Source organism: Papaver somniferum, chromosome 7 (genome assembly GCF_003573695.1).
Source record: "Papaver somniferum cultivar HN1 chromosome 7, ASM357369v1, whole genome shotgun sequence".
NCBI classification, from domain to species: domain Eukaryota; kingdom Viridiplantae; phylum Streptophyta; class Magnoliopsida; order Ranunculales; family Papaveraceae; genus Papaver; species Papaver somniferum.
The window spans coordinates 126,075,625-126,147,713 of NC_039364.1; the positions used below are offsets into that span (position 1 = coordinate 126,075,625).

General features: G+C 38.2%; 1 protein-coding gene across 1 annotated transcript; it reads left to right on the forward strand.

Moving 5' to 3' along the window:
• The first annotated feature begins 31,608 nt into the window (after window positions 1–31,608).
• On the forward strand, window positions 31,609–35,697 carry LOC113298363. The gene is made up of 4 exons (XM_026547091.1): window positions 31,609–31,915; window positions 32,022–32,104; window positions 35,226–35,281; window positions 35,373–35,697. Exons 1-4 carry the CDS (start codon window positions 31,744–31,746, stop codon window positions 35,449–35,451), a joined length of 390 nt encoding a protein of 129 aa, XP_026402876.1. The 5' UTR covers window positions 31,609–31,743; the 3' UTR covers window positions 35,452–35,697.
• Window positions 35,698–72,089: the final 36,392 nt, after the last annotated feature.

Below are 72,089 nucleotides of genomic sequence, written 5' to 3' on the forward strand. Positions count from 1 at the left end.
TAATAAGTATTGCCTATATTCATGCGAAATTATTACTCCATTTTTGGTGATTCTTGCCGAGAAGATAAAGAACGTAAAAAGTTTTCTTGGTAATCCATAGTTGCCTCTGTTTTTTAGAAAATGTTGAATGTGCGAATTGTTTCTTCATTATTATCATGCCTCTGTCTCATGTTTTGTGCTCATGCGATAGTATAATCTCTTCAAGTTGCTTATAATTGTGCGAAATAATTGAGCGAGATAATCACATCATTCGAAATAATCACATTCTGTGAAATTCGGACACATTCTACGAAATTTCGAATCATTCTGCGAAGTTCTGAATCATTCTACGAAGTTCTGAATAATCTTGCGAAATTCTGAATAATCCTGTGAAATTCTGAGTAATCCTGAATAATTTTGCTAAATTCTGCGATATTATTGCGAAATTCTGCAATATTATTCCGTACAGTTTTGTAAAGTACTTGTGTGAATATAATGCTTATGTGATGATTATGTTATGAAACGTGTATGCGATGTTTATGCTATGAAATGCTTATGCAATGCTTTTATGATGCGAGTATGATGCTTGTATGATGAGAATTCTTATCTATTGCAATGTATAGCTAATGTTTGTGTTACTTAGCTCATTTTGGACGCTAAAATGGATGTAGCTTTAAATTTCCTCCATTTTCCATTTCTCTGGCTTTTTCTTTAGTGTATGCATTCCTCTTCGTGTAGTTATTGTTCCTTACAAGTTCTTACTTGTGTTTCATCTTTCCTCTTTTCTGCACTATTAGTATCTCATAACAGTATGATCATAGTATCAAGTCTGCGGCATTTTCACTGCCTCAGTTTCATTTCCATATACATATTCGCAAGCTTATTTGCTTACATATAATAATTTTCGCAAGCTTATTTGCTTACTCATCTTCTTATGTGGTCTTATTTTGCCTTCCTAGTTAAAGGTCTTATTTTGCCACCTCTTGTCATTGCGACAAAATCGCAGGACGTCTTTGCACTTTCATGCAAAAACCCATTGATCTTGCCTTAACTTTTTCTTTTGTATTATTTCCTCTTCAGGATTGTTGCGACAATATGACAGGCCTAAATATTCTTGCGAAAATAAAGCCCCATGACATTGCCGTCTTGCGACGAAATCGCAGGACGTATTCACACTTTCATGTAATGACCCATTGATCTCGTCTTATCTTTTTCTCTAGTATTATTGCCTCTTTAGGATTGTCGCACAAATATGACAAGTCTTAATACCCTTGCGAGTAAAAAGCCTCATGACATTTGCGTCTTACGACACTTATCAGCTCCCTAATGGAGGGTGTCGCCCTTATCTCCCCCTGGTTGCCCCTTCAAGGAGGCGTACTTATACCATACAAGGTTAGCTCCTCCCATCCGGTCTTAACATCAACCAGTTGTTTTCACAACCTCTTGTCCCTTTTACCTATAGGGCTTATGGTTACGAGACTGCACCCTAAGTGGGGTTTTCTTCGGGCCGAGTGCAGTATAAGCCAAGACTTGTCAAGAATAGCAAGTTACGCTCCAGACGCCCCTGGCACTCTTGACTCAACCATGTACCTTGGCGCCTTGATCAGATTATGCACTCCTTTGGAGAGTCCTTATTACCTTAGTCGCCCAACCTAAGTCATAAGCTTAAGCTGAGAATCCAAGGTGCCTCTCCCGGATGGGCTTTATTGACCCCAAATATCCATGACTCGGGTTCTGGGGCGATGTAACCTTTCCCTGAGCCATGCAACAGGTACCCCCTTATATGACGTACTTTAGGTCTTACATTCGCCTCTTGCGAAATTGTATTCGCGAACTAGGGTGTACACCATAAAGGTTCGCCCCTATCTGCAAATTTTATTCGCGTTTCTGCGAAATTTTCGCGTCTCTTTGTTTCTGCGAAATGTTCGCGTTTCTTTATTCTCTCATTCATCTTTTCATTTCTGTCATTTCTTTCATCCATTCTTTCATTCTCATAATATCATATCATTTGAAGCAAAGTAAATATTCAAGAGAAATTCTAATACATTATAATTCTGAAATCTTTGTAATTGTGAAATCTTTGTAATTCTGCGATTGTTTCGCATTTTGTAAATCAAATCAAAAATATTTTTATTCTCTGCAAAAGAAATATTCTAGAGAAACATATAAATTGAATTTTCTCAGTTTTCTGTAATTTTGAAATCTCGCAATCTTTGTAATTTTGAAGTCTCTGTAATCTTGAAATCTTAGTAATCTTTATAATCTTTGATATCTTGAAATCTTTGTAATTGTGCGATTGAATCGCTTTTTGTAAATCAAATCAAAAATCTTTTTATTTGTTCTTAGTATAAAGTAAAATGTTCAAGGAAGTGGTACTTATCTTTCATGTGAGTCGTTGTTGTTGTCAAAGAAGTGAATAAATGCCTTGAAATGTATGAATTTCGCGCAGCAAAAAGAAGTGTGAGAAGTGAGACTTGAACCCTTGACCTGCTTCTTGGATTTTCTCGCACCATACCAACTGTGCTAAGCCTTTCTTGCGAACTAATCAAAGTTCTTGCGAAGTAATCAAATTCCAACTGTGTGAGAGGCACTTCTGTATAAATTTCGCGTAACAAAAATAAACATGCGAGAAGTAAGAATTGATCCCTCGACCTGCTGCTTGCATTCATGCCTCCTAACCAACTGTGCAAGCTTCTTCTTTGCGAAATATCTCTGCGAAATTATCATCAACTCTCTTCTGTGCGAAATAATCAAAGAAATATATGTGCGAAAAAATACGCAGGTGTTGGGACTTGATCACACGACCATGAACTCATTAACTTCGCAGATGACCAATTGTGCTGCCTCTTGTTTGCGAAATAATGAAACAATATTGGGAAATTATTCATTTCTTCGCTCTCTGTAAAAAAGAAGAAAACTATGTTCGAGGGCGAATTCGAACTTGCGACCACGAACGCACATACTACTCTCTGGACCAATTTTGCAAGAACCTCTCTGCGAAATTAACACATAATTTTTTATTTATTCTTTTATTCTCCCATGCAAATGAGAAGAAAATGAAAAATATGTGTCTCTGCGAATTCGAACCCATGACCTATTTGTTGTTCGCTCAGCCTTGAACCATCTGTGCGAATTTCTGTTTGTGACAGAAATTACAGCGCCTGCCTCTTATCTTATCTTCGTCTTTCCCTTGTTTCTTCTCCTGAACATGAAAATCTTCCACTGAAACTTCCATTTTTTCCTTAAATTTCACCACAACAACTAATTTTTTCTCTCACTCTTTTCATGTCTTTGAATTGTTGATGATGTTCACTCCCTGAAAGTGTGATTTCTTCCATGAAATTTCCATTTTTGAACTTAAACTTTGTAGATCTAGAAAAATATGAACAGTAGCTAATCTTCATGGAAACTTCTTGAACCAACAAGCTACAGGAGGGATAAATCCTTTACTCCTCCCTGTTTCTAGCGCCAAAATGTAGTTGCAGGAAATCCTACAACACACCCCTTGTATTATAATGACTATGATTTCTACATCTAAACTTATTTGATATGAAAATAAAGATAAAGATAATGAAAATAGAAAATAATACACAAGATTTACGTGGTTCAATCAATTTGATCTACATCCTCGAGGTTAGGTTTCACTATGATCATTGAATTACATATGAATTACATTGAGACTCCATTAATGAGTATTTGGAGCTCTCTCCCTCTCTCTGTTTTTTGGGTAAGAATAAGAAGATAATAATAATATATGTTACTTTTCTCTCTCCTACCTTTCTCTTTATATAGGATGCTACCTAGTGGATGACAGCTCATATACAGCTAAGATTTCCCCTAATTTCGGATCTGGCTTGCGATGATATCGCAAGCTTACAAATGTTAATTTCGCAGATCTTCTAATCTTCGCAAAGTTATTACATTTTTCTTATGTTTAAGCTAATATCACCTATTGTGTCGTTTCTCAAAGTGCTCTGCGACATTTTTGTAATGCGTTGTTAAGAATTTCGCGAGCGTATCGTTGTCGCGAAATTCTGATCCTACATCTAAAAAAGAAAAAAGAGATCGAAAGTAAAGCTACTCGTCAGATCCATCTGAGTTGTCAGATTCATCATCATTGTCTTTCTCAGAGTTTTCATCACTATCCTTCTCGGAATCCTCTTCTTCGGAATCACTGTCATGACTATTGGTGACGTCTGGATGAGCATAAAAATCATCATCTGAATCTGAATCTTCTTTCGCTTCAGCTGCAATGTTCATGGGACTTTCGAATTCTCTAGCACACTGATCAGGCAAACCCAGGCGGTTTCTTCTTCGGAAGCATCAAAGTCAGAATCAGAGGGTACTTGTCCAAGAATTGGCGTTTATCCTCAACTCTCTGTATTTTGCGCCGGATTCGATCCTTTGTGCGCTGACGAGCATCTTTATCATCGTCTTCGGCTTTTCTTTTCATGATTTCGGCGAAAGTAAATCTCCGCTCATTCGAGGGTACGCTGGGTTTGCTCCCTCATCGCCAATTACCTTGGCTCTCGACTTAGCTATGAGAGCTTTGGGATCTTCGTCAGAACCGGAGGAATAACTACGACTGTTGGAAGCCGGCATTTTCTGAAACCAGGAGCATGGAGTTATCGACATGCAGATAAATTCATCCACAAAATGGTAATTCTTGAATCTTACCTCTTTCAATTTCACTAACAATAGTGGTTGCAATACAAGAGTTAACACACGAAATCAATTCGTTCCTTGAAATCTGCAAACGAACAACGTTTCATTAGTGCATAAAAAATGATTTTCTCATAAAATCATATACATAATTTTCATAATGCGAACATTCACACAACTGAACTATGATATTTACAATAAGACATGACTTCATCACAAATAAGTTGTATAGTTTGAAGGTTACTCAAAACCCATGTCTTGATTTTACAAAACAATAATTAATGCAATTTGTTCATATAAATTTTCAGAATTTATCTAATAAGAACAAATCCATGTGAATAAAATACGTCATCATGTTTCACATAAAATATGTCACGGCTATATGTAAAAAAAAATCTATTTTTCTTCGTATTAGTGTTTTATTAAAAACGAAGGTTTATGCTAGTTTTGTGAAAGCTCACACCTATTGTGATAAAATACTAACTCTCATGAAAGCTCATAAATAAAGTTTTATCACTGGACATAAGTTTACATACCCACATCAACATATACACATGTATAGGATTTTGATATGTTGAAAGCATGAAACACCCATGGAATCATCAAACATCTAAAAAAAAATAATTGAACGCACCTGGTTGGCGCCGGCCGGAAGTTGTACGGACGGTTCTAGCTTCGGTCGGACGGAAGGTGACGCTCCGACGAAAATCCTTCCTTCTCCTGTCAAGCTCGGACGTGAAGGTGATGAAGAGGATGGTGGTCGTGGGAAGGAGAATAAAAAAAAAGAGAATTAATCCCTTTTATACCTAATTTTATTTCCAAAACCTAATTCCATAAGGATTTCCCTTTTGGGCCCGACCCGTGAATCCTAAACCAACCAAGGTTCCATCATCGAACCAGCGGTTCTACACGGTTTTATGTTCACTGGATGACGCTCTATTATGCCACATAGGTTTCCGCTCAAACCATGGTCTGCTCATTCAGGCGAAATCCGGTAATATCTTATCTTATGACTAATTTCAATTACTTATTTTTATTTATACCTGGAAAATCACCATCAAATGCTGACTGAGGAACATGACTGTTCCTCACTAAGCAGGGGACTTAATGTAGATGGTGGATTTTCGACAAAGGGTAGAATTTTAAAACTATCCTCCAGATTCGGCGACCGGATGAGTATTGAGACTCATGTCATAAATATCTGACTGAGAAGGCTGTCTCTCAGAGTACGTGTAGATGTGTAGTCTCTCAACTGAAGCCACGACACATCTCATGAATACTGAGCAATTTCAGTAATTACTCCGGATCCGGCAATCGGATGAGTATCGAGACTCATGTCTCTGTGCATGAAAGCTCATGCCACCTCTGATGGAGAAAGTCTCTCAGAGAAGATGAAGATGTGCAGTCTCTCAGCTGAGGCCACGACACATCTCATACTGTATAAAATCGAAAGATTGGGCGGCTCCAAGACAGCATGTCTGCTAGTATAGAGCGACAACGTCTTCGGGATGTAACCAGATTTTCCACGACTATGCAAGAGGAATGTGACACTCCAGCAAGTTCATATTGCTCAACCCACAGATAATTAATGCTCCTAGACAGGAAGCCCTTCTAGTACAGAGCCAGCAATTAATTATCTTAAATCATCTGAATATCCAGCAATATTCTACGAGCCATCGTCTGAATATCCATAAATATTCTACGAGTCGTCAATTAATCGGCCGAATATTCAGCAATATTCTACGATTCCTCGTTATATTTCGTTACTTCAATCTATGGTTCTTCCCAGCAGAATTCCACAGGTTAGTAATAAATATTCAACGAATCAGGCATCTGGGCATCAAATAAGCCCTGACAAAATGGTGCAAGTGTAATTAGAAGATAATACACAGACCAGCATTTTGAATGCACGAATGAGCATTTCAAAAATAAGAACGAACGAGGAACCTATGCAAAATAGGAAGGGAAAATAATAATAATAAAATATTAAGCAAAAGCGCCAAGGGACTAGGCTCACCAGCCGGCCAGTCATGCCGTGACTAGTCTCGTGCCCAATTTTATATTTTATCATATTTTTTTTATTATTTTCACGATCTCATGAAAATCCTCTTGTTCGAGAAAATTTCCTTTATTTCAAAGAAATTATCTAAATCACATCATTTTATCAAAAATAATAAAATTAGGGAAAGGTGTTGCGGGACCGAGCACCAGCCAGCCATGTCTTCGTTGTGGCCGATCCCACACCTCACGTCCCATTATTTTATTATTTCTTCTCAAATTATGAAAATTCCTTGATTTTATGAATTTTCCCTAAAATCATGAAAATTACCTAATTTCATGTATTTTTATCTAAATCACATGATTTTATCAAAAATAATAAAAGTAAGGAAAGGTGTCGCGGGACTGCCGGCTGTGGCCGGTCCCACACCTCACGTCCCATTATTTTATTATTCCTTCTCAAATTATGAAAATTCCTTGATTTTATGAATTTTCCCTAAAATTACCTAATTTCATGTATTTTCTCTAAAATCATGGAAAATATTAAAAAGTTAGGAAAACTTGTGGGACCGGGCTCTAGCCGGCCAGCCATGCCCTAGCCGGTCCCACACGCTCATTATTTATTATTATTTGGTGTTTTGTTTCCTGATTTCATGAAAACTCCCTGATTTCAACAAAATATCTTGATTTTTAACAAATCCCTTTGATTTTATGAAAATTATCTAAAATCATCAAAATTACATAAAATTGGGAAGAGTGCCTTGGGACCCGCGCCCATTGGCCGACCGGCCATGCCACGGCCATTGTCGGTCCCACACTCCCATTCCCTATTTTATATTTTAATTTATGTCTCTCATCTCATGGAAGTTCCCTAATTTCGCCAAATTCTCCAGTTTCATGGGATTTCCCTTAAATCAGAGAAAAATACATAAAATCACATAAAACTGGGAAAAGCATGTGGGACCGCGTGTCATCCGGTCGGCCATGCCATAGCCGTGGCCGGTCCCACACCTTGTGATTCCTTGTTTATTTATTATTTTCATCATCTCATGTATTTTTCCCAGTTTCAGCAAAACCATGGATTTTTCATATATTTCTCCAAACGTTGCTCAAATGTGCACCAGAAAATATCAAAATTCTCAGGACTGAAGCACGGACATCATGGTGACACGGACACATCCCCTTGACCGACCAAGGGTGACCCTGAGGCTTGCAAACAGCTGGTCCCGCATGTTTTAATGATTTTAACCTAATTTGCTCAGTTGCTCATATTAGGTTCGAACTCTTTCCAAACAATTGGAAGTTCACTCAAATGACCATCTACTGGTCCCACGACAACCAAGAGCCGGTCTCATGACCTCTTGGTCGGTCCCTCATATTTTCTACATCAAGTTTTATGATTTGTTGCTCACACGAGCATTATTTCAGTAAATGATTAAACCAGTATTTAATCATTCTTTCACCAACTGGTCCTCAAGAGACTTTTGTATTTTTTGCTCATTCGAGCATCTGGGAGTTATATGGTGAACCTGTCATCCCATGTAGCCGGTCCCATGTTGATTTGCAATAAATCATCATTTCGGTAAAATTAGGGTTTTGAATCCAGAGCTCTGCAGAAACGTGATTCTGTGCAGATTCGAACACTCTGATAATTTTATGTTGATTCCATGATTGATATTCATATTTATTTTGCTCGACCCAGCAATCAGTAACTTAAATTAATATTTTATTTGGTCCAGCTACCAACAATTCATCAAAAGAACAATATTTGCTCGAACTAGCAATATTCGCTCGAACCGGCAATATTTATTCAATTAGCAATATTCGCTCAGACTAGCAATATTTGCTCAAATCAAAGAATATTGGTTCAAATACCAATATCCAACAATTTAGCAACACAGTTTTGCTCGTCTTAGGTTATAATGATACCTCGTCTCAGCAGACACATTAAATTCATAAATTCATGAGTTTTGAAACATTTGCTAATCATGTTCAACTCAGCGCTACATGGACTCATCGTCCCATAAAGTCAGCAACTGAATCCACAATCACGAGATTTCAATCGTGTCACATGAGGGGATATTAACTAGGGTTTTGGTATGGCGGTCTACGGCACGTGTGTTCACCCACGACGAGAATGTGAACAAGTTGTGCAATCAGTTGGAAGAGTCAGCAAAGTAGTGGGTGGAAAGTTAACCAAGTCTCCGCACGATGAGTAATTGGTTTTAGCACGATTTCCCCATTTCCCACTCTCTGATTCCAGCAACTGTCACACTTCATGGGATCATGGTGTTTTCAACTCCGACATTATAAAATGTCTCTGAATCCTGATTGAAGAAAAGGGTTTTTTTTTCGAACAATCGAACAACATTCGCCAAAACGAGCAATTTCTCATCAAACTTCATACAGACAATCTTTCGTCTACACGAACTCACAGAAATTACTCTCAATTGAGTAAAATTCAATCATTCAGAGCATTTTCACGCTGAATTCACAACACACCTATAATCTTAGATCACCATTGATCTCACGCATTTCTCAGCTTCCCTCCTACAGATCAACCTATCCTCTCTTGTGACCGAATTGACTCTGGAACGGCCATTGTTCTTGGTTTAGGCCGGGGTATTACAGATTGATCTCTCGAACTTAAAGCACTCCCTTCTTGCAGTGCATCTGTGTCAGGTTCAACATTTTGCTCGGTTCAAGGAGTCTCCACACGGTCGACTCTTCAATTCCGTAAAAACCAGCAAATCGTTTTCCCCCACTCACATTAGGAAGACCTTCATTCGTATCTAGAATTGAATTCAGCTAGATGCTGTTTTCAGATCATGATATTGAGGGTCTCTGTTATTCATATGTCGTCTGTAATTGAACTTGCATTTGGTTCTTTCATTTTTTGAGCATTGTGGGCTTCCTGATTGTGGGCTTCCTCCTTGTATTCCTTAATTTTTTTCCTTTACTACTGGGTTTGATTTTGTGAACTGCCTGATTGTGGGCTTTCTCCTTGTAATCCTTAATTTTTTCTCATTAATGAAATTTGTGATTCAGAAAAAAAAAATTGCATCCGTTGTCGTTCACATGTGTGTTGTCACGGAATGCATAACCTTTAACGTGCAAATGGCTAAGGAAATCATATCTTTCTTATATGGGTCTCGGTTCATGAACGGGTCCAAGCCCATTTGTGGCCTTATAAAGAAGAAGTTCGCACACCCTAGTCTTCTTCATCACCGTCCGCGTACGTGAACCTCTAGGGTTTTGTGTGTTTCCTCCATTGAAGCCTCATTGGAAAAATTGAAAGAAAGGGTGTTCAAGATTCAATCCAAGTAAGTATTTTTCTATTGATCCTTTCATTTTTCTAGTCCCATGATGAATTCTAGAAGCAATAAAAGGAGCTCTAAAAACCCAAAAACCTCTAGCTCGAATTCTTCTTGTGACCAAAACTCTCTTAAATTAGGTTTGTGGATGATTCTTGTGTTAGAGTGTTTGATAAGATTGCTTCAAAAGGTTTCATCCTAGAAAAGAAATTGGATTTTTCTAGTGGGCATGAAGAGGATTTGGTATGCTTTAAAAAATTCAAGCTTGGAAATATCTTTGATGGTCTTGGTCAAGGATTTGATTCTCTTACAAGGATTTTCTATGCCAATATTCATGATGTTGATTACAACAAGATGGAATTCAAATCCATGATTGGTAGAGAAAGGTTTCTTGTTGATAGAGAATTAATTTCAAGGATTACCAAAATCTCATTGGGGAACGTACGGCTTCCTAGACCAAGTGATGACCGTCCATCTTGTGATGATATCTCGGTTGGGCTTTGTGGCAAGTAGGTTGTTTGGAGTCAAGGAAAGTTCCCTACTAATGATCTTAGTATTGCTTTGATGGCTTTTGGAAAACTTGGTATCCCCAATATTTGTCCCTCCACAATTGAAAATTCTTGGTGGAGTCACGAGTTTGCAGAATTAGTCTATTTCCTTGATTCGGGTATTTCAAGTCTCGATATTTGTGGTTTCATTATCTCTCAAATGATTTCGATGACTTCACCCGTCAAGATGTTGGGTTACCCTTGCTTGATTAGTCAAATTTTCCGTGATTGTGGGTGTGATTCAATTGGCAACTCTCTTAGGGTCCCCAAACCGGTTCTTCCGTGTACCTTTAGGCGCATAAGGGAAAATGCTTGCAAGCAACAAAGAATCGCTTCTCTTGATTTTAGTGACCCTACTACCATGAGCCTTCTTCAAAAAATTCATAAAGATGCGTGTAAGGTTGATTCAAGAGTGAAGTGTGTTCAAGAACAATTGTCTTTGGTTGCAACGAAGTTTCCCGAGCTCGAGGAAGAATTGAACACAATTAAAACATCTTGGAGTATCTCCGATGAGGAAGAAGATGAGTAACGTGTGTTTTTGTTGCCTAGTATGTCTTCTTTTTGGTTTAGTTGGAAGAATAACTAGTGCTTTGAATAGCAATGATTGTGACTACACATAGCTATTATTTTTCATCTTCTTGTGTTTATTTTTTAGGTTTATTGGTATAAAATTATAAAAATATTTGGAGGATGATGTTTTTGCAGTATTAATCTTTATGATTTGTGATATTGCAACTTGTTATGGGATATGTATGTTTGCGTCCGTGAACTTGAAGGTCCCATACTTTGTCAAAAGTAAAGTCGTTCGTGTTCGGTATTCACGTACTAGTAAAAGGATGAATGGACTTTTGACAAATACAAAAGTTAAGCATATATTGTCAATTATGTTGATGGAAGATAGGTTGAAATATTTTGTTTTCAAGGATTATGTCTATTATTATTTTTATGCAAATAATGATTGAAGATAGAATGAATCCTTGTGTATTCCGCAGTATTGATCATCCCTGATCCATATTCGTATGTATTACTGTGAGGCTCCGTAATGTGTCTTATGTTGAGCACGATACAACCAAGTTGATTATTTTTGATTGGCTTTGTTGGTTGTTCCGTAGGGTACTTTATGTTGAGCATTTTGAACTAAATTAATCATCTTGTTTGGTTATTTAGTTATTCCCCCGTAAGTTTTCTTATGTCGAGCAAAACAATTGACAATTAAATTGATTACTTTCGTAATTAGTTTGGTTGTGTATTCCAATTAGATTAATTATGGGTTCTCTTGTAATTAATCTAGTTGAGTATTTCTGTGTCTCCTTGAGTTTTCTTATGTTGAGCACAAACAATTGAATTGATCACTTTTTTTGTTTGATTTGATTGAGTATACCTATTAAATTAGTCACGGGTTTTACTTGTGATTAATTTGATTGAGTTTTTGGATGTAAAAAATCATTCTTATGGTTTTTGGTGTCCAATAAAATCCTTATTTTCTTTTGAAATTAAGGTCGCTCTTGTTGTTCTTTCGGGAATGACATCAAATGGGGAGAGTTCTTTTGAACTTGTGCTTAATGGTCATATCTTGAGGGGTGTGCGGCTGTGGAATTTTAGATGGGTTATCTTGTATCTTTAAACTCCTTGATGAATGCTATTAGCTTCGGCTATATGATTGCATCTAAATAAGATGATGTGTTTTCTTTCTTTTTAGTCATGAAATGTCTCTTACGGAAATTTCATTATGATCCCGTTCTTGTACCTTTGCCAATTTTATTGACAAAAAGGGGGAGAATTAATATGTAGTTTACACTACAAATACATATGGTCTTCGGGTCATTATGTAAGGGGGAGTGGTTTCCATGTGAGATGGAGTATTGACTAAGGGGGAGTGATACATATCACCATAGTATTATTGTTGAAGTTGTGATACAATTGAACTTTGACGCTGTGTAATAATACTATGACATTGTATAACAATGATCGAGACCGATGCTTTCTCATTGTTATTACTATGGATCTTCAACAGCGGTGATACTAAACTTACAACCTTTGGGATCGTTGGAGTACTTGGAAGTGACGAAGATTTCGAGGAATGTTGAAGATTAGACATGTGAAATAGGAGCTATTTAAGTTTCTTTATCTTTTTTGTATTCCATATGTATTGATAGTTTTGTCACTAAAATTGACAAAGGGGGAGATTATTAGAGCATTGCTCGGTCGAACTCGCATGCGTTGCTATCTCAAGCATGTTTGTCAATGTTAGTGATCAAAATTATAAGTCTTGATTTCTAGTCTATTATAGCTAAGTCTCGGACTAGGATAGAAAGTGTAGTTGAGCTCAAGGACTTCATGGAGATTCATCATACAAGTAGAAGAACTACTCAAGGAACCGGTGGAACTTCTCGACAAAAAGGTATGTGAAGACTTGAACTTATCTGTCACTCAAAAGTCTATCTACTCTATCTCCTACTTCTTGAGACAAAAAGTCGTATCCTATATATAGACTTAGATTATACACATTTGGTATTTCGAGCCGAGTATACCTCGCCTATCTATATCTCTAAATATGTGTTGGTAAGCTTTTCGCTTCGACCAAGTTTATCTTTACCTAGTGACGAAAGTCATGATATGTTTCAATCATCTTGAAAATTGCTTTGACGAGAAATGGTGTAACAACTATATAACGTCTTCTAAGAATGTTTCAATGATTGAAATGATAGTTTAGATTACATAACCAATGATGGACATAAGCATTGTTTCAATAGTGTCTTGTGTAGTTACATAAGATCTCATAGCAATTGAACAACTCTTTAACTAGTTCATTTGAGTCAATTGAACTAGTTATGGTGAAGAAGAACAAGGTTAATATGAAATGCTCATATGGTTAACCTTTTGGGTTACTATGTTCAACCAACATACACGTACACGTTTGGGTATGGTTTTCACGAACCCAGTAAATGTCTACCCAAGTGTGTGTGACAAGCTAAGTTTTTGATCTAACGGTTGAGAAATATTATCTTGAATCTAAATCAGGTTTTCATCTAACGGTGAATATTGATTGCTTTGTTACCAAGGCAAAACCCTGATTTGAAAGACTATATAAAGGAGACATCTAGTATTATGCAAAACTAATCCCCACACCTTACGTGTGATACTAGTTTGCGTACTAGAGTCGGTTCTCCTTTAACCTTTGGTTTTCTTCTTCTAAAACCAGGTTAACGACTTAAAGACTTCATTGGGATTGTGAAGCCAGACCGATACTACTTTTATCGTAGTTGTGTGATCTGATCTTGCATCTTCTATCGTACGAGTACAATCAGATTGATTGGCTTGAGATTTGATATCTCCGATAGGCAAGATATAAAAAGTAAACACAAACATCGTTGTCTCATTGTTTGTGATTCCACAACATCTTGTTTCGCTACCATACGATTAAGATTGTTGTGAGGTGATTGATTAATCTAGGCTGTTCTTCGGGAATATAAGACCGGATTATCAATCTTAAGATTGAATTAAGATTGTTCATGTTCACCTTGATTATTATCAAAAGACGGAACAAAAACTTTAGGGTTTTTCTGTATACAGATTGATCCTTTGATAGACTTGTCTGTGTGAGACAGATTTGTTTATTGTAAAAGCCTGCGATTTTGGGTCGTAGCAACTCTTAGTTGTGGGTGAGATCAGCTAAGGGAATCAAGTGCGCGGTATCCTGCTGGGATCAGAGGCGTAGGGAGTACAACTATACCTTGGATCAGTGGGAGACTGATTGGAGTTCAACTACAGTCCAGTCCGAAGTTAGCTTGGAGTAGGCTAGTGTCTGTAGCGGCTTAATACGGTGTGTGTTCAATCTGGACTAAGTCCCGGGGTTATTCTGCATTTGCGGTTTCCTCGTTAACAAAATTTCTGGTGTCTGTGTTATTTCAATTTCCGCATTATATTGTTTTATCTTTATAATTGAAATAATACAGGTTGTGCGTTAGATCAATCAATTGGAGAATCCGACCTAACGGTTGTTGATTGATATTGATTGACACTTGGATATTGGTCTTTGGTACCATCCAAGTTATTCCTTGTATTTGATTAGTATTTGCAGTTTATGTTTGAGGAAATCAAATCAAGAGAGAGATATAAACTCGTTGATATACTTTTAATTGATTGAGTCTCGTTGATTCTCTTAAAAGTATATTCGAGTTTGTCTATACAGATTGCTAAGCGAAATATTGGGTGGTGTTGTTAGACCCCCGCTTTTTCAACTGAGGCTGAAATTAACTGAGTCCTGGATGTTTCAGTGATATGACGGTGCTTGCGCTCTGCAATTATGTTTTGTTCTGGTGTTTCAGTACAAGAAAGTTGAACACCCTATAATATCTACGATATACACAGCAAGAATATATATATGCAGTTACAACCATATAATACAATATCTTGACCATATCTTAACAATCTCCTGAATTTTATCAATACTTGTGATGATGTTACAGAGTATTGAGGCAAGGAAGTTCGTCTATGGAGGGTAAAGTCATGATGTCTGTCTCTGAAGAAAGCGGAAACGTAAAACCTGTCTTTAAAGAGAGCGCAAACTGTAATTTTAATGCGAGGGTCCTATTTTCGAGTTTGTAAGTTTTGAGGGAAGATATGGACAGGAACACGTTTGTAGAACTCGAATGAATATTAGATGTTACGAGCTTAACATCTGATATTGAGATTGCGTCTAGACTCTAGCTTAAGTCCTGACTTGCGCTTCGCGCATTTCTTAAAATTTGGCCAGAATTAATCATACCTTAAGTATTATATTGAATCTTGCCTTGAGTATATGATCGAGATTCTTCTTAAGTACAGGGTTGACCCTTGGCTTAGGCTAAGCCTAAGCTTTGTCCTCGTCTTGGTCGAGGCTTTGCCTTCTTCTTGTTCGGAGCTTGAGTTTCGTCTTGTGCTTAGGGTAGAACTTTTCCTAATGAAACTTGGAAGTTGAATTGTATTTGCAAGACTTAATTGCACCTTGACTAGGTAAACGAGCTTGGACCATATGGGTTAATCCTTGGACAGAAAATCACCATCTTCATCAATGAACACGTGATTTCACGAATAGCTGTAATATTATCTGCTTTATCTTGAATTTAGATTAGAAAAATATATAATTTTATTAGCGTTAGGATTTATATTATAAGTGCTGCTTTTTAAGGAACTTATAGAGAATTTTAGTGTTGAATATAGTTCCGCGTAATATTGGTAGTATAAGATCTTGTACTTAATAAGCCTTTGGCAACCTTAACTTTACCAGTCGATTTTCACAATTAGTTAGGAATATTGACTTAAACACAGTATCTAAACAGACAATTGTGATGACTCTAATACGAGCACACTTCCTTCACACCACCCGAATAAATTTTCGCGTGTTAGACCCAACGAGGCTACACATGAGGGGACGTCTTGAGAATAGTTCCATATTGTATGGGAAACTTAAGATCCCGCAATTAATAAGTTTTAGACAACCTTAACCTTGCAAACAGGTTTTTAAGGCGACACGCGTTTGACCCAAAGAGTCTACACGTTAAGGGACATGTTGAGAATAGTCTGACAATGGATGAGCAGTTTAAGATCATGCAGTTAGTAATCCTTGGACAACCCTAACCTTGCAAGACGATTTCGAGGTTATCTAGGCCCATTGCCTTCAATTTAACATCAGAGAAGGTAATTTGTGACGAATTTAATAACCTACTCCTAGTCCTTCCACGTTACCCGATTAATTGTCCACGTATTAAGACCCAAAGAGACTACACACGAGGAGTCGTATTTGTTAGAGCATAGCTCGGTCGACCTCGCATGCGTTGCTATCTCAAGCATGTTTGTCCATGTTAGTGATCTAAACTATGAGTCTTGATTTCTAGTCTACATAGCTAAGTCTCGGACTAGGATAGAAAAGTGTAGTTGAGCTCAAGGACTTCATAGCGATTCATCATACAACGACGAAGATCTACTCAAGGAACCGTGGAACTTCATCAACAAAAAGGTATGTGGAGACTTGAACTTATCTATCACTCAAAAGTTTATCTCTTCTATCTCCTACTTCTTATGAGACAAAAGTCGTATGATATATAGACTGGATCATACACATTTGATATTTCGAGCCGAGTTCGGGTTTATCTTCACCTAATGACGAAAGTCATAATGTTTGAATCACTTTGAAAATCGCTTTGACGAGAAATAGTGTAACAACTATATAACGTCCTCTAAGAATGTTTTAATAGTTGGACTGAGAGTTTAGGTCGATATAACTAATGATGGATATAAGCATTGTGTGGAAACACATATGTGCATAAGTCATATTCCTTAATTCGAAGTTTCCGAACTTTGTTGATTGATAGAAACCAGAGGAATTGGCTTTGCCAAGTCCGCGAACTCAGTCCGCGAACTGACGGAAGTTCTCTTGCCGAGAATTTCTGCTGGGATTTTCCAAAAACTCGTTTGCGTGTTTAGTCCGCGAACTCAGTCCGCGAGCCTAGTCCGCAAACTGGTGGAAGTCTCCTTGCCGAGATTTTCTAATGAGTTTGGAAAACTCTGCCGGTTGTCTTAAGTCCGCGAACTTGTTTGCGCACTTGAGTGGGTGATGATCTAAAGATGTGCTCTGAACATGAAACTTAAATTAGTAAGGAATGCAGTATGCAAACCGTGGTTATAAAGTTCATGAGCCGATTCAATCGAATCGAATCATCTTTGTTTCAATTGTGTCTTGTGTAGTTACATAAGATCTCATAGCAATTGAAAAACTCTCTGACTAGTTCATTTGAGTCAATTGAACTAGTTATGGTGAAGAAGAACAAGGTTAATATGAAATGCTCATATGGTTGACCTTTTGGGTTACTATGTTGAACCAACATACACGTACACGTTTGGGCACGGTTTTCACAAATCCAGTAAACGTATATCTCAAGTGTGTGTGTAACAAGCTAAGTTTTCGATCTAACGGTTGAGAAATATTAGCTTGAATCTAAATCAGGTTTTCATCTAACAGTGAATATTGATTGCTTTGTAACTATGCAAAACCTTGATTTGAAGACTATATGTAGGAGACATCTAGCATTGGGAAAAACTAATCCCCACACGTCTGTGTGATACTAATGCGCTCGCTAGAGTCGATTCTCCTCTAACCTTTGGTTTTCTTCTCTAAAACCAGGTTAACAACTTAAAGACTTCATTGGGATTGTGAATCCAAACTGATACTACTTTTATCGTAGTTGTGTGATCTAATCTTGCATCTTCTATCGTACGAGTACAATCTTTGATTGGCTTGAGATCGTGAGAGTTCTCCAATAGGCAAGATAAAGAAGTCACAAACATCTTCGTCTCACTGTTTGTGATTCCTCGACGTCCTCTTGTGTATTCAAGTAAGACTGTTGAGAGGTGATTGATTAATCTAGGCTGTTCTTCGGGAATATAAGACCGGATTATCAATTGGTTCCTGTTCACCTTGATTTCATATCTTAAGACGGAACAAAAACCTAGGGTTTTTATGTGGGAGACATATTTATCCTTTGATAGACTTTTCTGTGTGAGACAGATTTGTTTATTATCAAGTCTGTGATTTTGGGTTGCAGCAACTCTTGGTTGTGGGTGAGATCATCTAAGGGAATCAAGTGCGAAGTATCCTTCTAGGATCAGAGGCGTAGGAGTACAACTGTACCTTGAATTAGTGGGAGACTGATTGTGGTTCAACTATAGTCCAGTCCGAAGTTAGTTTGGAGTAGGATAGTGTCTGTAGCGGCTTAATACAGTGTGTATTCAATCTGGACTAGGTCTCGGGGTTTTTCTGCATTTGTTGTTTCCTCGTTAACAAAATATTTTGGTGTCTGTGTTATTTCATTTTCCGCATTATATTGTTTATCTTTATAATTGAAATAATACAGTTTATGCGTTAAAGTTTAATCGATTAGAGATCCGACCTTGTGGTTGTTGATTTAATTCATTAACACTTGGACATTGGTCTTTGGTACCGTCCAAGTTATTCCTTGTATTTTATAAAGACTCGCTATTGTTTTTGATTGAGTAAAAATCAAATCAAGAGAGAGATATTAACTCCTTGAGATACTTTTATCTAGATTGAGTATGACTATCTAGTTGATTCTCTAGCAAAGTATTTCAGAGTTAGTCCATACAGATTGCTAAGCGAAATATTGGGTGGTGTTGTTAGACCCCCGCTTTTTCAATTGGTATCAGAGCAGGCAAACACATTTAAAGACCTCAAAAGTCTGTGTTTGTAGCGATTTGACTATATGGACCATAAAGTCTCATTTGACGCTTCACCAGGGTTAAAAAACAACTGTAGAAAAAGGTATGATAAACTGGTTACTCTTCAAAAGAGGTTGGAAGAACAAATCCGGATCTATTATGGTCTCGTTGCAGAAATTGCAACTCTTAAGGATTTGATATCTAGTAAGAGTCTCTTGTTGAATCTGTGAGAATCCAGTTGTTCCTTTCCAAAGAATAGTCATTATTCAGATAATGTTCAACAATCGAGTGTTGAGAAAACTAATGTGACTAGGAACCACTCAGACAAATTTCAAGGGTCCGGCTCATATGGTTGTTCATCTGATCATCCTAGACGAGCCTGTATGTCTTCTTTAAAGAGTCTGGAGGCTGCAAGTAATCCGTCCAAGAATACTGTGCAACCTTGTGTTACTCAAAAAGGACTTACAATACTATCAGGAAATTCTAAACAGAAAAATCCTGATAGTATGGGTAATCTTACTTCTTTTCCTATTTCTCCCCTTCAATGGTGTAGTGACAGTTGTTATACTCATTTTTTACATGTGTTAGGTGATTCTTCATTGTGTGTATCATCTATTGTCTCTAAACGTGGAAAAGACTCTACAACCAAAACAGAAGGACATCTTCCGATTGGTTGTTATTCTTCTCAATTAGAACCAGGAAATATTGATATAACTCTGAGCAACTCCTCTTGGGTAAAAAACATGGATGATGAGTTAGATCAACTTCATAGACATGTTGTGTGGAACCTTGTACCATGCAAGTCAAAAGTCTATAATATCGGTTCTAAATGGGTACCAGGAATGTGAGAGATTATTTAGACACTTTCAGAGATAATCTCAGGCTCATTCCTCAAGGACGCTCACGTATTAAAGATTTTGAGTGTAAAGAAACGTTTATTCCTATGGAATGCTCTTTATCCATTCAACCTACTTATAATTGTCGCAGCTCCTACGTGACAAGCATTTCATGGGACAAAAGAAGAAGAATCTCTGCTCATGTATCTAACCTTCAAAAGTCACAATGTGATAAACAATGAGAGATTTTGGATCCCATTGTCTCTATCTAACCCTAGACGTTTGCATCCTCATCGTTATCTTGAGAATATGGGGATTTGCGTCTTTTTAGCTTAAGAAGTGTATTTTTGGTTATTTTTTGTTTGTATCTATATAAATCTCTAAAAATACAAAGGCTTTTGTTTGTTTAGGGTTTCAGTCGTTCACGAACGGTGTGTCTCAAAAGCTTCTGTTCCATGGCACTTGTTACTAGATGCAGCACAAGCAGGAATGCAACTCTGGCGGCTAACATACGTAGGTGTACTGGAATCCCCTCCACAAGGTTAAAGAAAGTGAAGGCTACAGTTAATGGTAAAAATCCTTCCTCAAACTGGTTCTTGACTTCTTATCAAAGTGATGAAAACTTCAGGAACCTGGTAAAAGAATTCATCAGCAAAAGAAACAACTTAAAATCTCGGATCGCTGCATCCTTGGATGACATAATTCACTATGAACGAATGATGTCTCAATCTACAAACACTGTACAAAAACTGGAAAAAGAACTTAGTAAGTTGACAGTGTTTTCAAAAGATTTGGAGGAGTTGAATGATCCCTTTGTCAATGGATTCTTCAATAACAAGAAGGAGTTCTCAAAAGAAGCTTTGGAAGAGATCATTGTTACCTAGTATGTCTTATTTTTGGATTAGTTGGAAGAATAACTAGCGTTTTCAATAGCGAAGATTGTGACTACACATATCTATTTTTTGTTTTCATCTTCTTATGTTAAATTTTTTAGGTTTATTGGTTTTAAATTCTAAAAATATTTGGAGGATGATCTTATTGCAATATTAATCTTTATGATTTTGTGATATTGCAATATTTTTATGGGATATGTATTGTTTGCGTCCGTGAACTTAAAGGTCCCATATGTTGTCAAAAGTAAAGTCGTTCATGAATTGGTTTTCGTATTGATGAAAGGACGAATGGACTTTTGACAAATACAAAAGTTATGCCTATGCAATCATTTATTTGATGGAAAATAGGATAAAATCTTTTGTATGACAAGGATAAAGTCTATTATGTCATTATGCATATAGTGATGGAAAGATAGAATAGATCCTTGTATGTATTCGGCGGTATTGATCTTCTTTGATCCATTCTTTTTGTGTTACCGTGAAGGCTCCATTGTGTGTCTTATGTTGAGCACGATACAACTAAGTCGATTGTTCTTATTGGCTTTGTTGGTTGTTCCGTAAGATGCTATATGTTGAGCATTATGAACTGAATTAATCATCTTGGTTGGTTATTTAGTTATTTGCTCCGAAAGTCTTCTTTTGTCGAGTAAAAATTTTGAAAATTAAATTAATTACCTTCGTGATTAGTTTGGTTGTTTGTATTCCAATTAGATTAATTATGGGTTCTCTTGTCATTAGTCTAGTTGAGTTTTCATATATTCCACAAGTTCTTGTGTTGAGTATATGAACAGCTATACTAACTATGTTCTATTGGTTGATGTAGTCGTATATTCCGTAAGGTTTTACTTATGTTGAGTATGTGAACGATTAAGTTAGTCATCTCCGTATGATTACCTTAGTCGTAGCTCCGTAAGTTTACTTATGTTGAGCACAATCAATTAAATTGATCACTTTTGTGATTTGATTTAGTTGCGTATTCCAATTAAATCAATCATGGGTTTACTTGTGATTAATTTGATTGAGTTTTGGATATAGAAAATCATTTTCCTATGGTTTTTGGTGTCCAATTAAAAATCCTTCTTTTCTTTCGAAATTAAGGTCGCTCTTGTTGTTCTCTCATGAATGACATCAAATGGGGGAGAGTTCTTTTGAACTTGTGCTTAATGGTAATATCTTGCGGGGTGTGCGGCTGTGGAATTTTATAGGGGTTATCTTGTATCTTAAAACTCCTTGATGAATGCATTTAGCTTCGGCTTTATGATTGCATCTAAATTAAGTTGGTATGTATTTCTTCTCTTAGTCTATGAAACGTCTCTTCTCGGAAATTTCATTAGGAGCCCGTTCTTGTATCTTTGCCAATTTTATTGACAAAAAAGGGGAGAATTAATGTGTAGTTCTACTACATATACATATGGTTTTCGGATCATTGTGTAAGGGGTAGTGGTTTCCATGTGAGATGGAGTATTGACTAAGGGGGAGTGATACATATCACTGTAATATTATTGTTAAAGTCGTGATGCAATTGGACTTTGATGTTACATAATAATACTATGTCACTGTATAATGATGATTGAGAATCTCGATTTCTCTCATTGTTATAGCTACGGATCTTCAACAATGGTGATGCTAAACTTACAACCTTTGGGATCATTGGAGTACTTGGAAGGACGAAGATTTCAGGGAACGTTGAAGATTAGACTATGGAATAGGAGCCACTAAAGTTTATCTTTTTTGTATTCCATATGTATTAATAGTTTTGTCACTAAAATTTACAAAGGGGAAGATTGTTAGAGCATAGCTCGGTCGACCTCGCATGCGTTGCTATCTCAAGCATGTTTGTCAATGTTAGTGATCTAAACTATGAGTCTTGATTTCTAGTCTACATAGCTAAGTCTCGGACTAGGATAGAAAAGTGTAGTTGAGCTCAAGGACTTCATGGCGATTCATCATACAACGACGAAGATCTACTCAAGGAACCGTGGAACTTCATCAACAAAAAGGTATGTGGAGACTTGAACTTATCTATCACTCAAAAGTCGATCTCTTCTATCTCCTACTTCTTATGAGACAAAAGTCGTATGCTATATAGACTGGATCATACACATTTGATATTTCGAGTCGAGTATATCTCGCCTATCTATATCTCGAAATCATGTGTTGGTAAGCGTTTCGCTTTGATCGGGTTTATCTTCACCTAATGACGGAAGTCATAATGTTTAAATCACTTTGAAAATCGCTTTGACGAGAAATAGTGTAACAACTATATAACGTCCTCTAAGAATATTTCAATGGTTGGAATGAGAGTTTAGGTCTATCTAACCAATGATGGATATAAGCATTGTGTGGAAACACATATGTGCGTAAGTCCTATTCCTTAATCCGAAGTATGCGAACTTTGTTGATTGAGAGAAACCGGAGGAATTGGCTTTGCCAAGTCCGCGAACTGACGGAAGTTCTCTTGCCGAAAATTTTTGCTGAGATTTTCCAAAAACTCGTTTGCGTGTTTAGGCCGCGAACTCAGTCCGCGAACCTAGTCCGCGAACTGGCGGAAGTCTCCTTGCCGAGATTTTCTGCTGAGTTTGGAAAACTCTGCCGGTTGTCTTAAGTCCGCGAACTTGTTTGCGTACTTGAGTGGGTTATGATCTAAAGATGTTCTCTGAACATGAAACTTAAATTACTAAGGAATGCAGTATGCAAACCGTGGCTATAAAGTTCATGAGCCGATTCAATCGAATCGAATCATCTTTGTTTCAATTGTGTCTTGTGTAGTTACATAAGATCTCATAGCAATTGAACAACTCTCTGACTAGTTCATTTGAGTCAATTGAACTAGTTATGGTGAAGAAGAACAAGGTTAATATGAAATGCTCATATGGTTGACCTTTTGGGTTACTATGTTGAACCAACATACACGTACACGTTTGAGCACTGTTTTCACAAACCCAGTAAACATATATCTCAAGTGTGTGTGACAAGCTAAGTTTTTGAACTAACGGTTGAGAAATATTAGCTTGAATCTAAATCAGGTTTTCATCTAACGGTGAATATTGATTGCTTTGTAACTAAGGCAAAACCCTGATTTGAATACTATATATAGGAGACATCTAGCATTGGGCAAAACTAATCCCCACACGTCTGTGTGATACTAGTGCGCTCGCTAGAGTCGATTCTCCTCTAACCTTTGGTTTTCTTCTCTAAAACCAGGTTAACGACTTAAATACTTCATTGGGATTGTGAAGCCAGACCGATACTACTTTTATCATAGTTGTGTGATCTGATCTTGCATCTTCAATCGTACGAGTACAATCTTTGATTGGCTTGAGATCGTGAGAGTTCTCCGATAGGCAAGATAAATAAGTCACAAACATCTCTGTCTCACTGTTTGTGATTCCTCGACGTCCTCTTGTGTATTCAAGTAAGACTGTTGAGAGGTGACTGATTAATCTAGGTTGTTCTTCGGGAATATAAGACCGGATTATCAATTGGTTCCCGTTCACATTGATTTCATATCTTAAGACGGAACAAACCTAGTTTTTCTGTGGGAGACATATTTATCCTTTGATAGACTTTTCTTTGTGAGACAGATTTGTTTATTATCAAGTCTGTGATTTTGGGTTGCAGCAACTCTTGGTTGTGGGTGAGATCAGCTAAGGGAATCAAGTGCGCAGTATCCTGCTGGGATCAGAGGCGTAGGAGTACAACTGTACCTTGAATTAGTGGGTGACTGATTGGGGTTCAACTATAGTCCAGTCCGAAGTTAGCTTGGAGTAGGATAGTGTCTGTAGCGACTTAATACAATGTGTATTCAATCTGGACTAGGTCCCGGGGTTTTTCTGCATTTGCGGTTTCCTCTTTAACAAAACTTCTGGTGTCTGTGTTATTTCATTTTCCGCATTATATTGTTTATCTTTATAATTGAAATAATACAGGTTGTGCGTTAAAGTTTAATCTATTAGAGATCTGACCTTGTGGTTGTTGATTTCATTGAGTAACACTTGAACATTGGTCTTTGGTACCGTCCAAGTTATTCCTTGTATTTGATAAAGACTCGCTATTGTTTTTAGCTTGAGTAAAAATCAAATCAAGAGAGATATATTAACTCCTTGAGATACTTTTATCTAGATTGAGTCTGACTGTCTAGTTGATTCTCTAGCAAAGTATTACGGAGTTAGTCCATACAGATTGCTAAGCAAAATATTGGGTGTTGTTGTTAGACCCCCGCTTTTTCAGTATTGAGAATAGTCCCACATAGACTGAGTAGTATAAGAGCAGTTCCTATGGAATCAACACAACAAGGATTTGTTCATTTTGATCCCACTATGGACTCAACAAACATGAAAAACGGATGAACAAACCAACAAATTTGTTGGTTTGTTGTGTGAGATGGAAGAACAAGCGCGCGTGAAGGAAGGTCGGGCGATCGTGTCACAATCGCTGGTGTTTGTCAAAAAACTGTTCGTTGTTCTATCAAACGCCAGCGTCTTTGGTTAAAACGCCGCATTTTCCCCAAAACCGCCAACGGCTAAATCTTAACGGTTGAAAAATCTTGTGATCTAACGGCTATAATTTTTGAGTTCTATAAACACTCCTCATTTCAACTCTAAATTCACACATTTTACACATTCTTCACTCTCAAATCATCTACAAAAATGCTTCCAACAGTTCTGGTGTTAGATTCACTCAAAAAGAGGATTTAGCTATTTGCAGAGCCTTCGTTTTTCACACACAAGATGTTGTCGGTAGGAATGTATTCTAATCGAAGATGTGGGAGAAAGTTCATGAAACGTTCGCTGCTGAAACGGGAAACATTAATGGGTGTGATCCCCACTTATTGTCGCATCATTTTAATTAGTTCAATTAGTCGTCCTGTATCAGAATTCATCGCTTTACTAATAGAGAATCACATAAATAAGCTCAACGGTGAAGTTGTACATGAAGTGGAACCCATAACTCTAGCGATGTGGGCAGTATCTCATGGCGGACGTCCTTTCAACTTCCATGCTTGTTTCAACATTCTTAGGGTGCTCAACAAATACAATCCCTACATCGCCCTAGGAATTCCACCACCCGACGAGAATTCACGCTTATATAGTAGTTGTTTTAATCTAATGTATTTCTTTTATTTTCATGTATGCTGTGGTTGTTAAATGCAGTATGTTTTTATTTATGAGATTGATGGTGCAATGTTTAATCCAAGAAAAATTTAAATTAGTTATGATATTGATAGTGTAAATGTGAAGACATCCACATGTTTGGTTTTAGATAATCGTAATAACACAAAATAAACAACAAACTAAATAACATAATACCATAGTGAATCGATTTGTCCTTCAACTTCAATCAGCCACTCCACCAAAAAACACCTATGACATTCCCAGAAATGCCTTCCATAAGTGTCTTCTTCAGAAGAAGTGCACAAATGCATAAAAGTTTTGCAACCGGGCTTTGAGCATCCACTGATTCTCTGTGGACAATATTTGTATTCGGGATCTCCATATCCACAATGCTTGCAGTGCAATAACTTCTTCTTTAATTTGGCTTTAAGTTTGAAGTTTTTGCAGAGTGTTGCAATCTTTTGTTCTTATTCTTTAACTTTCATAGCATCATCTAGCATATGTGGTTCCTACAGACAATTGGGATCTTGATACCTGAGCTTTTCTGGTTGTGATTCAATCACCATTCTGATGCGTGAACAACCTTCCCACGGACACTTTGAATATATCCAAGGGAATTGCGTAAGACTGTGGTTATCCAGGAAACATAATGGACAAACCTCTTTTGATTCGACACATAATATTTGCTTCGTTTTGCCTTTAGAAAACATGGTGGATGTTGTTGGCTTAAGAAAGAAATCTGTTGGTCTGGTTGAGAATAAAACCTAGTGTTGTACTTATAAAAAAAAAAATAGGCGTTGGTAATTCAAACGGGAGGTTTTAGTAAAGCCGCGCGGTTTTACTACAAACGCCAACTCCTATGGTAATTCAAACGGGCGGTTATAGTAAAGCCGCGCGGTTTTACTACAAACGCCAACGGCTAAATTTCCAACGACTCAATTTTCTTTCTCGCCCTATAAATTCCATTCTTCCCAAGTTCACTTCTTTTTTTTCTTTTTTCTAAAACTCTTAATCTCTCTCACTCTGCAGAAATGTCTATTAGAAATCGTGGTCCCAAGTTTACTGAAAAAGAGGATATAACTATATGCAAAGCATATTTTTTCCATAGGGTAATCATTGGTATGGGATTTCAAGACGGTTCTTTTTGGAAGAATGTTTTTACAGTGTTCGTCTCACTGATGGGGAACCTAGGAAACCGAGATGCTCGTCGATTGCATGCTCGTTTTCAATCTATTAGGCTTGCAGTCCAGCCATTTCTTGCTCTGGTAATAGAAATTGATCGAGAAAAGTTCATCGATGTAACTAAAGATGAGGTGATCCAAAGAACTCTTGATAATTGGGAGGAAGCTCACGATAAACCTTTTCGTTATGAAGCGTGTTTTAGAATTCTAAAAAATGGTCCATCTCAAGCACATTTGTATTTCACTTGAATGCCTCTCCCGGTCTTTACAATGGAAGAAGATGTTACTCTTGTTCGATGTTGGTTACATCGTATGATGATACCAATGAACAATGACTATTTCTAGGAAAGAGTATTGGGACATTTTGTAGCATCGTGGAACGAAACCATAAGAAACAATAAGATCCTAGAACTAAGAATTGCATTCATCACTAAGGAAGTCAAACATTATACAAAAGTTTTGTGGGTGGTTCACCGTAGCAATTCTGGATTATCCAACAAAGAACTGGTCAACTGCATCATAAATATCTGAACTTGTTGCTTATATGTTTTACAGAAAACCATCTCTCAGACCAAGTTTACTGAAGAAACAGGAAGAGAGTTTAAGCATTTTGAATACTATGAACTCTACAGAGATAATGTCGCTGGATTTGTTGTAGTTTGATGTTTTTGTTGTGGTTTATTAAAATGTAGTTTGATGTTATTTGCAACTTTAAGTTGTAATAAATTTCGCTTAATCTGAAGTGGAAATCTATTTTAAAATCCTAAATTTTTCATTAATTGATATTACTGCCAATTCTTTTACAAGATATAAACTTAGACAATAATAAAAAGTACTAAACAACTTCAATAAAAATCAAGTACAAGCTTTGGCCTCCTGTTTATCTTCATTTGACGTATCTTCCATTCAACGTGCTCTTTGACAGTGTCGCCTTTGTTTTTGAATTTTTTTTTTGTTAACTTTCAAAACTGGAGCTCTTTTTTGCCTTTTAGCGGAACATTTTCTTGGAGCAACTTCAAAAACTTGCACTTCCCTCTTACAATTTTCGATCTTTTTAAAACTTCAACATATTTTAGAAACAACAGCTTCAAGTTTTGCATCGCAAAAAAGTGTGATCACCTTTTCAGCCATTTCACCAACAATAAACTAAAAAATTGAAATAGATTTAGAAGAGAAAATTCAAGAAAAGTGAATTTTGGTGTGAGTGAATTGTTTGAAGATGATGATAATTTATAGAGGTAAAAAAGTGAATTTCGAATTTTCAAAAAACTATTCGTTGGCATTTTTGCTACAACCGCCAGCGTGCGTAGAAATCATGCCGCGTTTAAGCTTCAAACGCTCGCGGTTGTGGTTCCAATGCCGAGTTTGATCTACAAGCGCAGGCGATTGTGCTTTGACCTGGCGCTTGATGATCAACCACCCACTTATTTTCCCATAATGGAGAAAAGTGTTTGGCATCCACTTGGCTCAACAAAAAATTGGATTTGTTCATTCCCATAGGAATTGCCCTAAGATTATGCACTTAATAAACCCTGGGACAACCCTAACTTTACAAGCATGTTTTCAAGGTTGGTTAGACCCATGAACTTCAATAACTTTATCTGTCATAAGATTTTTTTCTCTTCAACAATCTAATAACTTTAGGGAATAAATTTTAGAATTTGATTTTAGGATTTTTTTTACTAGCTTTTCAAGTTGGTATATGAAAAATATTTGTTATGTATTCATTATTAAATTAATTGGAAAAATCCCAAGGAAAGTGTTTGGTATGTTGATTCCTTGATTCACAAACTTTTGAGCTTGTCTTTGCTAGTTGTCGATAAGGAATTTTTCGTTTCTTACAAATTGGTATCAGAGAAGTTCTTTTACATCCATCAGCGATTGCCATTATCTCTATCATCATCATATTATTTGTTTAATTAATTATCGCTCTGCTTAAATTTTTGTTTTTTTTTGTTGGGAAACTTCACACACTTCACTTCTACTAAGCCCATGTTGCTACAAAATGTACTATAATTACTGGAACTTTACGGGTTTTATGTGGTAATAAGGATGAAGAGACAACCAATCGTATGTTTGATTCATTCTGATTATGTGCACCTTATAGTCAAAAGCTTGTGGAATTTGCTTGGCAACTGTAAAAATTGTTTATAAATATTTGAAGCATGGTTATCGAACAAACAAGTACGGCCGCTATCCTTACGCTATTGCGTGAGAGTCGTGGAAAGAGTGTTACAATAGACTATATGGAGCTAGACAAAGGGATGTGAAAGAGGTCATTCTGCTCCTTAAGAATTATTTGGTTCTTTGGGATTATTTAGCTGGTATTTTGAAGCACCCTTTTATGTTTCATATTTTTTTCATTTAAGAGGATGCTATTCATCCGTGGACTGTAATCGCTTTTTCTTTTTTAGCTTTCGGACTTGCTGGTGTTCCTAAATAATTGTTATTTTTTTGAGTCTTTTCTTAGAAATAAAATAAAATTAACTATCAGAATATATGAAATTCCATTTTAAAAAAACAAATAAAAAATCTTAGGCTGTGTTTGGTATGAATTTTTAAAAACAGTTTTCTATTTTTAAAAAACATAAAACGGGAGAAAACACCTTTGGTAGGGCATTTTCAAAAAATGTTTTCTATTTGTATCTGTTTTCGAAAACAAAAAATGAAAAGAATAAGAGTCTTTTTTCCTTGTTTTAAAAACATATCATTTTTTCCTTGTTTTCATTTTCTAGAAATTGTTTGGTAAACTGTTTTTGAAAACAAGGAAAATCAACTAAATCAGATCAAATGTAAAGATTCGTCTAAGAGATAGTGATATTAGCCATGACTCACTTGCAGTCATTCCCCCCATCTCTTGCTTTGCCCTGAAAAGAAAAAAAGAATAAAGAAAAAATAAAAGAGAAAACACAGAAAACAATAATTTGTTGTTTTCATTTTTTTTGTTTTCAAAAACAGAAAATAGATAGAAAACATTTTCTGAAAATGACCATACCAAACGCGTTTTCTCCTGTTTTCAGTTTTCTCCGTTTTTAAAAACAGAAAACTGTTTTTGAAAACTATACCAAACAGGACCTAATTGTTTTCTGTGATTTTTTTTTCCTTCCTTCTTTTCTTGCAAAACAAACTAAGAGATTGAGGAAATGCTTGCAGTTGAGTAATGACTAGTATCTCTATCTCTTAGACGAGTCTTTACATTTAATCTGATTTAGTTGCTTTTCTTTGGTTTTCAAAAACGGTTTTTATCATACCAAACAATTTTAAAAAAAATGAAAACAAGGAATAAAAGATATGCTTTTAAAGCAGTAGAAAACTATTTTTTGAAAAATACTTTTAAATTATTTTTTTTAAGGGAAGACGGGCTTAAGAAAGCCTGACACTTAATAAGTCTCTTGGGTACACTTAAAAATTGTACCCAAGAGACCCTTATTTTTGAATCATTTTTTGGGGACCATAGGTTTTTTGAGGGGACCTTGATTTGATTAGGCCACCTTCCCTATAATTATAAGGGGTGTCCTAAAAGGTGGAGATGACTAGTTCACCCTTTTACCTAATTAAAATTATAACTAATCTACAACTTCTTCTTCCTCTGTTCTACAATTTTTCTTCTTCTCTTCTTCATCAATATATGATCATCTAAACCTGATCGTATACAAATCTAATCAAAATCATCAAAGTTTCATCGTCATCGATTCATTGAGTTTTCATCGTCGATTAATCAATCTTTTATAAACAAACCTATCCATAAATATTTTCCCACAAACCCATTACTTCTAATTCGTTTTTGATTGAAATTTTGAGCCGTAGTCATCAAAATATGTTGAATTTGGAGGTTACAGTAGTAAGTTCGGTTAGGATAATTTTGAAAAAAACCCTAGTTTTACAACCCAACTTTTAAAAATGAAGAACAATTCGGCTAAGAATTTTTTTTTGCCTAACCGAACACCTGAGTTCGGTTGAGTCGCAAAAATAATTTCAAAACCGAACTCTTCTCTATATAGCCAAATGTTGAGTTCGGTTTAATCGCAAAAAAAAATCCTAACCGAACTTTACTCAGAAAACCTATATAATGAGTTCGGTTAACTCGCAAAAATAATTTCAAAACCGAACTCTTCTCTGTATAGCCAAATGTTGAGTTCCGTTTAGTCGCAAATTTTTTTTTTTGCGAACTTACCGAACTCTGTTGTTTAAATTTCGGTTACAACGTGGTCGAGTCGACTGAACCGAACAAACTCTGTAAACTCAAGCATAGTAGTTCGGTCACATTTGATTTTTCATCAGCTAGCCGAACAAACAAAAACTCCATTAAAGCTCTGGTTCGGTTGCCTGTGATTTTGAATTTATTAACCAACTGCATTTGCAGAAAGTTCGGTTACATGTTCTTCATATAATCTAACCGAACTTTGTTGACCTGGTTGAAATTTTTTTGTTACAATTTTGATTTTGAAAATATTTTAGGCCATTTATAACAACATTCACTAAGTTACAAGCATACTTCGGTACCCAGAGGATGTTTTTTCTCCATATTCACACATCTCAATATAATTTTTTTCTCCATCTTCTTCTTCTTCTATCACTTTAGTCACTCAATAATTCTACTTTAAAAAAAAACAATTTATTAATTTAACCTTAATCAATGATTAATCACACTAACTAATCATTATACAAAAATAATCAGAAGAGTAATTTTGGTATTAATATAAATATTTAGATAAGGGGTGATGTAGAATTACTTCTAATGTTTTACCGAAAATAAAACAATAGTCCCCAAAAGGCTGGTCCCAAAAAAAAACCGTTCTTATTTTTTTTAGCACCTATCGTGGGAGATGCTTTATCCCTCTACGACTTCTCAACCTGACCCTTAATAGGCTGGAACTTGGAATAGAGAGTCAATCAATTGTGTCGACTAAACGGTGATTCCTAAAGCAATTTTCCTTCTCTCTTGAGCAACGCAGATACTTTACTATAAACTACAGAAGAGAAAGAAAACTCAATCTGATCAGAATGGCGTTACAATGGCTGATATTGGCGTACGTAGTTGCAGCTGAAGCAGTAATAGCACTTCTGCTGACTCTTCCATCACCAAAGCTTGTGAAATCACGCATCGTTTCTCTAATCTCTCTCATCTTGCAACCTGCGATAGGGATTGTCCCTTTTGCTGCTTTCCAACTCCTAGGTTCGCTCAAATTAGGGTTTTTCTTAACTAAGATTAGGGCATGTAGTTTTCTCTATTGCTTTGTTCTGATCTGGATTTTCTTTTCATTAATTTGATATGTTTTCAGATATCTACTGGAAGAATGAACACAGGTTGATGTGCACTTCTGATGTATGCACTGCTGCTGAGAGAGACAGATATGAGAAATCCGTAAGTCGTCGAACATGATTCCTTTGCTGCTCGTTTATTCTTTTTCGCAGTCTTAAATTATTGCACGGTGACATCGTAATTTGATCCTTGGAAGTCAATTATGCTTTTTCTTAATCTGCCTGTCAGTCTCTATTTTGAAAACGAATATATCCGCTTATAATTTGTTCAATTAAAATAATTTGGTAGAATTTCACTAATTTTGGAAACCTTTAGAGAAGGGTTGAAGTGATAGAGAGAATTCATTCATTTGGACATATTTTAAAGATGATTTAAAAGAATATTACCAGCCTGAGTTCAAGAAGGGACCAACATTAACTATGTTCCCGCAGAGCTTTTGAGGATCCAAAATCCAATTTTCTAGACTTTTACTTGAATTAGATGTGTTACATGGGTGATTTAATAGTTCCTTTTTTACTCTAGGCGGCTGAGGCTTCGGATTATTCATTTCTACATCTATTCTTCCGCATCTCTCATTTGTCTAATTTGTTGGTTCTCATGATATCAAAAAATCAAAAGAAAAATACTCCCTCCGTCCCAAATTAGTTGAGCTAGTCATTTTTAAATTTTGTCCCATTAATAGTTGACTTCATATCATTTGATAGTCATGTTTATATTCGTTATGTAGGTGTTTTAAAATGCTTTTCAATGATATAAAATTTTCGAATATCCGTGGTATAGTTTGAGAAATAAATCATTTCTAAATTGTACTACTAGCTCAACTAATTTGGGATGGAGGTAAGTAAATAAATAAAAAATCTATGATTATGTCGTGCCCAATTTTCTGCTCACCAAGTTATAACAGTCTTGACTTACTAAAAGCAGTCCATTGTGCGTAGTGTGAAGCATGAGATACAGTAACATGTACCCCTCTTTAGTGCCCATCACTTAATGCCAATATTGGGTCCAACAAAACCTACCCTATTCCTCTATTTAGCGTAATCAAGAATCAAGATGTGAATGCATATTTTCCTGACTTCCATCTTATTATTCTCATCTGGGTCTCTGTGATCAAAGATGTACCTAATTTTTCTTTTTTACCCTAACTTCTCTTTTAAATTCTAACAGCTGCCAGGCTTCAGGTTACCCATTTCTACTAGATCTTTCTTCTTCTAATTTCTTTGTCTAGGATTGTGTTGTTCCCAACCATCTGCTCACCAGGCTGTAGTGGTTTGATTTACTGAAAGCAGTCCATTGTACGTTGTGTTGTTCGAATTTCAAACACCTTTGAACTGTTGGTACACCTGTGTACAAAGTCCTTAGTGAACCATAATGTCGGTTTTCTTGTTTGCTAAAGAATGCTGATTGTTTTCCTTTTCAAAGTTTTATATTGATTTTTTTGTTTTATTTTTACAGTACTGTAATAGAAATTTCATGAATGGGACTAGAGTGGACTTGATAAGACCGTCATGGTGGTGGTACCAGGTTAACTCCCATGGGGTTGAATCTTATCACTTGAAAACCGAATAAGTACCCCTGTAATAGGATAATGGGTTTCGAGTAACCGAAGCATACTATATATTTTTTAGACAGGAGAATGGGTTTGACTACCGATCTATCTGTGGCCAACGCTTGTATCACATTGTGCGATACGCTGTGTAGTAAAACTCGCTATGCGGCTGAGGGGATATGTAGTAAGTTAGACATCAAAAAATGCGCTAAATTTCTGGTGGATATGTAGTGCACAAGGAGAAAGGCTTTGGACGGAAAAATTAACTTGTAATTAGTTTTTACTTGGGCTCTATGAAAAAATTAGCATGAAAATGTTGAGTTAGTGTGAGTCTAACAATGTCAATAGATCTACCACTGATAAAATTAGTGTTACTTAACTATATTTAGCTGTCACTGTGTAGCAAACCGTATTTTATAAGGGCATAGTCATCTTTCCAAATCATATTTCCCCTTTTTCTTTAACTAACTCAAGAACATAAGAATTGTCTTATCTCGGGTTAAGTGTTGGAGGCCTAGGCGTCGTCTGGATTCCAGCCGAACATTAAAAACCAGGTCAAAATCCAAAGCCATATTTTGCCATATAGGCGATATGCATACTACAAACTAGTTTGTTTGTGCATTTACAAGAAACAGTGATAGAATCTATATGCATTATATGTCGGTCAATGCAGCATATAGCGTAGTACCCTAGTACCTAACTAGAATTCAATTTAGGCATTGTGGTCTTCATTTAGAGCTTTGTAAGAAGGCGTTAAAATTTACCCATTTTTCAATGAACCTTCCTCAAGGAACATATGCTACCAAAATGGGAATGCGTAATATAGCTTCAAAACATTTTCTGTTTGATAACTCTACTCAATCAAACATTTTCTGTTTGATAACTGTACTTAAGTTTAAACCTAAGTACATTGATCAGAAAATAGATTTATCCCAATAAATAAGCCAAGTATATGCTGAATACATACGTTGAGGGATGTTGTTAACTTGTATCAAAATAACTATTATGTAGATCCCATTTAAAGGGATAAATATATTTGAAATGCTGAAGTTGTAAGGGTCTATATAAGTAATAGGAGATACGTTATTTGTGTACTTTTTCTGTTCTTTTCTCGTCTTTTATTTCCTTTTCTTCGATGTTATTAGACTTTTTTGTTTTGTTTTGTTTTGTTTTAATGCTATCTGACCAATTGAAACTCATCTAGCCGTGCTGGACTGTGGTCTAACAAATTTTACTTGTTGACGGTTAGTAAGTCTTTAGCATTGGTACGAAAGCGTGAACATATCAAATTTTCTTCGACTGTGTACGTACATAATCCTGTATGTGATTACTCTGTTTATGTTTATAACCAAAAGGTTGTCTTGTACTTGTTAAATTCTATTGGTAGACTTAACAAAGATCAACCATGGCAATTTTGATTGTACAAGGTCGGCATCATGTTCATTTCTCAAATGGCATGGCATGGCTGTGTTTTTTTTCGTCAAGTGTTCTGTATACATGATTAGTCTTCTTTACTTCTTTTTGCAATTGCATCAGTTTCCCTCTTTCATATTTTTCTTGTGGTTGTATACTTTATTCTGCATTGCTATGAAATTTTTACAGTTCTCTATTTATCATTTATGGTAGTAACATGGTAGTAACACATTGTGATATTATGGTGTGGTTACCTAACAGATCTACAAATCTCAACGGAATGTCATTCTCTGCACTTCCGCATGCCTTCTATATTGGTAAAAAAGTAGACATTTCTTCTTGAAAAAACGTGGGTTTTTTTCTTTTGTTTATTCATGCATAAAGCCTTGCTCTAAAATTTGGGCGCAGGTCCGTGTATCGTATTTGTAACTACCACAAGGACGTGCAGAATCTGGAAGAGGTTGAAAAGAGATACAAGGAACAGTAACAGTTCCTGATACTTGATAGATACTTTGAGCCAAATTTCATCTGTGATGTACCCAAAGAGATGCTGCTAAACTTGATTTGCTTTTGTGTGCACTTAAGTTTACGTCAAGAAATTTCTAAGTGTGATTCTAGATATCATTCTGCTATGTATTCTGCTTGATTGTACTCCCTCTTGCAATATTTAGAAAGTACACTTACTAAGTCTCATTCAATCTTTCCAACAGGTAGGACGCTGATTTTCTCATTATTCTATTGAGCCTGCTTTTCCTCCATATTTTTTTTTTCTTTTTGAAAATACCCGAATCTTTTGCATGAATTTCCTTTGCACAGAAGGGAAAAAGAGTTGCAATGTCAGTAGTATCTCTGTCTGCTGAAGCAGTCTTTGTTGCAGTTTGAAAATTCATGGGTTGCTCCTAAATGAAGCCTTTAATCCATTATAGGTACAAATTAAATCCATATATATCAGCAAGTAAAAAGGTTCTTGAAGGTCAATGGTTGCACACTGCACCAGATGTTATAAACAGTCTTTTGAGTCAGGATGTCGTTGGTAGAGCTTTACCGCGCATAGTTAGGATGTCGAGTCCTTAGTGGCTAGCTGTGTCTAGCTCTAGCATATCAAAAAAAAAAAAAATCCATATTTATCAAAAGAAACTGTGCGGCCGAAATTTGGGATGCCATTGTGTTTTTTTTCTTCTTTGGAAAATCTACAAAACAGTCACACAATTAACGGTGTTATATTTTTGGGGGAAAATCTACAAAACAGTAGTACTGTTATAAACTATTAACAAAATGGTCATATTTCTGTTAAGAAGAGAGTTTAGTGGTAACTCACAGTTTTTTTTTTTTTGAAGCATGGAAATATTATTATAACTAAGCGACAATTACACGAGGATGTGTGATACCCGTAGAGTCATCCATTACAATTTGATTGATACACAGTGGGATTGTATGGTCCCAAAATAAAGTTGTAAGGTTCTCTAATTGGATGTTGTCCGCCGCCAGGTTGGCTATTCCGTCCGCCGCCTGATTGCCTTCCTTATATCTGTGGTTGACAATGCAATACGGGATCTGCTTCATGTTTTGCTTGGTTTCAGAAATCATTCCTGATATGTACCAAGGCGTAGTGGCATCCGAAGTTAGGAATCGAAGCAGGTTTTCCGAGTCGGTTTCGAATTGAACCTTTGGCCAACTTCGTTCTTTTGCCGTTCTGGACGCGATGAACATTGCCCAAGACTCAGCTGTGAGAGCGGTTGTGATTCCTAGTGGTTGTGCTACGGCTACCAAGGTGTTGGCAAAAGCATCCCTGCAAATGAAACCTGCTCCAGCTATACCGGATGTCCGCGAGCTGCTCCATCTGTGTTGATCTTAATCCAGTCTATATTGGGTTTGATCCAGCCTATTAAGATTGTTGCAGACGCTGGTGTTTCATTTCTTGTGTTTGCGGGGGCTGGTGTTCCGGGTAGTACAAGAGGGAGATTCTCTTATGCCCAAGAGAACTCTTGTTGAAGACTGAGAGCCATTTGAGTAATGTTACTTGGATTCGGTTGCCTTTGTCGATAAATGTAATCATTCCTAGATATCCATAAGGACCAGAAAAGGAAACAAAAGGCTATTTTGACAGAAGGATGGGTTTTCAATTGTAAAAGTCATGTGATTGTCATATGTGGGTTTAAAAAGTTTGGAAGATTTTTGTTTGTAGCTGAATGAATAAGGAGTCTTGTGGGGAGAATGTTCCATGCAGTCACAATTACGTGACAATGAAGGAGAATGTGAGCAGCAGATTCCGGATTAGAGTTGCATTGTGGACAGATGTTGGCATCGGTGAGGTGGATATGGTTTAGAACGACGAATCATAAATATCCACCTACCCCAAAACAACCCCTCTGATAAAATCATCTGGTCTTTCACCAAATCTGGAAAGTACACCACATCATCTGGATATAACTCACAGTTAAAACATGTTATTAAAATTACATATGTATCCTTTGTATTTAACCCTCCATGTATAATTTTACTTTTTGCCTTTATTATAGTTTTTTTTGAAGGTGGTGTCGCCACCCCCTACATATCGTTACATCGAATTAAGGATCGTTAGAACGCATTCTGGATCGTTATACCACATTCAGGATCATTACATTGTATTCACCCCAAGGGTTCATCGCTTTCCCCGCTGGGTTTAGCGAAGATTCTTAAACTTCCACCACCACCACCTCAACCAATTAGTTAAACGAGGAGGGTATTTTGCGGGATGGTATATTGGAAAAAGTTAACACCGTTTATTGAAAAGTGTTAAATCGGATGAAAAAAGACCATTATTTGTTAACTAATTACAATATGTACCACTTTGTAAACGAATTACAAAAATCATGAACACTCTGTAACCCCCAACCCCCACCACCTTTTTTCTTTTTTCCTTCTTATGTTGCAAAACAAACCCTATCATTAATTAGATCTTCCCTACAACGATGCCTCTTACCCAAAAAAAAAAGAAAAAACTTATCATCGAGGATGGAAGCGCTTGTTGTATATTCAGACTTAGAGGTATTTGAGTCGGTTGCAATTAATAGCCTGATCATTTCATAATTTTCGAGTCAGAAGTAATAAATTAGTTGAGCTAGAATAAACAAATAATCTCCTGCTCAATCTAGCCATTTTTTTATATAATAGACTTAGCTGCCTTATTTGCAGTACCCTAAGAAATTCGTTTTTCTTCTTTTCACCCCGTTTAATCGAAATCTTCCTAAGACTATAATTTTACGCAAATCCAACTTATAGGAACCATTCACCATCCAACCCAAACCGGATCGAATGGCTAGGGTTACTTTTTCTGAATTATCAAATTAATTGGGTTCAAAACTAAAAAAAAATGAAACCCATTCAGTGAAAAATCTTCTTCTTGTGAACCCTGTTTCGAGGTATACGAAAATGTTTTGACGCATACAAAATGCTTCTCCTAACTAGTGTAGGTTGATAAGGGGTGTCTAAATCTAGTTAAATTACTTAGATAACCTTGATTAATTATTATTTATTATTATTATTATTATTTTTCTTCTCTTCTCTCTTCTCTACTCCATCTGACGCTAACCCGACTATAATTTTCATCGTCTTCGACTAAATGTAGAGGCGCTAATCGTTTTTTAATCTGCAAATCAGTGAAAAAGAAGAAGAAGTTGAAGTAAATTAAGTTGAGTGATGTTGGAGATCAAGAACCAGATCCTCACTGCAAAGAAATGTACAATAAAAAGTACCCACAAAACCGATATCTTATTTTCTTGTGTTTGATTGATATATGAGGTTTAAATCGAAAAAATTAGGGTTTTATGATAGTTACAGAGTGAAGTTAGGCTTACAATTGAAATAAAATATCAGCCGAATTCTTCATTTTGAAAGTGATGATGAACAGTTCGGCTAACCTATTCTTTGCTCGAGTTAGCCCAACTTTGGTCGGCAGTTAAAGAACGAAGTTCGACTGATGTTAAAATTAAAAAAAAAGGTTTGGCTGATAATTTATCAGCCGAACCTAGGTCTAGGTTTCGTAAATACATAAAAAAAAATTAAAGAAAGTTTAACCTTTTTTCAAAAAAAAAAAAAAAAAATTAAAACAATTTAAAATAATTTTTTTTTCAAAAAATATAAATGATAAAGGCATTACTGTCATTATTAAATATGATGGATAAGGGGTTATTTGTTTTACTACCTAGTGACCCTATTTTGTCTTTATTAAATATGCCTCGAAACATTTCCGTATATATAGAATTTCTTCTTGTGAGTATGAAATATTATATGTATGTTATCTATTTAAGGTATAGGCATGCTATCTTTGTAGGAAAAATCTAGAAATAATAGTTGCAACTTCGTCCAGTCAACCCTATGTATCATCGGATCATGAAGGTTTGTCTTTTTTATCCTTGTATATAATTTGAAACCTCGAAGCTAGAAGTAATAAGTTGTAACCTAGTATTCCAAAATGGAATGCTCAATTTTACTCCATGATATCTATGTTCGGTTCACTTGGATTATATTATCTAAACTTAGCAACTATAGTTAAACTCCGGTGTAAGGGTTCGACTACTGATCTCTATTGGGAGTATCAAAGTAATAATCAGCACGAGGGTGTTGAATAGTCGGGACAAAGTTCAGACCCCAAGGTTTCAAAAGAATTCTAGGAATTTCAAAAGAATTTTTAAACAAATCAATGATGTAATTAATAGCAAGTGAGAGTTGCAACAAAGGATAATCGTAATTGAAGAAAAATAGTTGAGGTAAATCTACCAAGACTTCAAGGTTCCACTCACTGCATTTTGGTTATGCATGTGGAAAAGGGTGTGTACCAAGTACACTGTCATTTTTTTTTTCTTTTTCATTTTAACCTATAAGGCGATTCCTTGATTTTTATTCAAAATATAAGCAAGGATGAACAACGTACAACTTGTAATTATTTTAATTATATCAATCAATCAAATATAATACGAAATTTTAAGTAAAGCAAGATAACGAAAATTTGTTAACGAGCAAAACTGCAATTGCAAAAAAATCCTGAGACCTCTTCCAGTTTGAACACACACGGAATTAAGCAGTTACAATGCTAGCCTATGCTATGATACTCTATACTTGGTGTAATTGAGACAGAATAAACCCTCAAATCTGACTTGCTCTAGTTGTGCTTCTATATCTCTAAGTGGTTCTCCCAGTTGATGTCCTTTACATGCCTAAGAGTTTATCTATAATTCTTCGTGAAGAATATCGCTACCCTTCCTTCAACAAGACGACTAAATGATTTTCTTTTAGATGTAAAACCATAGTGATACAAATCTCCCTCAAACTTATAATGATCCATTTCAAATATTCAGATTAGGGTTTCTACTCTTCAAAACTTAAAGAGATACATAACCAAATTTATCTCACTTGAATATTAATCTTTGAACAAGTTTTAGATGAATTATGTGGAATCTTTAGATCTTGATTTCGATTAAAACGGACGAGATTGGAGTTCTTTCAAATCTTGTATTTGAATAAGCTTATATCAGAAGAGAAGAGCGTTAGAATAAACAAGAGTGGTATGAATAATAAAATCAAGATACATGTTACAAAACTATCAAGATGATAATTCTACCTGTGCTCCACAATCTGCAACTGGCGTCCACAAGATCTCGCACTTTGTTCTCGAAGAACCTTTGGTGATGGAGGAACCTTTGTAAAACAAATATACAACACGTAAGGGATTAAGTTCTCGTGTTGCAGGATATGTCCAGTTTATAGTAATGGTTGTTGATGGTGAGCTTTTTGATAGGGGCATTTGTGGTAAATTGGCCTTTCCCTAATTGTAGAAATATAATGAAAATTCCTAGACCGGTATCAGGATTAGAGAATATGTATTAAACAATTTGTATTCCGCAAGAGCATCAATAAATCATATTCAATTAATGGACCTAGTAGTCCTGTAGATATTCTAAACGTGTATATGTACGCCAAACTTTAGGGCTTTCCTCAGTAGAAACCTCGTTATTTCATGTGCGCTAATATGTACACCTTTTTATGTTATATAGATGGCATTATTTATATTCAGAATAGGATTTAACGCCATTCTTGAATTAACATGCTACTGAGAGTATTATATTTATTACATAGTCATATCAGTATTGTCTCAAGTTGCAAACTCTCACGGCCGAGTTCCTTGAACATACTGTAAAGGCACTGTCGTATTCAAATTCGTATTGGAATAACATTGCACTTTAAATCTAGGCCTGGTATATTGCTAAAAACTCAAACCCTAGATTATAGCCATATGAAGATCACATCATGATTGATGGCATAAGGATTGCGGCACATTGGCTAGGCATAGCCAAACCCATAACATATCCTGCATATCACATAATACCTTGGCTAGATATAGCTAAGACCATAATAAAGCTATTGCAACTCATAACGCTTCATCTAAGATAAGAATGCACTAATGTCTTAGTTGGTATCACCCCAAAGCAATCGGCCAAGTCTATGGCACGGGCAAACACCACTTGGCAAGCTATGGCCAGAATTATGGCATAGTCACCACCATGCGATAATTCACGGGCAAAGCCATTGCGAATGCCATTATCATGTCTTGGCCAGCCACGACCAAGGCCATAGTATAAGCTTCACAATTCTCAGACCTTGATAGCTACGACCAAGGCCATAGCATAACGCACATCATTATCATACCATAGCATATCCCCATTCCAAATCCAACCTGGATATTCTAGTGGAAACAGGAATCCCATTCCAATAGCCTTGGCTGAATTGAGGCCAAACCCTAATTCTTAGTCATGGTCTATTCACATCATTCCTATGCCATAATCGACCAATATTGAGCCATGGACAAATGTGCATTTACACAACCTTTATGAATGGCTATGGACGTGCTACAATGTCACACATGTGCTATAAAAGTTTATAGCTCGGATGAGACCCGACTATTTTGGCTTGGGAGCCTTGGGAATGACGTGCCACTTTTTAGGCCACAGCTTACCTAGCGCCACCTTGGGTCCACAACATGCCACCCACCCCCTTTAGATATAAAATACGCCACTACAGCTCCCTTAGAATGTGGATCATCTTATTTTGCCCGCGGCTAAGTAATGGCCTGACTATTCCTCTCTTATTTTCCGTGGCCAACGAAAAAAATTACCTAGCCAAGCGCTAGCGCCATTAAAGTCCACAACGCGCCAAACCCTAATATGGCACAAAACTGCCATGTCATCTCACGCCGATAGCTCCAACTAGATCTAATTTCAGTTGTGGCGGCAAAGGCCAGGGTCATTAAGCCATATTTTATATATCAGCTCATTAGGCCAATCATAACGCCACTGCGGGCCATGGCAGCGCCATTATAGGCCACTATGCCACTTGCTATTTTATCGTCATAAATAAGCCATGAGTATATCATGCCAAAGGCCATACAATTATTTAACACTCCAATATATCATGTGAAGATTATGTCCTGTAATATTTCTCTCCATCTTAGTTGTGACAGAAAGTACGGACATGCTATGCCACTTTTACGCCACTAGCACGCCATGCTAAATTATAGCATCTTAATCAGCTACCAATGCGCCAAGCCATCTTCTACCGCCTCAACAGACCAAAAGCATGCCGCGATACCTCGGTTGGCCTTGGCCAAGCTGTTTTCACAAGAACTCCACCAAAATATGATTCAACGTGCTATAAAGCATATGGCATATCAACGACTATGATTTAGCCTAAACAAGATGACGTCCATAGCTCATCTGAAACACCTAAGAAACATCAAAATATGTCACATGGGAAGATTCTTCATGGGGTATTTTTCTGGTAGTCTACGACTGTATGCGGTGTGGCAACACCCCATGTGAAAAGTTAAAGTAGTGTGACGGTTATAGAAGTTGGAGAGATAATGGGTAGGGTAAAAGGTATTTTCCAGAAACTTCCTTAAATTATCTCACCTCATCCCCATCATCTCCATGTCCTCCATATCTCCACAATCTCACGACCTCCATTACTTACGAGAAAGGCAGTGTGTATTCCAAACTAGTATAAATAGGCCGCTTAACCTATTCATAAAACAGAACAAGCTTTCATATCCAGAAGCTCTGTTATTCTTCATAGTTTTCAATACCCAAACACACACAATTAATTCATTACCATTGCAATTTTCTCAAAATTTTTCTGCTTCCCTGCCCTAAGATCGACTCATTTTCCTCTCCTCGTGACCGAAGCAAGACGGAACACCAACTATCATGGTTTAGGATCATCCTGTTCGATTTTGATTTTCGAACCTAAAAATAAAGTACCACAGCGGTGCATTTATTTTTCCTAGAAGTAATTTTTAGGTACTAACAATTGGCGATCACAAGTGGAGATCAACCTCTCGGTCACGAAATCGTATTCTTCATCCAGTGGAAAATCAGTTCTTTTGAAAACATGGTAGAGCTTAGATCCAGTGCAAGGGTTGACCCAGTTCTAGAAACGTTAATGATGCAAATTCTAAGAACCCCTCCCAGAATGTCACCCCGGAAAATAACACTATGCCTCTTACTAATGGTACAAAAGATGTTATCAACACTGAAGATGCCAGAAATGGAGGAGCACCCCAAAGCATAAAAAACCTGATGCAGAAACAAGATGATCTAGCCAAAACGCAAACGGAAATGACAACTACTCAGACGGAGGTTCTCACCTGCCTCAGAACTTCGACAGCGCAGTTAACTCCAGAACAACGCCAAGTTCAAGTGGAATAGGCTCAGGACATCTCCGAATCTGACGCAGGAGTGAACAACTCAAGGGAGCGACCTCGAGAGGACGGTTTTCGGTTCACTGTACATGAGAACATTCAGCAACCAAACTTTATTACTCGACAAGATTTGGAGAAGCTCTTGCAGAATCGTGGAAAAGAGGAATCGTCAATATTCCACCACCACCAGCGGCCATACACGGAGGAAATTCAAAAGGACCTTATACCAAGAGGGTATGTATCGCCTACCTTTTCTCTCTATAATGGAACAAGTAATTCCCGGGAACACATCTCTCGATTTTTCGAAGCTTTAGGAGTGCACAAGTACCATCAGGTACAACGACTCAAAGAATTCTCCAAATCGCTCACCAGAAGGGCTTAGACCTGGTACAACAATCTCGCCCAGAATAGAATCTCCAGTTGGTTCGAGATGGTGAGTGCCTTTTATTGTAAGTATTTCTTCGTTTCCGAATAAATCACGTTTTCGGACCTGTGAAGGATGTTTCAGCGCAACAACAAACATCCCAATGACTACATCAAGAGACTCAGGATTCAATCCCTTGATTGCCATGACCCGAACGTTACAGAGAAACATTTAGTGGAGTCATGTATTAACGGTGTGATCCCTATGTGCGGCGCTTTACTTGAAAATTTACATTTCCAAACTTTCTCAGAGCTACATGAAACAGCCAAGCGATCATCCACCACCGCTCTAGCGCTCTCGAAAGGACAAGGCCGGTTAAAGATGAAATCAACGAAGACACTTGCAGAAATAGGCGTTTAATTAACAAGCAGTACTCAGTTCAACCGTCCATTGGCGCCCAAAAGAAAAGCCGCGCCTCAGCAAACTGCACAAATAAAGCATGTCATGTCCTCCCCGGTACCTTCCCAGAATTCGGCACCACCTACCCACGGTCCACCCAAAACTGCGCGACAACTACCACCAGTGAAATCAGATTCAACATTTCTAGATTTCCCCTTTCCTATGAAGAGGTTCTCGAGTTACTAGAAGTATGGATACAAGATGAATCTATCAAATTACCTCATGTGCGACGCCCACCCACTGATGAGGACATGTCAGATCCAAAATATTGTCGCTTCCATAGATTCGTCAACCACCCCACCAACGAATGCAACGGTTTGTGTTAGAGAATTGCTCAGTTGAACCCACCAAGCGTTGGTATGTCAAGTTATATTGTCATATATTAGTGAAACAAAACTCATTTAAAGAGTCGCTTGATTATTTACTAGAGTCAACTTCATATAGGTTAGCTAGAAATTTATTAGGATATGAGACTTACAAGTATTACTCGAAGACTTGAAGAATGTGAAGAAGTAAACAACTACATCGACGACATCATCCTTTCTCTTGAGGTTAGTAATATTTTGACTTGATGTTGATGGTGGATTTTAGTTCAGGGCTCAAATTGTAAAACCAAATTTATGCGTTGATATCCTGCAAAGGATAAAGCCACTGATAAGTGATGAATACTTCTTCACTTTACTAATTCACCTAGAATGGAGCATGTGGAAACAATCCCAGTATTCTGTGAATTAAATACACAAAATTCATCCAGGTTGGAGCATGTAGCAACAATCCCATATACCCTGTGAATTTATAGCATGATTAATTAATGCATGACCAGCCTTGTATTTCCTGTACTGCTCCACTCTTATCATTGGTGCGGCATGACGACTGAGTGTTACTCTCAGCAGAGCAACGAATCTCCAAGCATTAATAATGAAGCATGTACGAAATACCCGTACAGGCTATAACTCTCGGAGTATTATACTAGCCCGATTGAGCATCTGGACTGTCCATATCATTCTCAGAAACGATCACGACCATCCAACTTCACCAACATGATTGGATGACTCAGATCGAATCCATAACCCTCAAGCAGGTATTGGAGTATTCACCACCGACTCAATGCGGACCCCGCATGGTCGGCCTCCCCAAAAGGGTAGCATGGCTTGCCAATACGTCCAGCCAAAGCAGCGTGGATGTGAACCCTAAATTAGGGTTTGCGGCACATTACATGTGTCGTAAAACAGTCTCAACCATCCATCTTCGCAGGCATAGATGGAGGGCGTAGATGTAGATTCAAAGGGCCCAGAGCATGTCAACACAAACACCGTGGGCCCGCATACACACATGACTAATCGTTCAGGACTAACTATAGTTGGTCGTCCCGATTTGTACGCCCAAACAAGGCATGACGCACGGCCGGTGAAACCCTAATTAGGGTTTGAACATCACGAGCGTCCATTTTCACCTGATCGAACGAAGGGTCTAGGAGTCGATTAAGCAGGTCCAATGAGTATCAACACGATCATTGTGGGCCCACATATCTCCACACCCGATCGGCCAAGGCATATCATGCATGGTCGTCTCGATTCGCACTCCCAAACTAGGCGTGGTCACACCTCCCAATTGCAAACTAATCTCGACCACTCAACTTTGCCGAGCAAATTGAGTGGCTCGGATCACGTTTCTATGGGGTATTAAGGTATGGACGTGTACACTAGCCCGCCTTTGTATACCAGACTAATCGGCCAAGACCAACCAAGCTTGGTCGTCTCGAAACGCGCGCCCGAAGTTGGCATGACGCGCGGCTTTTGCGGCACCAGATTTCTGTCGCAAATTGATCTCAACCACTCAACTTCGTCGGAAAAATTGAGTGGCTTAGATCACACTTTCACGAGACAATGAGGTATGGGGGCTTACACCGGCATGCCGTCTACACGCATGCACGATCGCCCCGGCCAAAATTGCGTCCCAAGCTTGGTTTCGACCAAGCTGAAGAGTGATGCTTGCGCACCTCTTCAGAAATCCGAATTCCACTAATGGTCCCAGATGAGTGTCTCAAAGATCATCTCGTCTGTTCAACTTCACCTGCTTGGTTATACAACCCTGGTCAGGAATTAACTGGTCAATGAGGTGTTGTGGTAATTATCATCCGCCACTCTACCATACCAAGTGATCGGTCAAGTCAGGACTTACCTGTACAGCCCCAAACGATCACTTGAAGATGGCTAGACACGCATCTATTTTAAGACTCTAAATCGTGACTTACTCCATTAAGCCTTAAAACAGCGATGCTTCATACATGCTGAATATATTCGATGCATTACATGCATAGAATTCACGTGATATTTTACAAGTATAAAATTCCAAATAACTTAGTTATTTAACCTAGCATTACATGCTACCTTCTGTGGATCCCACGATCCACACACTCGAGATATCAATCATGTCACAAACTGGGGGATACATACTGGGATATTGGTCTGGTGGTTTACAGCGTGCAACGCACAACGCGCCATCACAAGAACGTGTCAGGAAGTCATGGACGGTTAGTGATGATGGGAGAAGTGGGTAAGACTGATCGAGTAACACTAACACCCGCAACTCCACTACTCCATCACTCTACTTTCTCCACTTCCCACGAGATACATGAGTAAGGCTCAATGACTTGTATTAATAGGTTCTCCTCCCTATTTCGACAAGACAAGACAGAAGCAAGTGTTGATACAACCATATTCAAACACCGAAACTGATAGCTTACATTCTGCAAGCCAGTTCAGCTTTCTGATACAAGTCATACATAGCCAACACCTTCACAATCTCAACACATTCTTCGCTTCCCTCCCTAAGATCAACCCCATCTCCTTCACTTTGTGACCGAAGCAAGTATGGAACGGCCATTTCTTGGTTTAGGCCATAATTGTACAGATTGATTTCTTGAATCACAAGCACTCCCGTGCAGTGCATTTTTTTAGGGTTTAGATTCATTTCTCATCCACGCACCCCAAATTACCAAAACCGGCAGAAATAGTCTTCACCCATAAGCAATTGGCGACCACAGTGAGAGATTAATCTCTCGGTTGTGAAGTCAATTTCTTCAATACCAATTCAATTTTACTGATTTCGAAAATGGTTGATCTTAGGTCTGGATCAGCGACCAATCCTGACGGGACTAGCGTTGACAACACTCTCGGTGTTGATATCTCAAGTGGCACCGTGCAGCCAGTCAATACCATCAATGTATCTCGTGGAATTGCTTCCTCTACTACCAGCACCAGCGGAGCAGGAGATGTTCCAGTAAGTGTAACACATCCCATCACCAGAGCCAGAGCAGCCGCAAATCCCGGCATCTCCTCAAAGTGTAATGCCTCCGGCGGTCACCAGAGCAACAACTTCCACCCCTTCATCAGAGCGAGGAGCTGGAGGAGAAAGAGGAGGACCATCTCCCAATACCATCGCATGGATAGGTAGGAAGTCCTTGCTAAGATTCAAACGGATATGTCTGCAACTCAGAAAGAGGTACTCACTTTTCTTAAGACATTAACTGATCGATTCCCTCAAGAGCCCCGACGTCCCCTGAAGCCAACAAGGAACACATTCAATGCACCCGGAGAAGGTACTTCAGCGACGTGGACCTACATGGACCTGATCAAAGAAGCGACATCATATATGAACGGTCCTGTCATGGAGATTCCTACACTGGGGACTGATCTTCACCACGATCCTCCTCAAGTCAATAGTATCACTATGAGCCAGAGGCCGGTGGATCAGGAAGCGGTTTTCTCTAGTGGAAAGTTTATGCGAACTTTTACACCTCTCGAAGAATCAACGGGCAGAGATGTTTTGCTGCAATCAACCATAAGAAGGTCACAACCGGGCCCTACACGTTACTGCACGCATCAAGGATTCATAGTTCAAGAGGGCCCTCATCGACACTGGAGCTTCTTCGAATGTGATTACTCTCAAGACTTTCAACACGGCCAAGTTTCGCTCAGGAAAGGTCGTATGGCATCCTACCACAATGAAAAACTTTGAAGGAAACCAGACCAGCGCATACGGGATCGTCCCTTAAATGTATCACCAATGCCTGAAGACTATGCTGAATAAAGAAGTCGTTCGTATTCCTGCATCATTGTCTCCTTACGCACGAATATGCGGACTGGAACTGTTCAAACCGAGGGAAGCTCCGAGGAAAAGATCAGACAAAGTCCATTGCATCCCACTCCCCACGTGGGCGTCAATCCGGGAGGAGGACCGACTTGCATCATCGAAGGCTATGCCCCATGATGTATCCTTGCTGACAAGGCGTCTCAATTCTTCTCTCCGCCCAACAGAATGCTACAACAACGGCGAGCCACAAGAAGAAGTGCTAGACGCTCTACGACAGCTGCAAGATGGTACCAACTCCACAACTGATGAGCTCGACGATGAGGAATCTCCTAGGCCTATCTCCATCAGCTCAACCTCGTGTAAGCATTCATACAATCTCCGATCCAAACCTGTCAAACAATCTCCAAGCCAATTCAGGTGCGAGATTAGGTGTTGCATGGATTCCAGACACTTGAACGAATGTTTCCCCAAGGAAGACTTTCCCCTGCCTAACATCGACATGTTAGTAGACGCCACCAGCGGACACGACATGTTCTCCTTCATGGATGGTTACAGCGGCTATAATCAGATAAGGATGCATGAGCATGACGCAAGTAAGACAGCCTTTCAAACTCCTCTTGGCAATTTTTACTATACTTTTATGACTTTTGGTTTAAAGAATGCCGGTGCAACGTATCAACGCGCTATGACGGCAATCTTCCACGACATGATGCATAAGCAAGTCGAAGACTATGTGGATGATATAGTAGTCAAATCCAAGACTCAAGCTATCCTCACAATGCCGCTGCCGTGAACCGTGAAGGAGCTCCAAAACTTCATGGGCAAGGTGAACTTTTGCTCCATTCACCCCTTGCTGAAGAAAGGAGCAAGTTTCGTCTGGACCGCACTACAACAGGAAGCGTTTCGGAGGATTCAACGAATATTGTCATCTCTGAATCATCACAAAGGGTTCACCTATTATGTCATCCCATACAAGAGCGAGCATGGGACATCTTCAGATCCACTGAAGCCGACACCTCAAGGGAGCAGCCTCAAGAAGATAACGATGTCCGCGCGTCATGTTTATCAAGATCCGGGCGAATCACTCTATCAGACGATGGTGCATGTCTAACGTGCTATGTTGGAGAATCTGCGCGTTTCGTCATCCTCTGGACTTCGTGAAGCTGTTGAACGCTCATCTACAATAGCATCTGCCCTGCTAGAAAGAACCAGTTTCGCTGAAGCAGCAAGAGAAAAGCCACCGAGATACAACATCTTGCGCGTCCAAAATCGCCAACTCTAACTCCAGTACCATATGCACGACTTCCGTAATGGTGAAACAACGTCCAAGATATTCCATATCTGGATCGATGGTAACTACATCAATGAGAGACGCTCTCCCGTAGAAGAAGTAGTTGCGTTACCAAAGGAGTATGACTGGGACTGCTTAAGCACTGCCCATCTCAAAGACAGCCTCACGAACCTAGCGTGACAACACCTATCAAGTCGAAAGCTCTGGATACTCGTGGGAAGGGGATTGTCTTCCTCTTCTCTATTTCATGAAGAAACGTCAAGTAAGCCATCGGTTCCAGTTTATCCCTCTAACAATTAGACGAGCTATACCACTATATGAAGACTTCCCATTTCGTGCCCGTATCTATCACGCCTTTCCCTGCTAGTCTCTTATGATCACATCTGCTGCCAAGAACTGCTGTTGCTCGTCGATTGATACCATCCATGGCTTCACCATATCAACGACCATTATGTACAAAAGACCCATCGGGCATACAAGATAGAGACACGTAGACCACGCTTGGGGACTGAGGCTCAGCATGAAATTCCTTCGCCGTCAGTCAAGAACTTCTTCAACGCTCCCTCCACCAGAAGCTGCTTCAACGCTCTCAGTTGCTGCCAAGAATTGTAGTTGCAGGAAATCCTACACTACACCCCTCATATGATTTCATTGTTGATCAACCCATTTTGAGGTTTACACTCTTAATTTTATTGATTAATTTTTGAATGTTCTTACAAGAAAGATAAAGAAGTCAAGAATGATCTATGCTCTGAACTTTCTCTCTCCTATTTACTTGTTTCTTACTAAAAAATATCTCTCCTCTCTTTACAACTCGAATGACTATTTATAGGGAAATACATAGTGGACGACATCTAATCTGTCCTTTATTTTCGGGTATGGTTTGCGACATTCTCGCAACCTTACAAATGTTAATTTCGCAAACTCTCTAATTTTTGCAGAACTGTCACATCTTTCTCGTGATCTTTGCTGACATCATTTATTTTATCATTCTTGAAATTATTCTGCGACGCTATTGTGCTGTGTCATTAATAATTTCGTTGAAACATTGTCGTTGCGAGATTCTGATCCTACATCTTGCCTCTTCTCATATCTTCTCTTCAAAATAGAGAATGATGTGAGAAATGCCGCAGTTGTTCATCTTTTCATATTCCACATTTATCACACGTACTCTCTCTTCCATTTATTTATTGACACGTCTTCTGTAACCGCTTCTTTTCAGCCGCTCATGTTTCTTCGTCTTAATGGTGTTTATTTCTTCGAGTAAAAAATCTCCTTTATATACTCTTCTTACCCCCTTTTTCCACTTTTCTTTTTACTTTATCTTCTATTTTTATTCTCTCATCTCTACAACTCTGTTATTCTTCTTCAAGTTCTGCTGCTGTAATTTTTTCTTCCTTCAATCCTTTTACTTTCTATACGTTCCCATACTTTATATTCAAACATGGCTCCAAGTGGTCATAGATATGAGAAGAATTTACAAGATGTTCAAAAAGATCTTGCTGATAAAGGTTTCACACTCTCCACCATTCCTGGTGAGAATGCCAAATCAATTCTTTCTGTCAAGCTTTTCTCTGATCAATATTGTGATGATCAATCAATCATAATTTCGCTAGGTCAGGTTCTCGCAGGTCTCCCTATTCCTCTTTATAACCCAGATCTTCCTTTATTTTATGAAATTCTCGCTCATTCGGGATTTTCTCGAGCCATCTTCCAACTGAGTGGGGACTGCATCCGTCTGATGCTAGAATTCGCTAATCGCGGTGCTGGTAGAGGATCTCTTTACTCCAAAGAACTTAGGGACCCAAAATTCGCAAACCTATAGATAGTTGCTGAGAAGTATACAGTGGAGAATTTCTTTGAGAACTACGAACTTATCTCCATGAAGAAAGAGAATACTCGCTGGGGTATTCGCTTAAAAAGGAAAGATAACATTGATGAAGCCAAAATTCTCATGCAAGATATTGATTGGCATTCTGGTAAAAACACAACTCCTCGCCAATCCAAAGATGATAAATGATGTGTTTTTCCTTTAATGCTAAAGGGACCCTACATTGCTGGGTCAAATGTTCTTCCTGCTAATCTCGCTGCATATCAACCTTGGGTTTTCTCTTGGACCGAGTAGGAGAAAGAGGTATGTTTCTCCCCTTTAACTCATTTTGTATTTCTTTATTGATTTTTATCATTCCGTTCGCTAACTCTTGCGACATTTCGCAGATCCAAAAACTGAAGGATAGTTATAACAGGACTGGGAAATCTAATACTCTGTTAGCTATTCTCTCATACACAGATGAGGTAAGAAATTTTCTCTTATGATTTTAAATAATACTGTTACTTCCGTGCTTCCATTTCTTATTTCTATCTGTGTGCGAAGATTATTGCTGAAGTAGAAGAATCTGCTGATGCTGCGAAGATTGGTGATAAAGGTAAAGGTGCCCTTCGTAGGGAAAAATCAACTGGTCCTCCTCCAAAGAAAAGGAAAGTTCGTTCTTATTCTCCTTCAAATGTTCCTCCTAACGAAAATTCTGAAAGTGACAAGGATGATGAGGATAACGATGATCTTATTGTAACTGAAGATTCTCCACCCGAATCCTCTATGGCTAAGCTTTCTGGCCTCTTCTCTGATTCTCTACAAGGAATGGGAGATATCCAATTTGCAAACACTTTCAAAGCTCTCGCTACCCTTTGCGATGTCCCTTTACTAGATGGTGATAACTCTCTTCGTGGAGTTTCTAGATCAGTGGCTCCCGACTTCTTGCATTCTCTCAATAGTCTGGTATACTTTTATCCTTTTACTTCTTCATTGTTATAACTCAAAATTTCTTTCTACATTAATATTTTTTTATATCTTTTCGCAGGATGGAAAGGATTCTTTTGCTGTTGCCTCAGATCTAGAGAGAAGACGTGAAAATCTTGAAAAGAAGAATCTTCAATTTCGCAAAAAGAATGAAGAATTGGAAGCTGAAGTTAAAAGTCTTCGCGGGAAAAATAGACAATTATAAATTGATTCTTCTTCGTATAAGAATAAAATCTCTAGCCTTCAACAAGCTAATAATCAGCTTTACGGTATGTAACTTTTTTCTTTTCCCTTTATTCGTTCAACCTGTTGTTTTATCTTATTTAAATGATCCTTTTTGCAGACATTTATGGTCTTTCTGATGAAGCTACCCTTCTTCGCTCATTTCCTAATGCCTTGGATGATGATACCCTTCTTGAACGTCTGAACAATTCCTTAAATAGCTTCTCTAATGATTGAATTTCATCTCTTTATCTAAATGAACTTAGATCCGAATTTCGCCTCTTAGAAATTGATCATAGATCCAGTTTAGGCTTAGCCAACAGATTCAAGCGTCTCCTTATTGATTCCAAAGAGAAAACCAATGAGTTAAGAACCAAAATTAGCGGTCTCGTAGATGATAAGGATCGTATCTCTGATCAAGGTGCCAAGGCTTTGGCGAAATTCCAAGAGGCTCTCCTTGAAGTTCAACTTGAGCGAGATGAAGCTAACCGCAAGAAAATTGAACTCTGCGAAAGGGAAAATCAAATTCGTTCTCGTCTTCTCATAAGTAGTGAGGATGAATTTGTTTGGGCTGCGAAAATTTTAGATGATGCTAGAAAAGATTTAGGCGTAAATGTTAGTCTCCAAGTTGAACATACGACCTTGATTAGAGATATGATTTCTGACAGAGAAGGTTGCTAATTGTTCTTCTTTACTAATCTTTTACTTCTTATGAATTTTCATCAAGTTAATAATTGATTGTCTTTTGTTCGCAGACTCTGAAAATAAATATTGTGAAAAGATTGAAGAACTTGAAGCTGAAAAGGAGGAATTCGCAAAGAATCTTTCTTCTCGCAATGACAAGTATTCAAGATTAAAGAATCAAATCAAGATCATTGTTGCGAATTTTAAGAATGACGCTTTGCATTTTCGCAATCAAACCATCCAAATGGTTTGTGATGATCATAATATCCCACATTCTGATTATCCTTGTCTTTTAGAAAAAATCCCACAGAATACTCCCAGTTTGATTATCTCTGATAGCGAAGCTGACGATGAAGAATCTGATAGTGATGTAAGTTTTGATGGTGATGAAGATTCTGACGCAGACGAAGAAGGAAACAAGTCTGATGAAGATAATGAAGGATTAACCAAGAAATAGTCTTTACTTCTTTCTTTGATTCTTTGTAATACTTGTACATTTATTTCTTCTTTCTATATATTTGTGTTTCTTTCATTTTGAGCTGTATAAATTAAAACAATTCTTCTTTGCAATACAGTTAATCAATATAATCATTAATTCTTGAATCTTTGAATAAATCTATCATATGGAAGAAAATAACATTTTCTAATTTCATACATTCCCATACTTGCCTCTGTTATTTGAATCCAAATGAGAGATTTCATAAAGTTTTTCTTATTGTGTAACTTCACAACCTTTTGCGAAATAAATTTTGTTTCTTTCCAAAATCTCATTCCTGTGTGGTCTTATTTTTCCTTCCTAATTAAAGGTATTATTATGCCACCTCTTGTCATTGCGACAAAATCGCAGGACATCCTTGCACTTTCATGCAAAAACCCATTGATCTTGCCTTAACTTTTTCTTTTGTATTATGGCCTCTTCAGGAATGTTGCGACAATATGATAGGCCTAAATATTCTTGCGAAAATAAAGCCCCGTGACATTGCCGTCTTGCGACGAAATCGCAGGACGTCTTCGCACTTTCATGCGAAAACCCATTAATCTCGTCTTATCTTTTTCTTTTGTATTATTGCCTCTTCAGGATTGTTGCACAAATATGACAAGTCTTAATATCCTTGCGAATAAAAAGCCTTATGACATTTGCGTCTTAAGACACTTATCAGCTCCCTAATGGAGGGTGCCGCCCTTATCTCCCCCCTGGTTGCCCCTTCAAGGAGGCGTACTTATACCATACAAGGTTAGCTCCTCCCATCCAGTCTTAACAACAACTAGTTGTTTTCGCAGTCTCTTATCCCTTTTACCTATAGGGTTTATGGTTACGATACTGCACCCTAAGTGGGGTTTTCTTCAGGCCGAGTGCAGTATAAGCCAAGACTTGTCAAGAATGGCAAGGACGCTTCAAATGCCCTCGGCACTCTTGACTCAACCGTGTACCTCGGTGCCTTGATCAGATCTGCACTCCTTGGGAGAGTCCTTATTACCTTAGTCGCCCAACCCAAGTCATATGCTTAAGCTGAGAATCCAAGGTGCCTCTCCCGGATGGGCTTTCGTTGACCCCAAATCTCCATGACTCATGTTCCGGTGGAGGTGTAGCCTTTCCTTGAGTCATGCAATAGGTACCCCCTTATATGACGTACTTTAGGTCTTACATTTTCCTCTTGCGAAATTGTTTTCGCGAACTAGGGTGTAAGCCATAAAGGTTCGCCCCTTACCCTTTTGTCATTCTTCTCTGATTATTTTCTGTAAAATTTATTATCTCTGCGAGAATTTCGCAAATCATTATATTGTATCTGAATTTCGCAATCTCAATTTTGTTGTTCAATCAAATGTATTTTTGAGAATTTTACTTATTGCGAGATTATCGTAACAACTTAATCATTCATACATTTCTTGTTTTTATTACCTTTTCCATCCTCTGCTTCTTTGTTATTTTCTGCTACTGCTTCCTTGGTAGTGGTATGTTCATCCTTTTTATTCTGAGATAGCATTAATTTCGCAACATCTCTTCTCCTTTCTTTTCGATTGTATCCACCATCAACCTCTCACTTCTTTGTACATCTTTGATTTTGTGTCGCCAGTTTTCCTTCTTGTTTGCTCTTCCTTCGCAAGATTCTATTTCAGTTTCGTAACATTTTTTTCCTTTAATCCAATCTCCCTTTATGATTCCTACACCATTGGGGTGAGGGAATTTGATGGATTGGTGGAAAGTTGAAGCTACACCTAGAATCCCATGTAGCCAAGGTCGACCAATTAATGCATTGTAGGGTGATTCTACATCAACGACACAGAATGAGATTTCAGAAGATACTCTCTTCAATGGAATTTGCATAGTAACCTCCCCTTTAGGCTTGTTAGCAGTACCATTAAAACCATATATCTTATATGTTGATGGTATAAGATCATCATCTCTTCCACCCATGGTTTTATAAGTATGATAAAATAAGATGTTCACAGAGCTTCTAGTATCGACTAGAATTCTATTGATTGCCCATGAATCTTTAGTTTCATCATCCTCATCTTTTTTCGGTTTTGGATTAATTTCTTATTTTATTACCAATGGATTGTCGTGCACTTCTTCTCATTCGGGAATTTCTTCTACGGTAAAAGAAATGATCTGTTTCTGCCATTCCTCTAGTGGCGAAATTTTCGCAATATTCATAATTTCTCTTCCATCATTATCTCTTGCGAACACCCTACTCAAAACATTATCATGAAAATCTTCAATTGTCTTATATGAATGTACGATAGAGTGACAGAATAGATTTTTTGCTTTTGCACCAATTTCTATGAAGAATGTTTCTTTCTTTTTCATCGTATTCACTTTGTGATGTTCTGGCGGTGGTGGTAATGGTTGAGATTGCGGATTCCCTACGAGAAAGTCGTTTAGTTTTCCTTGATCTATTATTCTCAAAATAATTCTCTTTACATTTCTGCAATCGTTTGTGGTATGTCCATGAAAATGATGATAAGAACAAAATTCATGACTTCTGTGGTTTAGAGGTGGTTCCGTTCCCATGTTCCATGGTGTTGGTATATTCTCCATCAAAATTATGGCTTCCCATATCTTCTCCACACTTGCATTTAGAGGTGGCATCTTGATTTCTTCCCATATTACCTTGTGACCTCCTTGTCCTCTATTAAAGTTTGGTCTTTGACCTCCATAATTTTCTTGCGGTTGATCGAGTCTTTGAATCTTGTTATTTCCTCCACGATTGTAGAAATTTATTTCTCTTTCATACTCTTCTTGATCTCGGCTCCCCATAGCTACCAATTTCTGCTGATTGTTACTTGTCACCTTCTCTTGTTGTACTTGCGAAGTATTCGCCACTATGTTTATTAGCTTGGGTAATAAGCTTGCATTCGCTGTTTGTGAGCTGGTGTTCGCAACTGGATATGATTCCATTTCATTTTGTCGTTCCTCTAGAGCAATGTATTTTTCTTGAAGTTCTCGCAATTCAGTCATTGTAATCGTTTTCTTGACTCTGAAAATTTGGACATACAACAGGTTTGTTGCAAACATAGCATTGATAAATGATAATATGAGATATCTCTCATCTACACGGCCAGCCATTTCGCTACACATAGTTCTCCATATTTTAGTCAAGTGTTTCAAACTTTCGCCAATCCTTTGTTTTAATCCAAACACATCTTCTATACCAGGTCGTGAGGAATTATTACTTATATATGCTCCCAAGAATGTGGTCTGCAAATGATTGAAGGAGGTTATTGTATTCTTTGGTAAACCTTCAAACCATTTTAACGCTTTTCCTGTTAAGATGGATGCGAAATATTTGCACAATACCGCATCATGATTTTCCCATTGTAACATGCACCTCACATAAGATTTAATATGCTGAATTGCACAAGTTGTTCCATCGAAAATGCTGGTTAATGCGGGAAAATTGCATTTCGGTGGTATTCTTCCTAATTGTACTTCCCTTGCAAATGGAGTTTTGCATCTTATTCTATTGCTTCATCCAATTGTCTTCTACCTACTTCTCCTCTGTTATTTAGCATTCCCCTCATTTCTTCTAATTCTTTCAAGATTTGTTTATTTACACCTGAATCTTGACCCATTGGTCTCTTTAATTTTGCTTCTCTTCTTCTGCGTTCATGTCTGTCTTCTCTAGCGAAATTTTGTATCTATTCTTCATTATCCTCATCTCGTCTTCTTCTGCGATTCTCTTCCTCATCCCTATGTTGAATTCGCAAATGATGATGTCTTTCATTTTCCCTTCCATAATTTTGTTCATTTATTATCAATTCAATTCGCTGTCTTTCAGCCATTCTTCTTACTCTATCATACTCCTCATTGAGATTATCGTCATTCCGGTTTTGTGTACGCCTTTTTTCTCGATTGTCATGATTTTTCTGGCGAATTGTCTCATGAAGCTCTTGTTTTTCCATTTCCGCTCTCAATCTTTCACGTTCGCAGATTAAACGTGCTTGTTCAGCATTATGTCTTTCAATTTCTTCTTTAATTGTCTGTTGATTTCTTTGAGTTTCTCTCACATGTAAAATTCTTCTTCCTTCCTCTTGATTTCCTTCGCCATCTTGGTCATTTTGCCTCTGATTTTGCATGTTCTCTTGATTTCCTCCAATTTTCCCATCATCAAAAGTTTCGTTTTGTGGAATGTAACGATCATCAATTCTTTCTCTATTTTCGCGATATTCTTCATTAGGATTTGATATTTCTTCTTGAATATTATTTCCAGCATTAATTGCGGGTGAATTTCGTCTTATTTCTCCTCTAGTCGATCTTGAATATGATTTTGTAATACTTCTCGATCTTCTATTCTGTAGCCTTATATTCTCCATCCTTAATTCGTGATTTTGCCTTGTTAAATTTGCACGTTCTTCTGCCTCAACTCTTCTTTCTTCATGTATTCTTCGTCTCAATGTTTCTAACGCTCCAATTTCCTCATCTCCATGAATTATTCCTTCATCTGCTTCTTGATTTCTCTCTTCCTGTCTATAATTTCTATTTTGTTGCCCTTCTTCTATTTCTTCTGCTGAATTTGATCGTCAAGTATGTATGCTCACCCTGTCATAATCTGTATTCCTCTCTTGAACTAGTGTTTGTTGAATTGGCGATTGAATTTAATTTTCTTTATTATTTCTCATTCTAGTAGATTCTTCCATTTCACTTCTTTCTTTTCCAGCAATTCTTTTGCTTCTTCTAATAGTAGCCGGTTGTTCGGATGTATTTCTTCTTCTAGCCATTTCTTCAATGTTAACAGTATTGCAAGAAATTATGAAAAATTCTTAATCAATTACTTTAAATTTTCACGAATATCAATATCAATCTTTAGCTTTTTCTAGAATAATCTTCAACTCCTCCCTGTTTCTAGCGCCATTATGTAGTTGCAGGAAATCCTACACTACACCCCTCATATGATTTAATTGTTGATCAACCCATTTTTAGGTTTACACTCTTAATTTTATTGATTAATTTTTGAATGTTCTTACAAGAAAGATAAAGAAGTCAAGAATGATCTCTGCTCTGAACTTTCTCTCTCCTATTTACTTGTTTCTTACTAAAAAAGATCTCTCCTCTCTTTACAACTCGAATGACTATTTATAGGGAAATACATAGTGGACGACAGCTAATCTGTCCTTTATTTCGGGTATGGTTTGCGACATTCTCGCAACCTTAAAAATATTAATTTCGCAAACTCTCTAATTTTCGCAGAACTGTTACATCTTTCTCGTGATCTTTGTTGACATCATTTATTTTATCATTCCTGAAATTGTTCTGCGACGCTATTGTGTTGTGTCATTAATAATTTCGCTGAAACATTGTCGTTGCGAGATTCTGATCCTACAAACAGCATCTTCCCTGCTAGAAAGAACCAGTTTCGCTGAACCAGCAAGAGGAAAGCCACCGAGATACAACATCTTGCGCGTCCAAAATCGCCAACTCCAACTCCAGTACCATATGCACGACTGCCGTAATGGTGAAACAACGTCCAAGATATTCCATATCTGGATCGATGGTAACTACATCAATGAGAGACGCTCTCCCGTAGAATAAGTAGTTGCGTTACCAAAGGAGTATGACTGGGACTGCTTAAGCACTGCCCATCTCAAAGACAGCCTCACGAACCTAGCGTGACAACACCTATCAAGTCGAAAGATCTGGATACTCGTGGGTAGGGGACTATCTCCATCTTCTCTATTTCATGAAGAAACGTCAAGTAAGCCATAGGTTCCAGTTTATCCCTCTAACAATGAGACGAGCTCTACCACTATATGAAGACTGCCCATTTCGTGCACGTATCTATCACGCCTCTCCCTGCTAGTCTCTTCTGATCACAGCTGCTGCCCAGAACTGTTGTTGCTCGTCGATTGATACCATCCAGGGATTCACCATATCAACGACCATTACGTACAAAAGACCCATCGGGCATACAAGATAGAGCCACGTAGACCACGCTTGGGGACTGAGGCTCAACATGAAATTCCTTCGCCGTCAGTCAAGAACTTCTTCAACGCTCCCTCTACCAGAAGCTGCTTCAACGCTCTCAGCGGGACCCACACCACGTTCGAACATACAAGGTTCACGTTTGGGAAAAGCAAGCACAACTGGGTCCCACGTTCGAGCAAAGGGAAGACCGATGTTGGTTAGCAAGACCGGTGTTAGTCAGCAAGACCGGTGTTGGTCACAACAGCAAGGCCGGTGTTCGTCAAGGCAAGGCCGGTGTTGGTCAAGAGACAAGTCTGGTGGTGGGTGAGGCAACAGGTTTGGTGTCTGGTCGAAGCAGGCACGCGGCAGGTCCCACATTGATCAAGCACAACCAGCCCCAGATTGGTCAAAGTAGGCACAACCGGCCCCAAGCAAAGCAGACACGCGGCGGGTCCCACATTGATCAAGCACATAAACCGTACGGGCAAAGCAATCAAGGCTGGTATTTCTCAAGTCACAAGGCTGGTATTGATCAAGTCACAAGGCTGGTATTGATCAAGTCACAAGGCTGGTATTGATCAAGTCACAAAGGCTGATGTTAATCAGGACATAAGGCCGGTATAATAGGCGCACACAGTAGCCCCAAGAACGAAGCAGGCGCAGCAGTCCGTCGATTAGGCACATCAAGCCCACGTTCGATCAAGCAGGCGCAGTAGTCCCACGATGAAGCAGGCGCAACAGTCTGTCGATTAGGCACATCAAGCCCACGTTCGATCAAGCAGGCACAGTAGCCCCACGACGAAGCAGGCGCAACAGTCCGTCGATTAGGCACATCAATCCCACGTTCGATCAAGCAGGCGCAGTAGCCCCACGACGAAGCAGGCGCAACAGTCCGTTGATTAGGCACATCAAGCCCACGTTCGATCAAGCAGGCGCAGTAGCCCCACGACGAAGCAGGCGCAACGGTCCATCGATTAGGCACATCAAGCCCACGTTCGATCAAGCAGGCGCAGTATCCCCACGACGAAGCAGGCGCAGAAGTCCGTCGATTAGGCCCATCAAGCCCACGTTCGATCAAGCAGGCGCAGTAGCCCCACGAACGAAGCAGGCGCAACAGTCTGTCGATTAGGCACAACCCCACGATCGAGCGAAGCTGGCGCAATGGTCCCTCGACCGAAGCAGGCATAGCAAGGTCGATCCGGCAAGACCGACATCCGAATGGAGCAAGCACGGAGCAGTCCCTCGACCGAAGCAGGCATAGCAAGGTCGATCGAAGTAGGCAAGACCGACATCATGCTAGGGGAACGCTCGCCTGGACGCCTCTTGAACGTGACATGCTCCAAGGACAGGACGACCCGTATCTCCTGGTAACATCTAACTTTGTCTCATAAGTTTTATCTTTAACTGTCACCATCTCATGCCTACCCCACAATAATGCAACCATTATGCGCTAGGCAGGGGACTTAATGTTGATGGTGGATTTTAGTTCAGGGATAAAATTGTAAAACCAAATTTATGTGCTGAAATCCTGCAAAGGATAAAGCCACTGATAAGTGATGAATACTTCTTCACTTTACTAATTCACCTAGATTGGAGCATGTGGCAACAATCCCAGTATTCTGTGAATTAAATACACAAAATTCATCCAGGTTGGAGCATGTAGCAACAATCCCATATACCATGTGAATTTATAGCATGATTAATTAATGCATGACCAGCCTTGTATTTCCTGTACTGCTCCACTCTTATCATTGGTGCGGCATGACGACTGAGTGTTACTCTCAGCAGAGCAACACGAATCTCCAAGCATTAATAATGAAGCATGTACGAAATACCCGTACATTCTATAACTCTCGGAGTGTTATACTAGCCCGATTGAGCATCTGGACTGTCCATATCAGTCTCAGAAACGATCACGACCATCCAACTTCACCAACATGATTGGATGGCTCAGATCGAATCTATAACCCTCAAGCAGGTATTGGGGTATTCACCATCGGCTCAATGCGGACCCCGCATGGTCGGCCTCCCCAAAAGGGTAGCATGGCTTGCCAATACGTCCAGCCAAAGCAGCGGGACGTGAACCCTAAATTAGGGTTTGCGGCACATTACATGTGTCGTAAAACAGTCTCAACCATCCATCTTCGCAGGCATAGATGGAGGGTGTAGATGTAGATTCAAAGGGCCTAGAGCATGTCAACACAAACACCATGGGACCGCATACACACATGACCAATCGGTTAGGACTAACTATGGTTGGTCGTCCCAATTTGTACGCCCAAACAAGGCATGACGCACGGCCGGTGAAACCCTAATTAGGGTTTGAACATCACGAGCGTCAATTTTCACCTGATCGAACGAAGGGTCTAGGAGTCGATTAAGCAGGTCCAGTGAGTATAAAAACGATCATTGTGGGCCCACATATCTCCACACCCGATCGTCCAAGGCATATCATGCCTGGTAGTCTCGATTCGCACGCCCAAACTAGGCGTGGTCACACCTCCAAATTGCAAACTAATCTCGACCACTCAACTTTGCCGGATAAATTGAGTGGCTCAGATCACGTTTCTATGGGGTATTAAGGTATGGACGTGTACACCAGCCCGCCGTCTGTATACCAGACTAATCGGCCAAGACCGACCAAGCTTGGTCGTCTGGAAACGCGCGCCCGAAGTTGGCATGACGCGCGGCTTTTGCGGCACCGGATTTTTGTCGGAAATTGATCTCAACCACTCAACTTCGCCGGAAAAATTGAGTGGCTTAGATCACACTTTCACGAGACAATGTGGTATAGGGGCCTACACCGGCATGCCGTCTACACGCATGCACGATCGGCCTGGCCAAAATTGCGTCCCAAGCTTGGTTTCGACCAAGCTGAAGAGTGATGCTTGCGCACCTCTTCATAAACCCGAATTCCACTAACGATCGCAGATGAGTGTCTCAAAGATCATCTCGTTCGTTCAATTTCACCTGCTTGGTTATACAACCCTGGTCAGGAGTTAACTGGTCAATGAGGTGTTGTGGTGATTATCATCCGCCACTCTACCACACCAAGTGATCGGTCAAGTCAGGACTTACCTGTACAACCCCAAACGATCACTTGAAGATGGCTAGACACACATCTATTTTAAGATGCTTAATCGTGACTTACTCCATTAAGCCATAAAACAGCGATGCTTCATACATGCTGAATATATTCGATGCATTACATTCATAGAATTCACGTGATATTTTACAAGTATCAAATTCCAAATAACTTAGTTATTTAACCTAGCATTACATGCTACCTTCTGTGGGTCCCACGATCCACACACTCGAGACATCAATCATGTCACAAACTGGGGGATACATACTGGGGTATTGGTATGACGGTTTACAGCGTGCAACGCACAACGCGCCATCACAAGAACGTGTCAGGAAGTCATGGACGATTAGTGATGATGGGAGAAGTGGGCAAGACTGATCGAGTAACACTAACACCCGCAACTCCACTACTTCATCACTCCACTTTCTCCACTTCCCACGAGATATGTGAGTAAGGATCAATGACTTGTATAAATAGGTTCTCCTCCCTATTTGGACAAGACAAGAAGACAAGACAGAAGCAAGTGTTGATATAACCGTATTCAAACACCGGAACTGATAGCTTACATTCTGCAAGTCAGTTCAGCTTTCTGATACAAGTCATACATAGCCAACACCTTCACAATCTCAACACATTCTTCGCTTCCCTCCCTAAGATCAACCCCATCTCCTTCACTTTGTGACCGAAGCAAGTCTGGAACGGCCATTTCTTGGTTTAGGCCAGAATTGTACAAATTGATTTCTCGAATCACAAGCACTCACGTGCGGTGCATTTGTTTAGGGTTTAGATTCATTTCTCATCCACACACCCCAAATTACCAAAACCGACAGAAATAGTTTCACCCATAAACACTTGAATTGTTTCATTCCTAACGTATCTTTCAAGTCGTGCTATATTGAAAACATAACTGCGAAGCTGTGGATGATTATACTCTAGTTAGACGTAGTATTAAGGAATTATAATACGAAGTATAACACCTATCTTTTGAACTTCGTATATAAGACATCGACATAATCGTATGAATGCTATTGTGATTATGCATGGGTATGGGAGAAGATTTCGTCCTAAGAAACAATGTTTTACATTCGTTTAAAGGAAGTACAATTCATAAACTTGTTTTGTGAATCGAAAGAGAAATCGCCAGGCTTATTGGTATCATTATTCATTGCAAATCATTGGATTACCAATATGTGTGTTTAGTATAACCACTCATAACTTGTTTATGTATCTTAGTAAAACTATTCAAAATGCATGACTTATTTATCGGTATGACTTTTATTAGTGAAACCAATCTTAAGTAATCACCTGAGATGGTATGATCGATATTTGTAATTGATGTGACCATTCCTAGTCATTGGGTAACCGATCCTAGAACTTGGTGGGACTAATCACAAGATGTATAATCGATCCTTGTAGTAGGTTAAAAAGTTTTAGTAATTTGTGTAACCGATCCTATAACTTGTGCAACCGATCACAAGTAAGTACCATAAATAAGTGGTAACCGATCCCGGTATTTAGTTAGCCATTTTAAGGAAACTAGTGTAACCGATCCTAGTAGCCACTTGGAGGTAGAACCGAACTTTGTTTGGTAGAACCGTTAAACCCATGAATGGTGATTAAATGTTTTTGATCAATCACATAGTTCTTGGAAATCATATGAACCAATTCTAAACTCGTTTGGAAGTGTGGAAAATCGGTTCCAAGATTGTAAATATGAAAAAGGATTTACAAAATAAAGATGTCGACATACTTTGAACACGTGCAATAATTCTTACCTATTATTGTTCAAAGATATTCCTTAATAACTAAAGGATAATCCCGGATCGAAATAAATTGAGAATCTTTTAATTAAGGTTTTTAGTTTTATATGCTTTTAATTTCCAGCAATTAAATGCATATCTTTAGAAAATAAAAATTGGTAATGTGCATTTACTAATTGGAGATTTCCTACTGAGATTTCGGTCAATATTTGAACATAGCATTTCCAGGAATTATGGAAACCGATTTTGGCTTAATTGAATATCTTTGAGAATATTCGTTTTTGGAAATTCCTTGGTGTCCAAACTTCCTTGGTCTATAAATATTGAAGTTTGTATTTCGAGCAAACTAATCTTCAGAGCCAACAAAACTACCTAGTTGTGTTGTTACTGGTGGATCCGTTTATTCGGAGAGGAAAGTACCCTAATTAGGAGAAATCTCTTACGACCGCTCGTTTTAAAGACTTCTTTGGGATTGAGAAGCTCTACGAGTACCGTTGGTGGGAAACTAGATAATTGCAGTTTATTATTAGTTTTCTATTGATTTGATTGACTAACGGTTGTTGAACTTTGATTGCACCTAGTTTGTTTATGCTTGAGAATCTTCTCTTCTGATATAAGATTCACTCAAACTAGATCGAAGTATCGACGGGGATCTCTAGACTGTTTGTAGATCTAAAGACATCTTGTGATAATCTATCGTTAACAGACTCCTTTCTGTGTGTGATTGATCACAAGAGATTCAAGTTGTTTGTATGCAAGTGTTTATTGAAGATCTAAGAAGATTTGATATCAAAGAAGATTTCTTATTTGAGTTCATAATCTTTGGTTTGCACAAAACTTGATCGGCTGGGATCCAACTATAATCGGTTTATCTTTTGATAGATTGGATTGATTAGTTGTGTAGATCGGTGTCAATACATTTCTTTGTGATTCATAGTATTGATTGCATATTCTAAACAATTACTTTGGTAGTTGTTGAATAGATTGATCTAGAACCCGGCAAAGGAGTTTATTGGTTAAACGGAAGAGCCTTTTGTCAAACTTATATCACGTTGTTTGAAAAGAGTTGTTACCGAACAGATTTGTTGTTCCTTTACTGTTAGGAATACGAACCAAAGGAGTTGTTCCATGTGTGTGACTTATTGCAAGTTGGAGGCGCAGGGATACTGAGGGAACTAGGTGAACTATAGGTTTAGTTGCTCGGTCTCAACTATACGAAGTTGGTTTAGATTTTGTACAGCGGCTTAATTCTAAGATTATTTAATTCTGGACAAGGTCCCGGGGTTTTTCTGCATTTGCGGTTTCCTCGTTAACAAAATCTTGTTGTGTCTTTTACTTTTATATTTCCGCAATTATAATTGTTTTTATTATAATTAGAAGTAAAATACACAAACGTTAATTCCTAATTACTTGATAGCAATCCTATAGTATTTGGTTAAGTCCAAACCTATTATCAAGTAATCATACTTCGTTGTTGTATTGTCTCGATATTGTATCCATAATCAATCATGCAAGTTATCTTGTTGTCGTATTGTCTCGATCTCGTATCCATAGACGATCACACAGTGTGAACCTATTCGTTGTATTGCCTCGAATCAGTCCATAGACAATCACTTTCGGAGAAAGGACTTATAGGTGGAAAAGTTTTAGATTGAGGTATATTTGGGTACCCTAGTCTTTTCAGTTTGAAGCGCGTCTTTAAGGAAAAGATAGACTCAGGAGAATTGCACCTAGGGACTGAAGGCATTCACAGAGATCCACTCCCTATCAGAAATTTCACTCTTTCTGGAGAATCCATCAATCGTACGGTTCAGAATTTGATGGAAGGTATGTGCGAAATTCTTTACCTCTTAAAAGGCCAGCGTAAAAATATTTTCACAGCTCTTAACCAAGTAACCTCTGGTAAGCGCCTACTCTTTGCTAAAAAATCTGTAACCCCATACAAGCCTGCTTCCAAAGTCGAGACCGAGAATAACAAGAAGCCCGACTTGGGACTTCTTATGAACGCACACGTCAGGCAGGTTGAATTCAAAGAAACACTTATCGATGATGGATAAGATGTCAATATTATCATTATGAAAGCTTTACGAGCCGTAGGAATCTCCAAACACGAATCTGTGCACGCACCTACTGTGATCAAAGATCTCGATGGAAGGTCTATAAATGCCTACGACCATGTCACCCTTGAAACAAACATAGGCGACATCACTAAAAACGTTGGGTTCCAGATTATGAGATGGTTCTCGGCCGCCCGTGGATTCATGTCAGTAAAGCCAAGTTCAACGCACCCACGCTGTAGAAATCACCATTAAGGAACCTTCCCGGTAATACTGACGAGTCGAAAGGCCCCATCAACCACGTATCTCCAAAAAAACTGATCCAGGTACATATTCAATGCTGGAGGACAAGATGAGGCTATGGATTCTGGGATCGCAACTACAAGTAAGTCATGCTCCATAGATCTCATCACAACCAGCTATTCCGCAACTTGTCAAGACTTGGGGACTTGACCCGACTATCAATCCCACTATGATTCGGCAATGCGAATGAAAAGCTGATCCTTTTTAGAAATTTATTTAGTCGTTAGGGGTCGTTTCTACTGAAGGAAAAAAATTTGGTAACCCAATTATTCTGAAGACGTATCAATCTGAGATACCAAAACCCAATCACTTATAAGTTGGTGATAAGGTCGAGAAAATTACCACTTCCACTGGAGAAAACCCTACTTGGTCATTGAAGCCATATTAGGAGGGTATTATAAGCTCATCAACACCGACAAACCCGATTGAATGGTCATACATGGCAAGCGCTTAAAGCTATCACAACATAAGTACTTCACCACTTTATTCAATTTTCCTGTTTCACGTAATATTTGTATTTCCTCCAAAATGTCTGCAATATCTTGCATTAATACTTAGGATTTAAATTTTATTTAATTAGAAAGCATTTATTTACCTTTCCTTAGAAAATCCTTTGCACATCACTCGAATATACCTATTCAAAATCCAAAAAATAAAACCAGAAAAAATCTGTGGTATCTCAGAATGGTCTATAATATAGAAAACTACTCAGATTTTTTTTTTAAAGATTGGCTCGGACCATCAGCATACGCCTTCTCCATTTGTTTGAGGTTTTCAGTTGCAAGCTTTAACTCCTAGGTCAACCTCTCGACGTCATCCTTAGCCCTTTTGACCACTTCTAGATCAGAAGTACGTGCCGGATCCAGTTTCTCTTGGATTCCCTTCAGATGATGACGTAACCATCCAACATTCAGCCTAGCCGTCTCAACTTCATCCAAAGCCATATTCCAATCCCGAAGTACAACATCGAAGATTTCTCGACAATAAAGAAGAACTATCTCCTAGATAGGCGGTAATAGCACATACACCTTTTCCTCCAAAGATCAATATCTACCATAATCTCCTACGAAGAAGTGACTGAATTTCTTTCATACCTTGGAATATAAATCGGTATGAATAGACGGATGTAGATGGGGGAAAACGAGTTGTTGGTTTTTAAGGGATTGAGGAGACGACCGTGCGGAGGAAACTCCTTGAACCGAGCGAACTGTCTAACCTCACACAGATGCACTGCAAGAGGGAGTGCTTTGAATTCGAGAGATCAATCTGTAGGACTCCGGCCTAAACCAAGAAAATGGTCGTTCCAGAGTCAATTAGGTCACAAGAGAGGATGGGTCGATTTGTAGGAGGGAAGCTAAGAAATGTGTGAGATCAATGGTGATCGAAATTGTAGGTGTATTATGTATTCTGCGTGAAGAAATAAGATAAGTTCTGATTGATTGAATTTGCTTTGTTGATAATTATTGTTTAGACGATGAATTCGTGTGCTCTTGTTGTCTGTTCGACGAAAGAGTGTCTTGTCTTGCGAAAAATTGTCTGTTCTTTCAATCATGATTTAGAGACTTATTTATATTGCTAGAATTGTAAAAAACTTTGTGTATATGGTGGATTTTAGACAAAGGGTAGAATTGTAAAACTATACTCCATATTCGGCAACCGGATGAGTATTGAGGTTCATGTCTCTCATTAAAGCATGAAAGCTCATGTCATAAATCTCTGACTGAGAAGGCTCTGTGCATGAAAGCTCATGCCACCTCTGATGGAGAAAGTCTCTCAGAGAAGATGAAGATGTGCAGTCTCTCAGCTGAGGCCACAACACATCTCATACTGTATAGAATCAAAAGATTGGGCGGCTCCTAGACAGCATATCTGCTAGTATAGAGCGACAACGTCTTCGGGATGTAACCAGATTTTCCCCGACTATGCAAGAGGAATGTGACACTCCAACAAGTTCATATTGCTCAACCCTCAGATAATTAATGCTCCTAGACAGGAAGCCCTTATAGTACAGAGCCAGCAATTAATTATCATAAATCATCTGAATATCCAACAATATTCTACGAGCCGTCGTCTGAATATCCAGCAATATTCTACGAGTCGTCAATTAATCGCTTGAATATTCAGCAATATTCTACGATTCCTCGTTATATTTCGTTACTTCAATCTGTGGTTCTTCCCAACAGACTTCCACAGGTTAGTAATAAATATTCAACGAAACAGGCATCTGGGCATCGAATAAGCCCTGACAAAATGGTGCAAGTGTAATTAGCAGATAATACACAGACCAGCATTTTGAATGCACGAACGAGCATTTCAAAAATACGAACGAACGAGGAACCTATGCAAAATAGGAAGGGAAAATAATAATAATAAAATATTAAGAAAAAGCGACAGGGGACTAGGCTCACCAGCCGGCCAGTCATGTCATGACTAGTCCAGCGCCCAATTTTATATTTTATCATATTTTTACTATTTTCACGATCTCATGAAAATCCTCTTGTTCGAGCAAATTTCCTTTATTTCAAAGAAATTATCTAAATCACATGATTTTATCAAAAATAATAAAATTAGGGGAAGGTATCGCGGGACCGAGCACCAGCCGGCCATGTCTTGGCCGTGGCCGGTCCCACACCTCACGTCCCATTATTTTATTATTTATTCTCAAATTATGAAAATTCCTTGATTTTATGAATTTTCCCTAAAATCATGAAAATTACCTAATTTCATGTATTTTTATCTAAATCACATGATTTTATCAAAAATAATAAAATTAGGGAAAGGTGTCGCGGGACCGCCGCCCTCCCGGTCATGCCTTGGCCGTGGCCGGTCCCACACCTCACGTCCCATTATTTTATTATTCCTTCTCAAATTATGAAAATTCCTTGATTTTATGAATTTCCCCTAAAATTACCTAATTTCATGTATTTTCTCTAAAATCATGGAAAATATTAAAAAATTAGGAAAACTTGTGGGACCGGGCTCTAGCCGGCCGGCCATGCCCTAGCCGGTCCCACACGCCCATTATTTTATTATTATTTGGTGTTTTGTTTCTTGATTTCATGAAAACTCCCTGATTTCAACAAAATATCTTGATTTTCAACAAATCCCTTTGATTTTATAAAAATTATCTAAAATCATCAAAATTACATAAAATTGGGAAGAGTGCCTTGGGACCCGCGCCCATTGGCCGGTCGGCCATGCCACGGCCATTGCCGGTCCCACACTCCCATTCCCTATTTTATATTTTAATTTATGTCTCTCATCTCATGGAAGTTCCCTAATTTCGCCAAACTCTCCAGTTTCATGGAATTTCCCTTAAATCAGAGAAAAATATATAAAATCACATAAAACTGGGAAAAGCATGTGGGATCGCGTGTCAGCCGGTCGGCCATGCCCTAGCCGTGGCTAGTCCTGCACCTTGTGATTCCTTGATTATTTATTATTTTCATCATCTCATGTATTTTTCCCAGTTTCAGCAAAACCATGGATTTTTCATATTTTCTCCAAATGTTGCTCAAACATGCACCAGAAAATATCAAAATTCTCAGGACTGAAGCACGGACATCATGGTGACACTGGCACATCCCCTTGACCGACCAAGGATGACCCTGCGGCTTGCAAACAGCTGGTCCCGCATGTTTTAATGATTTTAACCTAATTTGCTCAGTTGCTCATATTAGGTTCGAACTCTTTCCAAACAATTGGAAGTTCACTCAAACGACCATCTACTGGTCCAACGACCACCAAGAGCCGGTCTCATGACCTCTTGGTCGGTCCCTCATATTTTCTACATCAGGTTTTATAATTTATTGCTCACACGAGCATTATTTCAGTAAATGATTAAACCAACATTTAATCATTCTTTCACCAACTGGTCCTCAAGAGACTTTGGTATTTTTTGCTCATTAGAGAATCTGGGCGTTATATGGTGAACCCGTCATCCCATGTATCCGGTCCCGTGTTGATTTACAATAAATCATCATTTCGGTAAAATTAGGGTTTTGAATCCAGAGCTCTGCAGAAACGTGATTCTGTGCAGATTCGAACACTCTAATAATTTTATGTTGATTCCATGATTGATATTCATATTTATTTTGCTCGACCCAGCAGTCAGTAACTTAAATTAACATTTTATTTGGACCAGCTACCAACAAATTCATCAAAAGAACAATATTTGCTCGAACTAGCAATATTTGCTCGAACCGGCAATATTTGTTCAATTAATAATATTCGCTCAGACTAGCAATATTTGCTCAAATCAAAGAATATTGGTTCAACTACCAATATTCAACAATTTAGCAACACAGTTTTGCTCGTCTTAGGTTATAATGATACCTCGTCTCAGCAGACACATTAAATTCATAAACTCATGAGTTTCGAAACATTTGCTAATCATGTTCAACTCAGCGCTACATGGACTCATCGTCCCATAAAGTCAGCAACTGACTCCACAATCACGAGATTTCAGTCGTGTCACATGGGGGGATATTAACTAGGTGTAGTTGCAGGAAATCCTACAACACACCCCTTGTATTATCATGACTATGATTTCTAGATCTAAACTTATTTGATATGAAAATAAAGATAAAAGTGCTAAAATTATAAAGAGAGACGCAAGATTTACGTGGTTCGATCAATGTGATCTACATCCACGGGGTTAGGTTTCACTATGATTGTTTGTAATTACATATGAATTACAATTGAGACTCCATTAATGAGTATTTGGAGCTCTCTTTGGGGAAGAAGAAGGAGATAATACTACACAATAGAAAATCCTCTCATAATAATAATCCTCTCCTTTCTCTCTCCTGCCTTTCTCTTTATATAGGATTCTACCTAGTGGGTGACAGTTCATATTTCCTTTTATTTCATAT

What these genes read in the sequence shown, in the direction of transcription:
- LOC113298363 (XM_026547091.1), top strand. Translation starts at nt 31,744, where the DNA reads ATGGCGTTACAATGGCTGATATTGGCGTACGTAGTTGCAGCTGAAGCA. An exon ending in TGCTGCTTTCCAACTCCTAG is followed by an intron (nt 31,916 to 32,021) that starts GTTCGCTCAAAT and finishes ATATGTTTTCAG; the next exon opens with ATATCTACTGGAAGAATGAA. An exon ending in GAGACAGATATGAGAAATCC is followed by an intron (nt 32,105 to 35,225) that starts GTAAGTCGTCGA and finishes GTTACCTAACAG; the next exon opens with ATCTACAAATCTCAACGGAA.